Here is a 52,739-nt window from a genome sequence, read left to right on the forward strand (position 1 = left end):
GTAACTCATTCAGATTCAGTTTTGTTATCAAAAGCAAATTGGAAAATACAAAATCGTATCAAAATATGTTATTTGTATCTCCCGTTGATAGAATTTTGTAATTTTTTAGTTATGCTCTTCTGATCGGGTACTACATTTCACGGATACCTCGCCATTTTCCTTCTGGGGACGTATCGTTGTGCTGCCGAACTGACTTGTTTTCCTGACATATCTTCGTTTGAGAACCTTCAGATCCTAGCGGATGTTGATAACGAATTCCGCCAGGGTATTGCGAATTGGTTCACTGGGCTACAGCCACCGCTATCGTCTTCAACTATTGGTAAAAAATAAATTTCTTCTGGGATTTTCTTTTCACTTTTAAAATTTTGCGCACGTGTTGTCGATCTTGCGGTCCGAACTTCCGTCTGTCAGCTAGTGGATAGATCCTTTCTTTATCCTCTATCTCCCTCTCTCCTATTCTCCCTTTTCCTTTATCCGGATACTGCTATCTTAATGGCTACACCATACCGATCAAAAGTATGTGTTTTCGTCAGATTAACCCTTTAGTGCCCGGTGCCGCCTTTAGACAGTCTTAAACCTCAGTTAAACCTCTAAAAAGCTTCAATCAACACTTAAAAGATGTTTATAAAGATTCATAGTGATTTTTTCGAAGTTCGTCTGAAAATTAACTTGAGCACTAGAGGGTTAAATATCATCACATTGCGATAAAAAAACACAAACGTTTCTGAACAACAACTGGACTCCATTTGTATCCCGAATACGCAACGCAACGAATCTACCTCAGTGTCGTCCAATCGAAGATTTCTTTGGAATTTTGAGTGCCTTCGGTGCAAAAATAACTGGAGATCAACGAATTGCGTACACAACTTAGGAAGCGGCTCGTTCACTAGTCTCGTAGCTGCAGGAAATGACGCAGCGGCAAAAGGTGAATCAAATGTTAAAGTCGATTTTCCCGGCGAATCGCGACATGACGGTGGTGTTGAACGACGAGACCTATCTCACCCTGGATGACAACGACTGGCAGGGCACTTCTAATCTTACTTCCCTTACGAGGGAAGCTTACTGAGAAATGTTCTTATTACACACCATGTTCCCCAAGAAGGTGCTCCGCTCTTTTTTCGCTCCGGACCGGCCATGAACGGGGAAATTTATAGTATGAAGTGTCTACCGGAGGTTGAGTTCATCAAGAAATATCATAAGAGGGAAGATGCGTTGCTCTGGCCGAATCTTGCGTCGGCATACTACTCGAAGCGATCTTTGAAGGAGATGGAACGGATGCTGTGACACTTATGCGAACCCGCTCAACGTCCCCCAACAACGTCCCATCGAGAATTTTCGATTTTCATAATCGTCCTGCTAAAATCAATAATTAAACGTCTAGTGGAGAAATTTGAATCCACAGGCACAGTACTTTGTCCACTAGACGCTCAACTGTTGATCTTTCAGAACGATTATGACGACCATAAACCGGACGTAGCGCTCTCAAAGTTGAGGCCACTGACTCCGTATTTCGGTAGTGAATTTTAATAATCTCGACTCGTTGTTGGATCGTGTATCTCTCCATTATGAAAGGGGAAACCATTTTAAAAAGGAATGTCAAGAAAGAGGTGGAAAATATGGCGTCGTTCGCTGTTTCGATCGGTCTACTTTTTAGGCGCTCTTATTTTATTTATAATATTTATAATATTTATTTATTTATAATTTAGCAAATTTAATTATTTGTTAGTTTTTTGTCATCATCCAAAATAAGTCCATTATTTCATGAAACGATATGAGAAAAACTCGAGTTACAGTATTTTCAAAAATAAGCAAATTTACTTTGTTTTGCTCTTAATTCCTATTCCCATCCTTACATCTTTGAAACTCATCATTCTGAATGATGCAATTCAAAAGAACTTTACCTTTACTTTAAGTTTTGATCCGAAGTGTTCAATGAGCTTAAAAACACTTAAGAATTGTGTTAAAGAAAATATAAAGTATTCTTTTCTGAGTCTTTTTTTATTGATGCAATGTTTATTGAGATATTGTACGACATATTAGCTAGGAGCACCCTCCTTTTGTACTGTATAACGAGCTTGAGATGTTCCTCAAAAGAATCGTACGCGGTACGCACCTGGTCCATTGGCATCTCGTGCTAGATCTTGGAGATAAGCTTCTTAAAGTGGTCCATCACTTCATCCGCTCTGCTTAGCTAGCATGTACGACCGCATATAACATTCCAGAGATTTAAGGTTCGGGGGGGTTTGGAGGCCACAAAGTCTTATTACGAAATTTAGCCAAATTCTCCCGTTACGATATTCGCTGTGTGGGCCAGTGCGCCGTCCTGTTGAAAGACCGAAGTCCCGAAGTGCCGAGGCAACAACCTTCTCCTGAACCTCGATTATTATCTGTGGGACCCCAAACCTTCACTGACGCAGCGCTCTAGAATTGCAGGATGTTTATGTGAGACGGAGGGATCTTGGCCAAAGTTAGCGCCTACAGCCGATCATTTTGAATTTTATTTGCAATTATTTTGCAAGACAAAGAGTTTCTTATCAGAAAACATGAACTCCTGACCTGCGTGACGCGAAAGTATCAGTTTGGCCAGTTAAAAAACCTCTCCAGTCTCCAGCCCTTATCTTCCCGGGAGCCCTTATTACTCTCTATTGACACATGCAGGTCAGCAGCGGTCTTCCGGTACGAGCGGTTTATTTTCCGAGGAAACCCGCTTTTTCACTACCATGATTTATCATTACCAATAACCAGAAGGCACATGGTGCGCAGCTGCACAACACTGAAAAATTGTATTCGACCTTATTGAACACCCTGTATTTCATCAAAATTGTAATTTAATTTCTAACTTAAAGAAAATATTTTATGTTGATGAAATTTTCGCTAGGAATAGATTCGCAAACAACAAAACTTTTGTTTTCTTCTTATCCAGAACTAGCTCCGAGATGGCTCATGCTGTTCTGTTTCTTTGACACAGAGCCTTCGCCGTCAGCTGTTAAGTGTACAGGACGATCTGCGTACTACGATCCTACTGACACTAACATACTTCTCCCGAGCTGGGACTCGAACATGCGACGACTGCCTTGTTGAGATCAGCTTGGGAGTTGTAGCCACTGAACTTTTAATTATTTTTACACCGTTTTTTTATTATATTTCCAAAGTACATGAGATTTAGGTGGATTGGAGTATTTTTCCACCGATGTTTTTTTTTTATTTTTAGAGGTAGTCGTGTCAATTGGTTTTTTATGCTTAATGATTAACAATGTTCTGTTTATTTTCAATACGATTTGTGGTGAATTGAAAAAAAAAAAACATTTATCCCATAAAAGAGAATATATTCCTAGAGAAAACTTCATCAATCAAAAACTATTTCTTTGTGATGATCTAGTTAGAACTTAAAAAATCCAAGCAAAAAAAATTAACATTTATATACTTTAAATAAATTTCTTTTTGAGCGTCTTAGTAGAATGGAATTGAATATTGAGAATAGGTTATGTTTCCATTTAATTCTACTACAAATCACAAAAGATCAAGTGTCTCTGGTCGCAGTGATGAGTCCACACAGAGAAAAAAAAATCTACTATAAAAAATCGAATACCCTTTAATTGAATACCGTCCGCAGATAAGTATTCCGGCTGCTACATACAACCATCATTAGTGCTTATGTGGACTGTTGAAGAGCATAACTGAGTAACCCCCTTTTTATATGCATGTAGGTAGGTAATTGATAACCATCCATATTTTAAACTACGAACTAATCCATTTGCTGAGATAGTAAAACAGGCTGAGAACACAATTAAATACTGAAACCCACTTTGGGCGATACATTACAACATCTTCGAGTTTCAAATCCAGTTCTTTCAAAAATAAAAGGCCTACCAAAAATCTATAAATTAGGAAACGAAATGTGGGAAATTATTTCAGCTTTAGGGGCTCCAACAGAAAAAATAGCAAAGTAATTAGTAAAAGAGTTTCAAGCTATGCCCAGTAAATTCCCAAGCCGATCGGTTAGGAGTACGGAAGTTTTCGTTGAAAATTTGAAATCTTCGGGTAACATTGAAGCGGATGATATAATGGTATCGTTTGACGTGACGGCTTTGTTTCCAAGTGTTCCAGTGAACGAAACCTTGAATCTTCTTGAGAATTGGCTAATTCCCCAACTTACAATCCCTTACGAGGTAAATTTTACAAACAAACAAAGGGAGCACCAATGGGAAATCCTCTTTCTCCCTTCTTATGCGAGCTATTCATGGCAAACATAAAAAACAAATTAGAAACCAATAACCTTTTTCCAATCAGGTGGTGGAGATATGTGGATGATATTTTTTGTATTTTGAAAAAGACGGAACTTGAAACGTTTTTCACATCACTCAATAATATTCACAGAGATATAAAGTTTACGATTAAAAAGGAACAAAATAATAGTCTTTCCTTTCTAGACGTTGTTGTTGTTAGAAAATCTAAGGACTTAGAAATTGAGATTTTTAGGAAGCCCACGAACACAAAACAGGTAATACCCACCACTTCTAGTCATTCCTTCCAGCATAAAATGACATCCTTCAATTTAGGAATTCTCCGTCTTTCTTTCATCCTAACTTCCGCTCTACCTACAATCCACATAAGCACTGATGATGGTTGTATGTAGCAACCGAAATACGTATCTGCGGACGGTATTCGATTAAAGGGTACTCGACTTTTTGTAGTAGAATTAAACATAACCTATTCTCAATATTTGTATACTTTCTGAGTTTTTTGGCTAATATTTTTCAGATTATATCATCCAGAATCCGAATCAGGAGAGTTCCAGTGATATTAGTGAAATTAAAATAGAAATTGCTTAGCTAGTTTGACTTTATTTCTTTAAAATTCTGTAACCCGAGTTGATGAAATTTTCGAATTTTCAATTCAAATTATACTCCTTTGCCGAAAAATGCAATTAAATTTTTCTAATGCAAAAAGAACATATCTGATAACACTGCCTGAAATTGACATATTTCTGGTTTCCTTGAATAATTATCTCTAGAATGCAATTTTTAAGATCGTGCATTGCTATAACATATTTGGAGATATGGAACAAACTTTGGAAGAAAAATTGCTTAAAACAGAGAAGATTTGACTTTATGTCTTGAAAATGTTGTAACTCGAGTTTAATTTATAATAGGGTAGGAAACATATTCTAAGCAGCTTTAGGGACCGTTTGTGTATTCAGACGAAATACTCGAAGTGTGTTGGGTGAAATTCAAACAGTAGTCTGTTTGAATTCAATCAATGTCAATCTGTTCTCTATCGTTTCTCGGACAAAACTTGTTTTCAGATTGTAAAACTAAGTTAGCAAACTTTAACAATAATCAATTAAAGTTACCAATCGAAAGACACTATTCCAATCACCCCGAACCTATTTTAAGCAGTTTCCATCTGTTTTGCAGGCGTTTTTTTCAGCACCCGAAGTGGCTACTGGATGGATGCAATATAGGTCGATTTGTTTCAAACGATGTTTGTTCACAAATTTCTTTGTGATTAACGGTATTTCTTATATTCGTAAGACAGCTAGACAATCAAAGTTTTCGTTTCCATCATTGAAATTATCGATATTGATCAAAATGCAGGAGTTTGAGGCCTGTTTTCTTCGACTGATTAAAATAGGCGCTACTGCTTAAGCCGTTCCTTACCCTACCTCGAATTCCTCGCACTCCTACTTGAGCTTGATATATTATGTATTGCTTGAATAGTTTTCTACAGAAATATTCATTCATTTTATTTCTAGACGTTATGTATTTGTGACTATAAAAATAGAAAATAAGAACTCTCGGCGCAAAATGGCATTTTTATCAAAAAAGGGCAACTGGCACCAATGTTGGGATTTTTGCATAGTGACTTTATGTGAATAATTTTGGAGTACTCCGTGTTAAGGTGGTACGTCTGAGCGTAAACAAAATGAGTGAGAGATGATTTGTGCTTGTGAAGCTCGTTTTGTTTACGTTTAGACATACGACCTTATCACAAAGTACTCAAGAATTCCTCAAACTTGGAGTCAAATCAATTGGCGAATACACGAATACAATTTGGTAAACATTAACGTTTACAATTTCGAAGCCAATGGGACTGCAACTGTTCTTAAAGCAAACTCTAGCTGTTACATATTTTTCCGCTCCCCTTGTGATATAATCCTATATGGCGATCCATGAGCGCTGCCTTAGAGAGTAGAGACACACAGGTGGCAATATTTTACCGCTTTCTTGGGTCGGAGCTCAGCAATGTCTGGCACCGCCCATTCATCAGTTACGCGGCTTAACTTAAAACTATATTAAAAAAAAAACATTCAAAAGCACTTATCAGAAGTTTGAGTGTTTATTTGATTCTATATTTAATGTTTATTGGAAAATAACAACGTTGATACAGCAAAAATAATTTTAAAATTGAATTGTCTGGTGTTATTGAGTCACTTGACAAAAATGATTAAGAGTAGATTTACCACAATCTTCGACAGTTTGTTATTTTAATTGACGGTAATTGTTAGATTGAAACATCGAACAAAGCCTAAAATCATCTGACTGGTCATCTGATCGATATGTGCGTGGTAATGCACTTTCGGTTGCCAACTAAACACAGGAACCCGTAGAGAAATGAATAGATCAATTTAAGATTATTAGAACCACGCTTTTAGCTTGCCGAAAATTGCAATTTGGTAGTTTTGGTGTGTAATTTTCCCGTGGTCCGAAGAAATTACAACCTCTTAAACACCTCTCTTCAACGCCATCATCGCGATCGACAGTCAGTGTTATGCCGTGTCGGTGCAATGTGTCTGAGGTGAACAATAAAAGCTGCAAGTTATTTTCATTTTGCGCGTACAAGTGAACCAGCCTTTCAGAAAACAAAACGGCCAACCTTCGCCTTTTTGCAGACCACTTTCGAAATGAACCGAAACCCTCATTAAGGGGCGGTGAAACTGGAGTAAAACAGCATGGAAACGTTGTGCGACATGGCAGCCTTCCTGTGCTGTTCTGTCGTTGCGCCATGAATGAATTCCCATGCCTTTGTGTGATGGCGAAATAAACAGACAGGGGAAAAATATTTCCCCTAACGAAAGGAGAAGTTGTCTCCTGTATACTCAAGTGGAGAAATACTTCCGTGCGAGGAGATATGTTGCATGAACGTGCTTAAATGTTGGCATGTTGTACAAGGGTCTTTTCCCCGCATAATTATGAACTCAAGTTGGTATTGGGGTTAGATGAGTTCATGCAATGTGCAACCTTCGTAGAAAGAATTTCGTTCCTAAGTTAGTATCTGTGAACAATAAAAAATGAATTGAAGCTGACTAAACATTCTCCGGTACCAATGAACAGTTTTAGAAAACCTACCTTCCTTTCGATTATATGATTACCAAGGAATAATGTAAAATTGATAACTTATTACAGTGAAAGAAAGCCTTGGTGCTACATTACGATTCTGAACTCGACCTTCTGTTTTATAATACATAGACTTCACAGTAAACTGTAAAGTGTGCAGGACAAATACGGGGCTAGCACTACGATCCTATTGACACTAACAGTCTCTCCCGAGCCGAGACTTGAACTGGCTTGTTAGGCCAGCATCGTACCTCGAGACCAGCTGGAAGGGTTTTTACTTATTACAGTATTTTAGCCCAAAAAACTCCACGGATATTGAAAACACTTCAATCGTTTGTTTTATGAGATAAAACGAAAATTCTATGAGGTCTTATTGTATAAATCGAGGTTAATTGATCGCTCAGAAAATTGATGCTTTCCATTAGAATCAGATTATTATTTAATATTTACATCGAAAATGATGGTTTTGAACTGCAAAAAATCGATCGTGATCGTGATCAGAAACCAAAAAGGCGATATTTAATTTTAAAATGTTTTTTTCGTTGCTTAGGAAACGAAATTTATTATTTTACTTTCATCTGATCATTGTTCGAAAAACTATCCAATTACAAATTGGTTTGTTGCAAAAGGTAATAAAGTATTTGTAGGATACAATCTTTGATGCAAATCAAACTCTTAGAGCATTTATCAAAATTTAGTCAGTTTTCCAAATTCAACACCATTAGGGGCCGTCCACATTCCACGTTGATGGGGTCAAGGAGTACGCAAATGTCCACACTTTTCCACGTAAGGGGAGAGGGGGTAATGATATCCCAAGATACAAAATAGGTTATATCTAAGTTTCCAGTGCCAGACACACCCAACACATAAAACCTTGAATGCCGACCACAACCTGTGAACAACAGTTTGCCCAGGTCTATTGCAGTCATCAAAACTTCATACGAGCTCCATCGTAGAGCCAAATATTTACAACAGGCCGATTTGCTTGCCATAAAATGGCCTCGAAATTTTTACTGAGATGTATTCTCCAAATTGAATGTAAAGCAAAAAATTTTATCTTGGCTTCATCTCTCAACAATATTGCATGCTAGCCTGGAGGGATAATAGCGGTCTCGATGAACTAGATTAGTTGAGAGAATGCGTTATCGATAAGTATAACGTGTATAGCGCCCCAGTGCTGAGTCGAGAAAATTTCCTGCTCGAAAAGATCCTCTACCTTATCGGGAATCGAACCCGACATCGAAACAACCGTGTGGAAGAGCTAGCCGACCGATTTCGCCACATAACCACGGGAATCATTTCTCAATGACAACGTTATATTCGGACAGTGTCGTGGAAACAGAAATGTCGTAGTTTTCTTTCTATACTTACTTTTACTTATCTAGAATCCAGAATACGTCTCCACAAACTTAGGTCTTGGGCTGCTCCCCTTACACCCGCTGCTCTAGCATCCTCGTCGATAGCACAGATCCAACGCGTACGAGGCCTGTCTCGAAGTCGTCGGCATCTATTCGGTTCTCTGCTAAATATTATCTTTGCCGGTTGCTCATTCGCCATCCGTGCTACGTGGCCAACCTGTAACCTGCCGTGTTTCATCAGATTGACAATATTAACGTGTTTGTATACTTTGTACAGCTCGTGATTTATGTTCCGGTGGCACTACCTATTTTCTAGTATGCCTCCGAGTATTGATCGCAGGATTCTACGCTCAATAACCCCAAGCGCTCGTCGATCGGCCTCCTTCCACGTCCGCAATCCGTCTCTTCACCTCGCGGCTCACTTCGTTGTCACATGTCACGAGAGTACCACGATAAACGAATTCGTCGACCACTTAGAAAGCATCCCTATCCATCTCAGCAGCACCACCACCTGCAAAACTACCACGTTGTCTGCTATCCACCATGTAATTCCCTCCTGAGAGCCGTAAAGGCCTCCTTAACAGTTCTACGATTAATACCAATTATATCTATTTCTTCCGCAAACCCTAAAAGCATGTGAGACTTCGTGATGATGATGCCGCTCCTGTACACACCTGCCCTTCGTATTACACCTTCTAAAGTTATGTTGAACATAAAGTTCGAGAGCTCGTCACCTTGCTTCAGACCATCTAACGTTACAAACGCGTTCGAAAATTCGCCTGCTGTCCTGGCGCTTGATGTGAAACCGTTACATAACAGTTTAATTAGCTTCGTTGGAAAACCATGTTCAAGCATTATTTGCCACAACTCGTTGCATTTCACTGCATCGTACGTCGCCTTAGAGTCCATAAACAGATGGTGTGTCTGCAAGTTGTGTTCCCGAAACTTGTCGAGAATCTGTCTTAAGGTAAACATCTGGTCCGTTGTAGATCGTTCTGCAACGGCCTAAGCCGCTGGAACAGGATACGGGAGAGATTTTTATAAGCGGAATTGAGGAGGGGTTAGATAGGGCTTTCGAGTCCTTTCAACGAGTCCACAGGTAGTTGTTCCTCAGACCATACCCTTAGGATAATCTGATGAATTCTACTACACAGCTGCTCGCTCCCGACTTTGAAAGGTTCGGCCGGTAAGCCGTCTTTTCCAGCACCTTTGTAGTTCTTCGGCTCTTTGCAAGCATTCTTCACCTCGTTCGATGTTGGTGGGTCCAAAGCTTGTCCGTCCTCCCCAATTTCTCTCCTGTTCCTCTCAACGACTCTCCTACCTATCTCACCGTGCAACACCACTTCAAAATGTTGCTTCCAACGCCTGGTAATCTGCTATTCATCGGTTATCACATCGGTCATCGTCGGCATTCATCGGTCATTACACATGGCAGGTACTGGCATGGTTCGTGTCCTGATTCCGTGATCATTATATAGAAGCGCCTCGTATCGTGCCTGGTGAAGCAATTCTCCACCTTTGCGAGGATGCGATCGTAGTGCTCACGTTTCTTACGGCGGTGAAACCTCTTTTCGGTAGCTCTTGCCTCCCGGTATTTCTCCCACATCCGACGCGTCACACGATTAGCTATTACTAACGAGTTGGCGTAGGCCCCTTTCTTCTCTTCCGTCACCTCTAGACACTAAGCGTCGAAACACCAATAACGTGTGGTTCCCGTTGTCATGCTCATGGATGTGCTGGCACTGTTCATTCAGGTCCACTCTAGCTGGTTCACCGATCCGTCTATCAACTCCCGAGTATACTCTGCAGTAGCTCCTTTCGCTGATAACCTCTAGATGTCCAGATGAATCTTCCTCGCCGATTCAGATACGTTGGACAGCTGGGCACTAATCTTGCTTACCACAAGATGGTGATCCGAGTCGATGTTTGGCCCTCGAAAGGACCGCACATCTATGACGTCTGAAAAGTGCCGGCCGTCGATCAGCATGTGGTCGATATGGGAACAGGCCTCTTCATCGGGATGTTTTCGGTTGTGCTTTCAAATGTTCAAACATGCAAAATGGGCATTATAGATGGCTATTTCTCTGGCCGAGGCGAAGTTCACTAACTTCAAGCCGTTGTCGTTAGTGATAGTGTGAAGGCTTTCTCTATCAATAACGGGACGAAAGAACTCATCTCGTCTGACTTGTGCATTCATATCTCCAATGACGTTCTTTATGTCGTGTTGTGGGCACTCTCCTTACCTTTTTCGAGAAAAGATCATGGGTTTCGAATTGTTTGCTAAAAAAAAGACGCCATGTTGCATTAAGGTATTGGATACGGGATATTCATTAAACGTCATACCCCTGATGCTAGCTTTCTGCTTCGGAACGTATTGGCTTTTGTTGTAATGCGTCTTCGTCACTCGTTCAATGTCACCTCAAAATGATTGGAAGTGCTGCAAATTGAGTAAATGCTTAACTGGTGCGTGTTGTACAACCCTCCCCTATATTACATTCTATGCAGTTTTACCCTCTAGTGCCCAAGTTAATTTCTAGACGGGCTTCGGTAAAATCACTATGAATCATTATAAACACTTGTTAAGTATTTATTGAAGCTTTTTAGAGGTTTGACTGATGCCCGCCAAATGGCGACATTGGGCACTAGAGGGTTGAACTGGTTTGGTTCTATCGCCAGTAACACACCGAATATGCTTTGCAGCTATGCTATGCTTTGATCGATATTTTATGTTTCTAAAATTACCTATTGCATGATAGATGATAGACTTAAATCCATATCTTCAAAGTAGTTAGTGAATCTCTAGTATTAATTATGACAGTGATTGAAAATTTAAGTCAGATATCATGCATCGGAAAGATTCCACAAGTGTTTCCTGGCATTCCTGGCAGATTAATTCCTTGTAGTTGTTGGTTTCAAATAGTTATAACCAATAAATAACCAATCACACTATTTAAGAAATTATAAGCCAATAACTAAAGGTCAACATTTTACAATGTTACTGTGCCGCTCGTGCCAGTAGATTTGTATTGTTTCTCAAACTTTGTTTGTGGTAGCTACTTTCAAAATAATCATTCAATTCGTACGAGAACTGCTAGCACTATGCTCTATGCAGCCTCGTGCACGCACGAGACTATTACGATCTAAGTGACGTAATCTTGAAAGACATTCGAAAACAGCTCATAATTTCAATGCTCAGTAATGTTCCAACACAAGGTAATTAAAAATGTTCAATTGGCCACCAGCAATCATCGATCTACGCTCTTTCTACGATACATCCGATCAAAATTTTCAATGTTTGCTGCTTACAAGAATCGGATGTGAATTAATTAAACCGACGTGAATCATTTTTCGGCGGTTACAATTCCACGACCATGGAGGTCTGTGTGTTGATTGTTGTTAGCAGCGGCGCTTTTATCAATATGTTCATTCCGTTTCATTACCGTTTAACCCCCGAGACCGACGAAGCATTTCACCAATAGTAGCCTCTAAAAAGTGTTAGTCTTCTCCAATGCGCCATTATATGCAACGTTTTTTTTGTTTTTTTTTTTTGTGAAGTGTAAATGCAAAATTTGCAATAAACGACCGACTCCTGGGTGAAGGCGCACATCTCAGTATGGCGGTAATTGGTGGTTAGCCATTAGTGTTCAATTACAAAATGAGCTGCGTCTATCTTCAGTTCGGATGAGTATTTACTATAACGTAGAGTCAAGCCGCGTCAATGCATGTCTTATCGGTGTGCATCGAACAAGAGAAATGAAATAAAATTCACACAAAAAATTTGATTGGATGGTAGATAATTATAATGATTATTATGCGAATAGATAAGTAGAAGGCTACTCGAGTGTCAAATGCTCGTATTTCGATAAGCTCCGTGAGCAGATAATTGATTTTTATCTACGAAAAATAAGTCATATTCTCATATTACACATTATTCCACATCTCGATGGATCCAATTCAATATATTATTCCTAATAATAGCTGTCATACTTGTGGATGACGCTCACTATTTCACGATCTTTACGCTTATTATGGAGCCAATTCTTTTTGCCCTCGTATGACGTTAATCGGACTTGATAATCGTAGAAATGATACATTGGGTATAGCTTTGATAGTTTGTTTCAGCTGTGATTTCAGCCCTCAGCAGACCTTGCAAGGTTGTGAGCAGCACACGTGCGATCAATCACAAAATCTTTCATCATCAGATCGACTTGAACTGTCCTACAGTACGGTCGCATTTTACCAACAGCTCGAGGCTAAGTCTTAGACTACCGAGAGATATTAAAATTTTGTTTTTCGCTTTCAACAGGCAATCTTTTTAAAAGACTACCTGTTGAAAGGCAAAGTAATAAATTTGTTTTTAAAGTTAACGAGTGTTTAGTGAATTAATTTGGTTTGAGATATTTCTACTCAAATTCTATAGTGAAGTGAAAGTGTAGTGAAGTTGTCCAGTTATGCCTGGAAAAAATAAAAAAGCTCGCTTTGATGCGGCATCAAGGAAACGTGAGGCATCTCCTCCAAGTGACACTGAAATTTCGACTAACAGGTATGATATTCTTTCTTCTGTTTGGGATCTAGAATTCCAAACTTCTCATACTGAGCATAAAGCCGTTATGAAGAAGGTTAAAGTTCCACCTATTGTGGTATTTGTAGCAAACTTTAAAGCATTTCGATCAGAACTTTCATCATTTCTATTGAATGTGAAAGTTAATTTTCAAATTGGTCGCCAAGGCGAAATTCGTATTTTGGCCGAATCTTATGATGGCCATAAACATCTTTTACAGTATTTGACTGAAAAGATGTATAAATTTTACTCTTTTGATGCCAAAAACGAGAGACCGTTTAAGGCTGTGTTGAAAGGTCTCTCAAATGATCAAAGTATTGATGAAATCAAAGATTGTTTGTCAGAATCACTTGGTTTTGCCCCCAACCAAGTAATTTTGATGAAACGAAAGGCAAATGCCAAAATTTTTTAAACTGGAATACACCAGGAAAATTACTTAGTACATTTTGATCGTACCAAAGTACATAATTTAAAATGTTTAGAAAAAGCACGTGTTTTATTCAACGTGCGAATAAAGTGGGAAAATTTCAAGAGACATGGAGGAATCCATAATCTTACGCAATGTCGGAATTGTCAAGCCTATGGTCATGGAACTCGAAACTGCCATATGGCTGCAAAATGTATGATTTGTGGTGACACTAGACACTAGACACTAATAGTTTCAAATGTGTAAATTGTGGGGGAAATCACAAATCTAATTTCTTTAATTGTCCTGTAAGGTCAAAAATTATTGCTTCTAGACAACGTAGGAATTCTAAACAACCTGTTGTCAATGTGGGTAATCAAAAGACTTTCAGTACTGTTCAGGCATCACCAGCACTTTCATTAGCAGGTGTGTCTGTAGGTAATAATTTAAATTCAGATAGCAAATTTCAGAAAAATAATCCTGTTCAGGCAACACCAGGCTGTTCATATGCCAGTGTCCTTTCAGGTAATATTTCAAATTCAAACAGTAACAAACCATTCGTGTTTGGTGCTGAAAAGTCAGCCAGTATTGATTTAGGTAATCCAACTCCCGAAAATATTGAATACCTACAACAATCCATGCTGCAGCTAATGTCCGTTTTGTTTAACTGTAACTCGATGTACGAGGCTGTTCAAGAAGGTATAAAATTTACAACTAATATTGTTGTGAAATTGAAATTCAGCAATGATTTTAAATAATGCTGTAAATTTTGCTAAATTGGAATGCTCGCTCTTTAAAAGCGAAAGAGGATGAATTTTTCAATTTTTTAACAGTCCACGATGTGCATATTGCAGTTGTGACTGAAACGCTTTAAAAGCCAAATATTAAACTAAAAAAGAACCCAAATTTTATAGTTCATAGGTTTGATAGAATTGATGTTGCCGGTGGTGGAGTTACAATAGTTATCCACCGTCGAATAAAACATCGTGTTTTACCCCATCTTGAAACCAAAGTTATCGAGAGTTTTGGAATTGAAATTGAAACAAGTATTGGCATTTTATTTATAGCCGCAGTGTATTTGCCTTTTCAATGCACTGGTGAGCGAAAAAAATATTTCAAGGGAGATTTGCAAAAACTCACAAGAAATAAATCTAAATTTTTAATCATCGGTGATTTTAATGCGAAACATCGATCTTGGAATAATGCTCAAAACAATTCCAATGGAAAAATATTGTTTAATGATTGCTCGGCTGGATTTTATTCAGTTTTATTTCCAAATGGTCCTACATGTTATTCTTCTATTAGGAATCCATCTACAATTGATTTGGTACTAACAAATCAAAGCCATTCATGCAGTGATTTATTAACTCATGCTGACTTTGATTCTGATCATCTTCCCATAACATTTTCTATTTCCCATGAAACTATTTTAAATCCCACTAGGTCTGTGTTAAATTATCACAAGACTAATTGGGATAGATATCGTTCTACGATCGAGGAAAATTTGAATGATGATTTTATTTTACAAAATAGTGCTGACATTGACAGAGCATTAGAAAATTTTAGCAGCTTAATACTCAATGCCCGGAATTTATCAGTTCCTAAGGCAAGAGTGAAATTTAATGCACCAATTATTGACAGTGAACTTCAACTTCTTATACGTTTGAAGAACATACGGAGACGTCAATACCTAAGATCTCGTGATCCTGCTTTGAAAATTATTTTTCAAGAATTACAAAAGGAAATTAAACATAGATTCACTCTCTTGCGAAATGAGAATTTCATGAGAGAAGTTGAACAACTAAAACCTTATTCAAAACCTTTCTGGAAGCTTTCGAAGGTTCTTAAGAAACCCTCGAAGCCCATTCCAGTCCTTAAAGATGGTGATTGCATTTTTCTAACGAATGAACACAAATCTCAAAAACTTGCTCAGCAGTTTGAGAGTGTTCATAACTCCAATTTGAACGTAGTAAGTCCTATTGAAAATGAAGTAAACCAAAAGTATGTTCAGATTACCACCCAAGAATTTCTTTCCGAAGAGGTATTGGAGACAAACTTGAATGAGGTGCGAACCATTCTCAAAAAATTCAAAAACATGAAAGCACCAGGAGATGATGGGATTTTCTATATCCTCATCAAAAGACTTCCCGAAAACTCTTTAAATTTCTTGGTAAAAGTTTTTAACAGATGCTTTGCACTAGCACATTTTCCTACGAAATGGAAAAATGCCAAAGTCACTCCAATTTTAAAACCCGAAAAGAATCCAGCTGAGGCATCAAGTTATCGACCAATTAGTTTACTTTCCTCTATTAGCAAACTTTTTGAAAGAATAATTCTTAATAGAATGATAACACATATTAATGAGAACTCAATTTTTGAAAATGAGCAGTATGGTTTTCGCCATGGGCATTCCAGTACTCATCAGTTACTTAGAGTAACAAATATGATTCTAACTAATAAATCTGAAGGCTATTCGACTGGAGCTGCTCTTCTAGATATAGAAAAGGCATTCGACAGTGTTTGGCATAAAGGTTTAATAACTAAAATGTCAAATTTCAGTTTTCCGCTTTACCTCACAAAAATGATACAAAGTTATTTAACTGACCGCACTCTCCAGGTTAACTATCTAAATGGTAAATCTAATAGATTGCCTGTTAGAGCTGGTGTGCCTCAGGGGAGTATCTTGGGCCCAATCTTATATAACATTTTTACTTCTGATCTTCCTGATTTACCACCAGGTTGTGAGAAATCTTTGTTTTGTGACGATACAAGCATTTCCGCAAAAGGAAAAAGCCTTCGTGTTATATGCAGTCGGCTTCAAAAAAGTTTAGACATATTTTCTTCATACTTACAAAAATGGAAGATTTCTCCTAATGCTTCAAAAACACAGTTAATTATTTTTCCTCATAAGCCAAGAGTTTCATTTCTCAAACCCACCCATAACCACGTTATTAAGATGAACGGTGTGGTCTTAAATTGGTCTGATCAAGTTAAATACTTAGGGCTTATTTATGATAAGAATCTTACTTTCAAGGAGCACATTGAAAATATCCAGTCAAAGTGCAATAAGTATATCAAATGTTTATATCCTCTTATCAACAGGAATTCTAGACTTTGTCTCAAGAATAACCTGTTAATTTACAAACAAATATTTAGACCAACAATGTTATATGCAGTTCCCATCTGGACAAGTTGTTGTGCAACCAGGAAGAAGACACTTCAAAGGATTCAGAATAAACTTTTGAAAATGATTTTGAAGCGTCCTCCCTGGTTTAGCACGAACGAGCTACATAGGCTCACTAATGTAGAAACATTAGAAAATATGTAAAGCCAAATTATCAACAAATTCCGACAAAAATCGTTGCAATCCTCAATTGCAACGATTAGCTCACTTTATAGTCAGTAAGATAGTTTTAAGTTTATTTTAAGTTTCGTTTTATTCCTTTTTTTTCTTGACAAGTAGGTTAATTAATTTTCCTACAATTACATTATCTTAACTGCGAAAGCTAATAACATTCAATAATACTAAAAAGCGTACAAATATATATAATAGTGTTGAAATGTCACCATTTGTGGCAGAACACACAATACTAATTCTGAATAGATATTTTAGTACATAAATAAATCATTACAAACTCCCCCCCTATAAAAAAAAAATCGTTCATCACTACTTACTCTTTCACGCCGAACCTCATTTCAGTTTGCCACTTGTGCGATGAGACATGATACAATAAAGTTCAAACGCGATTTGGGGTGTGGTTATTTTCGTTGACCCTCGTACTTTTTTATTTCAAATCATTTTATAAAATTTCAAGGACCCGAATGACAAATATTATGAGGTCCAAAACAATAGAATTTAAAGAGCTGTTTTCGACTATTGCATCGCAAACTGTAAGGCTGTAAACTTTTATTTTTATTATTGCTGTTCATAGACTCTACTTGATAGTATTATTGTATTGCAGTTGAACTGGTCATAAAGAAAAAAAAAATTTAAATAACTTTGGAGGTGTTTTCAGTCAATTTGTGGTTCACTTCTTTAGGATGGGTAATTTTGCAAACAAAATCGTCTTTAACAGATTGACAATATTTATAACATTTCATTTGGGATTTTTTTTTTCAAATTGAAATTTTGTGGAGAGATTGTTGATGTATGGAATGTTTAATTTTGAAAAATTGGTGAATGTTAAGCATTGTTAATCAACTAATCAAATATCAGCGCTCTCTGTACAGACATTACACTGAAAGTTTATTTTAGTACTGATAGAGCAGGCTAGTTATGTGTGCTCTGAGACCTGATTTAGTTTTTGTCGTAGAGTACAAACATATCAAAAGCGATGCGCAGAAATCGTTCATTAGTTTATTTCATTTATTTTGTAGATTCAGACTAACTTGCTATGGTTGGGGACTTTAACATGCCTTACATGCAGAGCCGGATTTACGATTGTGGGGGCCCGGGGCCAAGTTTCAAGTGAGGTACGTTTCACGAATGTCATATCGTGAAGCCTACGTTCTAGCAGCATTACAAAATATAACACACCTTTTGAAATTAGAATTAAATGTACAGTCCCTCTACAATTATGGGTCAGTCAACGTGCTGTCTGAATGTTCAAAAATGGGTTTAAAATCGGGAAAATTATCTACTACGAATGTTTTACTACCTATCTCTGTGTTCTGATGTGTACTTTTGATCAACAATTAGTTTCACTGCAGTTGATGCGTGAAAACCGGTTGGGAAGAAAAATATCACTTACATAGCAAAAGACACAATTATGGGTCACTTTTGGCATTCAAAATCATTTAGCCTATGGAATCGTCAAAATACATAACGCAAGTTATTTTATTGTTGTAGAAGCTTGACAATAAGTTATTTTATTTAGTCTTGGTGCATTATCATGTAAAAGTAATGAAAATAGCTAAAATATGGACTGACTCACAATTGTAATATTACCACAATTATGGGTCACTTCATTTATTTCACCGTGCAGAATTATAGTTTTAAGTGACTATTTCAACTTTAAATCATTTTAATGGTATAAATGAGGTTACAAGTGAGTTACAAAAAATACCACTGCTAATGAAAATTGTTCAGTTTCTTGAAAATAGACGTATTTACGTAAAAGTGACCCATAATTGTTGCTGACTCATAACTGTGGAGGCATTGTACATCAGTTTTGTAAATTGAAATACAGTAGGTTTCCGTTTTTGGCATGCGCCGTTTTTGGCACGCTGCAATTTTGGCAACAAAAGGGTTCCGTTTTTGGCAACATTTTATAGTACATACATAGTATACAATAATTTATACAACAAACTGAGCTGATTTTGACACCCGTTCTAGGTTAAAATTGAATCAACTAAAACTGAAAATATCTTACACTTGGTGATTTCTAACAAGCTCAACTACCAACACTATTGATATGCCGTAGACGTATGCTTAGTTATGTAAATTTTTTTTTCTTCACTATAGTTCTGTCAATGATTTTGTAACGATTAAATTCCTCCGCAAGGTCTTCTCGTCTTATTTTTTCTGTTTGTTTACACGCAAAGGATATGTTTTTCAGGATGTATTACAAATGAAGCAAGCGAGATTAAATGCAGTACCCCTAGAATTTGATTCTCGCTCGATTTGCAACGCTGGATGGTACCCAGTACAGGGGTCTTTGTCCCGTAAAACCTGGCAGAACTTCCAGTTCGTTCCACGTTCATTCCCTTGTGGGAATCAGGTAGGAGAAGGATCAGATGGATGGAATTGGTCTTAGGACCAGATTCCCTTTTCTGATAACGCGGGTCGCGGGCGACATAGTTGCTCATAGGGCGCTATACCACCATGGGACCACATAGGTGACTACTCCATCATTGACAAGGTTAGCGGCTAGAAGGGGAACCCAATAAACGAGAATGAATACGAACAAGAAAGAAGTGACGAGTGTGGAGACTTCCAAATCCATTCGCACGAGGTGGCATCCAGCGGTCTCCGCAGCAAAAGGTGGAGAGGGATAAAGCAAGACCCGGTAGCGGAGAAACTAACACGCCGGTTTTACACCGGATATAACGGTCGATGGTCCCTTGCTAGTCAAAGCCATTGAAAAGAGCAGTAACAGGTGGCCTAGGGTGGCAGCGCTTTTCGAACAACCCGATCAATCATCGAGTTCGCGGCGAATAGGAACAATATCGCCAGGAATCTAACGCAGAGTCTTCTCCTGCTTCAAACCACTATTGACGAAATTAAAAAGGTGTAAGCCGAACTTGTGGCACGAGTTGAAGCCTCCGAAAAGGAGGGCAACTGAATCTAAGCAGGTTCAGACCAATGCTTTCATTCGCCACGATCTGCTCTACGGGGCAGGTCGGTAAGTGAACGAGGCTGTCCCCGGCGAAGCAGCTCCCGAAAACGTGAAGAAGATAGCACACCAACAGGCTCAAGAACAAGAACATCGATTTACGGGCGGATATGCGGAGCATCCGTCGATCTCGCACTGGCGAGAAGATTCTTGAACTCCGAAAGGATGCGAAGAACAAAGACGCTTCCAACAAGTCGGTAACCGAGCAGGTCCTTGGCAAAGAGGTGCAAGTTCGGGCTATACCAAGCAGCCACAGAGCCGCTGTCGGGCATCACCATCGTATGGGACCCCTACCGCATCCCTCCCGGAAACGATAACAGATAACAGGGTTACGGATAAGTCCAATATGGCGGCCGTATGGTCGACGAGCAGGTTTCAGGTTCAGGAGATTATTTCAACCTTGAACGAAGGGTATGCGGTTGCCAAAGTGAACGGAGTGTTCTGTTGCCGTCGCTATGATCCGCCACGTTGGTCTACCGAAAGGTTAACCCAGATGGTCAACCATAGAGCTAACGGGCCTAACGGCGTTGGTGGTGGCGAGTGGCTTCAACACTTGGGCTGTTGAGTGGGGGAGTCGCTCTGTGAACCAGAGGCGTCAGATCCTGTTGAAGGCTTTGGCGAAGCTCAACTTAGATCTGGCCAACGTTGGGACCAAATGTAAATATAGTAGCAGAAATGGTGCGAAGTCGATCATCGATGTGACGTTCTTCAGCAAAGGACTGATTACGAACTGGAGGTTAGACGATGGCTACACCAATAGCAACCACCGGTCAGTTTGCTACAGTGTAGAATGCTCGACTGATTGATTGATAGTGCTTAAGTTCTAACCCGATGTGACACCGCTGCGAAAACAATATAAATCTTATCCGCAATTACAAAGCTTAAACAGATTTTGAAGGCTATTCGCACCCAAAGTATTTTAAAGTTCGAAGCTATGATTATAGGGTCATGATGTATGTATTGTAGTAGGAGCAAAAAATAGTTTCCATAGAAAATTGAATGGCTTCGCAAAACTATTTTATTGGTGTAAGTGAAATATTGTATGGTCGATCACACCTTCTAATTTCAACATACTTTGGATCGCACTAGAGATGGTCGGGTATGGGAAATTTGTTACCCGTACCCGACCCGACTCATAGAGAATTTTCAAACCCGTACCCGACCCGAACCCAAAATCGGGTTTGTTTGAAATACCCGTACCCGACCCGAACCCGAAAAAGTTTGTTTTCAACTACCCATACCCGACCCGTACCCGAAAGAGAAATACCCCGAAATTACCGGTACCCGACCCGTACCCGACCCGTCCTGGATTTTTATTTTATTTTTTTTTTAAATACCTGATTACCTCGTACATTTTATGCACTGATTGTCATATGTGGTTTCTCGAGATGATGGCCGGAGTTGGGCTAGACCCGAGTGTTCATGTGAACGAATGTTGATGAACCAGAGTTCCAGGCGATGTATTAGTGCTCCAGCGTAGCATCTGTCACTGAGAACGTCCGCTCGTCTGATGTTGAAAAATTTGATCATTTTTATCACGCAGCAAAATATCTATTCATAACAGTGTACGGATAATTTGGGTTCCGTTAGTTACCTCATATTGAAAATGATCAGGGATTTCAATTATTTATTTTGTATGCATACGTATGATTCATATAAACTGCTGAAAATTTTTATTTTGTTAATTTACCCTACTAGCACAACTCGGAGAATGGTTAGAAATGCATGTCTGGTAGAGTTCAAATTAAGCGACGAGTATAATGTGCACATCGTAGCAATCAGGAATCTAAAATTTGGTATAACACAGATATTTCTGTACATGCGGCATCCCTGGTCACAGTGCAAATCAAGACCTGGGAGGGGGAAACGAATACAACACTAAAAAATTATCGAAACAGATGACACGCACATTCGTCGTTTTTTGATAGCGTGTAACTATTTTCCTGCTGTAACCCGAGTATGACTCGAACATCACGAATACTAAATGTGCAAATTTGTATGCAAAACACAGATTTTTCGAGTCAGTTTCTTCAGATTTTTGAGTTTATTTATATTTACGTAGACTTGCGCAGTGTTACAATAATTTTACAATTTCATACCTAACTATTTTGTGAAACGAAAATCAAGACTCAATCGTGATTAAGTGTATAGTTCGAAGCTGTTACCAAACGACTTTTTTTGATACCCGAGTAATAATTACGTAGGAGGTCTGCCGAAAAAAGTTTATTTGCAAACATTGCTTACACGTTTTAACAACAAAAATGCTTTTAAAAAACTCGGCAAACTTTCAAAACTCGTAGCTTACCAAAGGACAGAAATATTATGTTTCAGAAAATATTGTTAATTTCATTGCTTGTGTGGATGTTATTTTATTATTTTTAATTGTTTATTTATTTCGTCAAGCAAATGTAGACTACATAAATATTTCATTACAGTTATTATTTATAGTGTTTACAATGTTCTTGTTACGAGCTGAATATTTCTAGTGTATTTCTGACAGTTTTTAATTTGTTTTTTTTTTTTTGACATTGTTATGCCAATAGTTTTACAATGTAGATTATACTGACACATCATTCGATTTATGGGACCATTTTTTGCATAATTAGTTCTGCAATGTTTTTCTGAAAAAAGTTTTCTCGTTCTAAGATGCCGTGAAGGTGTATTAAAGCTGAGTTGTGATAATAATGCAGATGAGTCTATACGAATTGAAATAATGTCATTGACGAAGATTAGCATTGCAAATTCGTGGCGTTGTTTGAGTGTTTGCAGATTAATAAGCATGCAACGTGCTTCGTACGATGACAGAGGAAATGCAGTCCAATTCAAGTTGCGAAGCGCATAAAGAAGGAATTGTTTTTGGACTGATCCATATGAGTTTACAATATTCTACAATAGGTCTAACATATGTAATATACAATAGTTTGATAGTATACGGGTCTTGAAAATTGTGGTCAAACCGCTTAGCAAAGCCCAGCATACTATTTGCTTTACTTATGATGAAGTTATAGTATCATAATAAGTATTTTTCGAATAAGTCCACGGTCGAGCAAAATGCAATCATTCTTCTATAGAAATCAATCATACCGTTACCGATGCAACTTCGTGCTGCTTCGTATCCGTTTCTCCCTCCCAGACCAAGACTATGCTAAAACACCTAGGCTAGAAAAGTTAATAATTAAATTCTCATAATGCACGAAAATCGAATTACCCGTACCCGATCCGTACCCGACCAGTTGAGAATTTTTCAAACCCGTACCCGACCCGAACCCGAAGCCTTGGTTTTTAAATTACCCGTACCCGACCCGAACCCGAAAAATATTTTATGGCGTTACCCGAAACCCGACCCGAACCCGTCGGGTACGGGTATCGGGTAAAAATACCCGTACCCGACTATCTCTAGTTCGCACCTGCGATTGTCAAAATTTCTGTCATATATTCAAAATCATATAGCGCGCCCGGTTTGATGTAACATTTACCGTAACTGTGAGCGCCGTCTTCTCTCTTATGTATTGTAATGACGAATTTATTTTCGCGGTGTAGCTACACTCGGACTGCACTTTTTACCCTGTTGCTGTTTTTTCCGGACTACACTCTTTCCATCTCTGACTATACTTTTTCTTTCCCGGACTACACCCGAAAGAAGCAGAGTGTGCTTTTGGGAGCTACCAACACATTCACACGTATGTATCAAAACTGGTTTGTTTGGGTTCTCGTGTCACGTGGTAAATAAGGAACCTATATGTTAGAGAACCGCTAAGACACTCACCGTTAAGGCAACTGTCAATATCAAAACGATTAACGGTGATGCAAAATTATACAGCTCACTCGTTTTGAAAAAGTCGGTTATAAATGAGCCTGCCGGTACCGTCTGAAATCAAACTACCAGATTACTTACGAAAAATGTTAGCGACTCGTACATCCTGTTTCAGTAATTCACCATTAACACTTTCCAAATTATAAATATCATATGTTTACACACAACAAAAATTAAAACGAATCAGCAGCATCAGTAGAAAATATTCGCGTCTTGCACGGTTGCACGTACGAGAAAAATGGCCACCACATTCACAATTTGGCATTTTTACAGGTTATTTGGTAAAAAGTTATACAGATTTCGGTGAATGTAAAATTAAGCAAATATTTCGGTAAAAATTAACAAAATTATGGTAAAACTTACAGATCTTACAGGACAGTCGTTAATTTGAATTTTTTTTGTAGGAATACCGGAATTATTACACTTTACCGATGGATTATTGTAAAAAAAATTACCGAACGACTTTTTTTTTAATAAAGTGTGTACGATGAAAGTTCTGGCGCAGACAGACGTCCAAGCTGAGTTCCAAACTTGTGTAAAGATTTTTGTAGTAGCAATCCGTAACCAGATAGCACTACCAGTACCACCAGCCTCGTGCACCAGCGAAAAAAAATGTATTGTAGCGATAAGGTCACCAGGCGGCACAAGTGTACAAGTGATTTATCACGAAATTTTCTTTTTAAATTTACACGGAAATTTTGATCAATGTTGTTCTTGCTGTCTGTGGTTCTGGGGAACAATAAAGTGCATCCCAAGAACCGTGAATGTGTTAAATAATCAGTTTAAGTTTAATTTTATACACTAACACCACACTTGATCATTATTATGTTAACTTTTCACATTTTGACAGTTCGTTTGGCTCATAAAATTCCCTTCGCATGTCTTTCTGAGCATTGCTAGCCCCGAATAGTACCGCTTGGTTGTCTTCACCTCAAAATAAATTATGTTACCTGGTTGGTTTACTTTGAATCAGTGTACAGTTTGTGAGGGGTAGTACTGCGATATTGTCAATTTCCAGTTGTGTGATAGTGTACGTGAAATTGGAAAACTTATGTGTCTACGCAAGAAGAAAGACGTCGAAAGAAAACAAGCTGAAAAATCGTTTTTTGCATTTTCCTGAATTTGCATTTTGATTCAGTGGTAGCACTTGTGTAATACTCAAATTATTGCTTTAAACCTGTAGAAAACAAGCAGAAATCGTTGAATTCACAGGAAAGCTTGCATTGCAAAGTGTTTAAAGACGAAGTAATTTGCTGGTGTCGATTAATCACTTGATAAAAGTGCAGTGAAAAGATGGAAGCTCTCATACCGGTGGTGAACAAGCTACAGGATGTGTTCAATACGGTCGGTTCGGATGCCATTCAATTACCACAGATTGTAGTCCTCGGCAGTCAGGTAAGATTGAACACATTGAAGCTTGGTTGGAGTTTATGCAGTAAATTTCTCGTAAAAAGCATGAATAATTATGTAACTAATCGTGCTCTTCGGTTGGTTGGAGGCGGGTGCTTGTTTTTTTGTGTTATCTGTGTCAAATTTGTTGCACTGTTTTTGTCTTACAAAATGACGCTATTTACTGTAAACTGATGAAATCAAGGCAAATGATTTGTACGAAAGGTTTCAACTGAGGAAAAATACTAAATTGTTTTTTTTTTATAATTTGTGTTTTTGTAGAGCTCTGGTAAAAGTTCAGTCATCGAATGTCTAGTGGGAAGAACGTTTTTGCCACGAGGAACCGGAATTGTAACGCGTAGACCTTTGATTCTTCAGCTTGTTTATACCCCGTTGGATGACCGAGAGCATCGTTCTGCTGATCAAGGAACAGTCAGTGTTGAAGAATGGGGCCGATTTCTGCATATTAAAAATAAGATTTTTACTGACTTCGAGGAGATTCGAAGTGAGATAGAGAATGAAACGGATCGGATGGCTGGAAATAATAAAGGAATTTGTCCGGAGCCAATTAGTCTTAAGATTTACTCGACTAAAGTGGTTAATTTGACTCTGGTTGATTTGCCGGGTATAACTAAGGTTCCGGTTGGAGATCAACCCGAGGACATTGAGGCACAAATCAAAGATTTGTTGATTCAGTACATTGAGAATCCAAATTCAATTATTCTGGCTGTCACGGCAGCAAACACGGACATGGCAACTAGTGAATCCTTGAAAATGGCCAAGGAAGTTGATCCCGATGGTCGCCGAACGTTAGCTGTGTTGACAAAGTTAGATCTGATGGATGCCGGCACCGATGCCATTGATATTCTGTGTGGCCGAGTTATTCCGGTCAAGCTGGGTATTATTGGTGTAGTAAACCGCTCGCAACAAGCCATCAATGATAAGAAAGCAATTGAAGAGCAACTTCGTGATGAAGCAGCATACTTGCAGAGAAAATACCCAACGTTAGCTACAAGAAATGGAACCCCCTATTTAGCAAAAACATTGAATCGATTATTAATGCATCACATTCGTGATTGCCTTCCAGACCTGAAGACCAGAGTGAATGTGATGGCGTCCCAGTTTCAATCGTTGCTAAATTCCTACGGAGAAGATGTTACCGACAAGAGCCAATGCTTATTGCAAATCATTACGAAGTTTGCTTCCGCATATTGCTCTACGATTGAGGGCACATCTCGAAATATTGAAACCACGGAACTTTGTGGAGGGGCTCGAATATGCTACATTTTCCACGAAACATTCGGAAAAACACTAGACTCGATTCATCCGCTAACAGGTCTAACTAAAATGGATATTCTCACCGCGATTCGCAATGCTACAGGTCCACGCCCTGCACTTTTTGTACCGGAAGTCAGTTTTGAGTTACTGGTAAAACGTCAGATTCGAAGACTTGAAGAACCTTCGCTTCGTTGCGTAGAATTAATTCACGAGGAAATGCAGCGTATTATTCAACACTGTGGCACTGAAGTTCAGCAGGAGATGTTGCGTTTTCCAAAGTTGCACGAAAAGATTGTGGATGTGGTCACCCAGTTGCTCCGTCGTCGTTTACCTACTACTAACTCGATGGTTGAACATCTTGTACAAATAGAGCTAGCTTACATCAACACAAAGCATCCTGATTTTCATAAGGACGCCGCTTTGGTACCGAGTCTACTGAAAGCCGATATGCAGGATCAATGGGCGCATCTACATCAAACAGGGAATCCACCAAGTCGTCGAGCCCGTCCTAGCCCACAGCAACCAGTGGTACCAATCCAGCAAAACAATGTGGAACCAGCAATCGATTCCAACCACGTTAATGAACACACATCCAGCTGGCTATCGAATATTTTGCCACCACCACCTCTTGGACAAACTCCACCGGGGGCACAGATGCCTTCCAGTAGTGCAGAAAGCTCCGCTACCAACACCCCCACGCATGGTGTGCTGAGCCCAACAAAACCGGTGAATTTGCTGCCTGATGTTCCGATGAACCATTCATCCCGTAAACTGACCGACAAGGAACAGAAGGATTGTGATGTGATTGGTAAGTTTAATTTATTTTTATTTTTGTAGGGTTCTCGAAAAAATAGACCGATATGAGTAATTTTTAGATTGATGTAGCTATTTTCACAGATTTTATTTCAATTTTTAATTTCTAGCATCTAATTGTAAGTCACGATTACCACAAATTATTCATTATTGCTGTTTTTTAAGATTTCGAGACCTTGCAAATTGAAAGAATTGGTCTATTTCTAGTTACCAATTATTGTTTGATTGTTCGGTTATTTTGAACAAGCCTGAAAGTTACACATATCGTCGGCTTCGTGCAACACTGACACAACTCAAAATTTTGCAATTTTGAGTTTTTGATAGCAAACGATGCGAAATCTATGTAGTTAAGTTTCATCCTACGAAACCTCGTTTCAAAATTCCCAAAAAATCTAGAGTTATGAGCAGAAGTTGTGAGCCTTTGCTGCACAAACCGAAATTTCTCGATAAAGTTAGTAAAAATAAGGTTTTAACTTGGACAACGTGCTCATAATATGTGCATAATAGACGTAAAAGTGTTAAATGAACTTTGATAATATTAAACTTCAAAGTTTTGTTGAAAATCGAAAAATAGATTTTCGATGCAAATTTTCAAGCGCGTTTTTCTCGAAACTATGATTTTTGAGTTGTGCCAGTGTTGCACGAAACCGACGATATGAGCAACACTCCTTAAAAGCTGCTTTGCGGATTGATTTTGTCATTCAAGTCCCTCCTGACATATCGTCGGATTTTGTATTGCAATGGAAATAAAAAATTTTCTGCAAAAATTAGAAAATTTCATTTTTGAAGTCAACTAGACATTTTGAATATGTTTTGGTTACTAAAACAAATATTTAGAAAAATTCGCTTTACCTGTTAACGCACTTTTACGTGCGAAGAAGAGAAAATAGGGGAAACTCTCTCTTATTAAGTACTTGCTGTGAAATCTTCATACGTGTAGTCAAGTTGTGTGAGATATATCTTTTTTTGAAATTTTGACGACTAAAAAAAGGCCCCTATAGGTTACCTGGCCCCCGGGCCACCATAACCTTTAATTCGGCAATGTGTGTTAGCTAGAAAAATGCCGGGAAATGGAAATTGCCTACAGCATACAGTACGGATACGAAAACAAGAAAGCATTTTGAGAAAGTCATGGAGAAGAGACGTAGTGAGCCAAACCAATGAAAATATAGAAGAATTCAGAGCCACCATTCGGTCGACCTTGAAAATACTTAATGAAGCGGGACCAGATGTGCAATTACAGATGCAATCTTACCTCCAAAGACTAGGAAACAGCAACAGATGGGGTGGAGAGGAAAGCATAGCTGCAGCCTCGAGACTGCTCAACAAGAGGATTGATGTCTACATGGAGGATGGGCCTATGACATCCTTTAACAACCACGCTGCAGCTGGCAGAATCATCAGGATAACCTACAGAACGGCAGCAAGAACGTCGCGCAACGAAATTAAAGTCATTATGATGCGGTGGTGGTGCAAAAATTATAAGGACGTAGGTCATACACGGGACAAGACAACAACAGCGACAGCTTTAACTTACCAGCATCCGCGATAACGACAGAATACAAGAACAGATGCACCTCGAATCCACAATGACTCCAGCACAAGCCCTGCTGCTGCGTATAAAGAATTAATTATATTACTTTATTTTATTATATCTAGTAAAATAGAATAAAGGGTTGCGCCTTAAGAAACCAGGAGGCCGTTTGAAACAGGGACAAATCCCTGGGAAATATTACCACCCACCTGAATGTACTTTTCAGCCAGCGAGGAGAACAACAAAATCCCTACTATAGGTGAAAACTTTGCCCACGGAGAATCCGGATCAACAGCTAAATCACTGCTATCAACTAGAAAAGGCAAGAGAAGCAGTTGTTCGTAGCATAAGTTACATATTTGTGTGAACAAAAAAAAAAAAATTTACATAAAATATTATTGTAGAACTCACAAAATTATTACAGGAGGCATTCCGGAACAATACTATCCCTCAAAGCTGGACAGAAAGTGTCCAAATTCCAATGTCAAAAAACACCACCCACTAAATGTAGATTTAGGCGTATAACAATATGCCAAACGGCATACAAAATATACGCAAAATTGTTACTAAACCGATTAGGACAGTATATCAAACCAGTTTCAGCCTACCAAATGGGATTTCAATCAAAACGGAGTGCAAATTTTCGTGTTACGCAGTGTATTAGATGAAAGGTGGCGCAAAGGTTATCACACAATATTTGTGTCACTGGACCTAAAGCAAGCATTTGAATGTTTAGACATTTCAGAAACATCAACCAATCTCAATGACTTACGAGTATCCAAAGTATTGATTAATCGAATAGTTGTGGCTTGCCTACATGGAACCACTTCGATTCAATGGTTCGGACAAAGAACTACGACAACCCACAAAGAGGAGTGAAACAAGGCTGCCTATTAAGCCCAGAACTGTTTGTCCTTCTACTGGATCATGCGTTGCTATCAGTGAACGAATTTCTACCAGACATCACTGTTCGAATATTCTACACTTTTCTAAAAGTGAGTTGCTACACGTTCTACGTTTTTCTGGTAACTGAGTTGCGATATGCTCCACATTGTTCGAGAAGCATATCCAGCCAATCAGCGCAAAGTAAACAACAGCGAAAAAGAAAACGACATAAGAAAGAATGTGCTATAAATACAGGGGTGCGTCGCGCATCATTCATTCAGTGTTTCAGTGTTTATCTTTTGTGAAAGACGAATCGCGAAATACAAGTTAGAAGTAAACGTTAACAGTTGCGTTTTCTTTCGGTGAAAATTACAGTCCACTATTGAAACTACATGATTTTTTGGTCCTTCGAGCCGGATTGTGTAGTTATTCGTGAGAAGAAATAAACTGATCACCTTGTGTGAGGGTGAATTCGAAGTGAAAGTGAATAGTAGAAAGCCAATCGAGGCGATTTCGAAAGTGAAAGTGTTTGTTACTTGAAAGTAGAAGATGGCTACTACTCGCACACCAGATAAGAAGAAGGTGGCGGGTATTGGTGATAATCCTAGTGACACGGACCCTTTGGCTATCAGTGAGCAACTGAAGCTGCAAAAAGAAAAGGAGTCGAGAAGAAAAATGGAGAGTGAATTAAAAGTGCTACAAATGAAAAGGGAAGCCGTGGAAAGAAAATTGAGGCGTGTTCAAGGTGCAATTCGGAAATCGGATGAATCGAAGAACAAACACTTCCTGCAGCTACAAATGATACTTGTGGAAAGTGCGTACAGTGAATGCAATGAGTTGCAAAATGAAATATTTAATTTGAACGTTGGTGACGAAGTGCGTTATGCAGAGGAGTTAAAGTTGATTGAGTTTGAGGGGTTATTATCGGATCTTTATGTGAAATTGACCAGTTTAATGGAAGCTACGGCAAAGAATGAATTAGTACCGGTAGTATCAGTGCAACCAGTGAATAATCAACCGAATATCCCTCCACTGAAAGCTCCACTGCCAACGTTTGATGGAAACTACGAGAACTGGTACGCCTTTAAGAACATGTTCGAGAATGTTATGGCCCGATATCAAACCGAGTCTCCTGCTATTAAGCTGTACCATTTGCGCAATGCTTTGGTAGGCAGTGCAGCAGGAGTGATAGACCAGGACATCATTAATAATGGCGATTATGATGCGGCCTGGGCTACTTTGCGAGAACGGTATGAAGATAAACGAGTTATCATCGACAAGCACATTGATGCGATCTTCAATATACCCACCATGACGAAGGATAGTGGAATCGGATTACGTAAGTTGATCGATACTTGTTCTAAACATGTTGATGCTCTAAGAAATCTAGAGTTACTGGTAGATGGGTTGGGAGAAATGATGTTGCTAAATGTCCTTGCGAAGAAACTTGATATGGAAACTCGTAAGGCTTGGGAGCTGAATCAACGTGATGGGCTACCTAAGTACTCTTCAACCATGGAATTTTTGAAGGAAAGATGTCGCGTATATGAAAAAATAAGTCGCACTGCAAAACCTACGATGGAATTGAACAGACAGTCGCGTCTGTCTGGTTAGACGGAATCAAAATTCCATAGTCTTGTATCGACTAATGAAAAATGTCAACATTGTAAGGGTGAGCATGAACTATGAAAATGCGATTCTTTTAAAACAGCGAACACAGGTAAAAAATATGCGACACTTCGTAAAAGTGGCTCTTGCTTCAACTGTCTAGAAAGGGGTCACATGACGCAAGATGTAAATCGGAACATTCTTGCATGCGATGTGGGAAACGACACCACACATGTCTGCATTTCGAAAATGCACAGCCTTCTGAGAGTAAAGTATCGATATCTAATACAGTATCGAAAAAGGACCTTCCCGAGGAAGCTGTAAGCTGTGCGAGTGCATCGACTTCCGATAGTGGTTCTGCTCTCTGTGCAAACGTTAATTCTGAACAGGACACCCTTTTAGCTACAGTGACTGTTATTATCTGTGGTTCGGGTAACCGTGTTACTGAATGTCGAGCTGTTCTGGATTCAGCTTCGCACAAAATTTCATTACAGAAGAGTTAGTATCGAAACTTGGGCTTAAACAGAAGCGAGCAAATTATACAGTGGCTGGGATTGGAGGCAATCCGATGGGGATCCAATTTAAAGTACACACGCGAATAAGATCTTGAGTAAGCGAATACGAATCACCTTGCATGGAATTTCTTGTTGTCAAAAAGATTACCGGCGAGCTTCCGATGCAAAGGTTTTCAGTTGACCATATGAACATCTCTGATAAAATTGAGTTGGCAGATCCAAAGTTCAACATTCCTGGTCCAATAGACGTTCTTATTGGCTCGGGGCTTTTCTTCAAATTGATGAAACAAGGACAGCTTAACCTGCATGATGATTTAACAACGATCCAAGAAACTCATCTGGGATGGATAGTGAGTGGATTTATACCGAGCGGGCATGTCAACATGGGGCATGCATTTTACACCATGGCCAGTGAAGATGATGTCGGTAAATTGTTAGAACGGTTTTGGCATTTTGATTTCTATGACGGCACAGCAGAGCAAGATAACTTTTCAGAGGATTATTGTGTGACTCATTTTTTGCAGACACATCAACGTAAAAAAGATGGCAGATTTGTTGTACGATTGCCGTTTAACGAAAAGCGACGATTATTGGGTGATTCGTTAGAGATGGCCAAAAAGCGGTTTCTAGCAGTTGAACGGAGACTAGATCGAGATCCAGAGCTAAAAGGGCAATACGTACAATTTATGCGAGAGTATGAAAACTTGAACCACATGATAAGCGTTTTACCGCAGCCAAGTGAAGGATTAGGAGATGCATTCTACCTACCTCATCATTATGTGCTGAAACCATCGAGCACTACTACGAAGCTAAGAGTTGTGTTTGACTGGTCAGCTGAGTCATCCAGCGGAATTTCGATAAACGACGTCCAAATCGTGGGTCCGACAGTACAAAATGACTTGATCTCAATTTTGATCAATTTTCGATCGTTTCGTTTTGCGGTGAGCGCGGACGTTCCGAAAATGTACCGGCAAGTGGAAGTACATTAAGATGATACCCGTTTTCAATGAATCGTTTGGAGAGAAGATAGTTCGCAACCGCTGAAGTTTTATGCACTGAAAACCGTTACCTACGGGCTTGCTTCTTCGCCGTTTCTTGCGACAATGGCGCTTCGACAGCTGGCCACAACTGGTGAGGAACAGTATCCGTTAGCGGTGAACGCTATAAGGAATTCGTTTTACATCGACGACATGCTATCAGGTGGCAACACTCTGAAATCAGAAGGTTTTGACTTTCGCAGATCGACTAGAACTGTCCTACAGTACGGTCGCATTCTACTAACAGCTCGAGGCTAAGTCTTAGACTACCGAGAGATATTAAAATTTTGCTTTTCGCTTTCAACAGGCAATCTTTTTAAAAGACTACCTGTTGAAACGCAAAGTAATAAATTTGTTTTTTAACGTTAACGAGTGTTTAGTGAGTAAATTTGGTTTGAGATATTTCTACTTAAATTCTATAGTGGAGTGAAAGTGTAGTGAAGTTTTCCAGTTATGCCTGGAAAAAATAAAAAAGCTCGCTTTGATGCGGCTTCAAGAAAACGTGAGGCATCTCCTCCAAGTGACACTAAAATTTCGACTAACAGGTATGATAATCTTTCTTCCGTTGGAGATCTAGAAATCCAAACTTCTCATACTGAGCATAAAGCCGTTATGAAGAAGGTTAAAGTTCCACCTATTGTGGTATTTGTAGCAAATTTTAAAAGCATTTCGATCAGAACTTTCATCATTTCTGTCGGATGTGAAAGTTAATTTTCAAATTGGCCGCCAAGGCGAAATTCGTATTTTGGCCGAATCTCTTGATGGCCATAAACATCTTTTACAGTATTTGACTGAAAAGATGTATAAATTTTATTCTTTTGATGCCAAAAACGAGAGACCGTTTAAGGCTGTTTTGAAAGGTCTTTCAAATGACCAAACTATTGAGGAAATCAAAGATTGTTTGTCAGAATCACTTGGTTTTGCCCCCAACCAAGTAATTTTGATGAAACGAAAGGCAAATGCCAAAATTAATCAAACTGGAATTCACCAGGAAAATTACTTAGTACATTTTGATCGTACCAAAGTAAATAATTTGAAATGTTTGGAAAAGGCACGTGTTTTATTTAACGTGCGAATAAAGTGGGAAAATTTCAAGAGACATGGAGAAATCCATAATCTTACTCAATGTCGGAATTGTCAAGCCTATGGTCATGGAACTCAAAACTGCCATATGGCAGCAAAATGTATGATTTGTGGTGACACTGGTCACACGAAAGATATCTGCCCCGTGAAAGAGACCACTAATAGTTTCAAATGTGTAAATTGTGGCGGAAATCACAAATCTAATTTCTTTAATTGTCCTGTAAGGTCAAAAATTATTGCTTCCAGACAACGTAGGAATTCTAAGCAACCTGTAGGAATTCTAAGCACTTGCATTAGCACTTGCATTAGTGTCTGTAGGTAATAATTTAAATTCAGCTAACAAATTTCAGACAAAAAATCCTGTTCAGGCCACACCAGGCTGTTCATATGCCAGTGTCCTTACAGGTAATATTTCAAATTCAAACAGTAACAAACCATTCGTGTTTGGTGCTGAAAAGTCAGCCAGTATTGATTTAGGTAGTCCAACAACAGAAAAGATTGAATACCTACAACAATCCATGCTGCAGCTAATGTCCGTTTTGTTGAACTGTAACTCGATGTACGAGACTGTTCAAGAAGGTATAAAATTTACAACTAATATTGTTATTAAATTGAAATTCAGCAATGATTTTAAATAATGCTGTAAATTTTCTAAATTGGAATGCTCGCTCTTTAAAAGCGAAAGAGGATGAATTTTTCAATTTTTTAACAGTCCACGATGTGCATATTGCAGTTGTGACTGAAACGCTTTTAAAGCCAAATATTAAACTAAAAAAGAACCCAAATGACATGGTTCATAGGTTTGATAGAATTGATGTTGCCGGTGGTGGAGTTGCAATAGTTATCCACCGTCGAATAAAACATCGTGTTTTACCCCATCTTGAAACCAAAGTTATCGAGAGTTTGGGAATTGAAATTGAAACAAGTATTGGCATTTTATTTATAGCCGCAGTGTATTTGCCTTTTCAATGCACTGGTGAGCGAAAAAAATATTTCAAGGGAGATTTGCAAAAACTCACAAGAAATAAATCTAAATTTTTAATCATCGGTGATTTTAATGCGAAACATCGATCTTGGAATAATGCTCAAAACAATTCCAATGGAAAAATATTGTTTAATGATTGCTCGGCTGGATTTTATTCAATTTTTTTTCCAAATGGTCCTACATGTTATTCTTCTATTAGGAATCCATTTACAATTGATCTGGTACTAACAAATCAAAGTCATTCATGCAGTGATTTATTAACTCATGCTGACTTTGATTCTGATCATCTTCCCATAACATTTTCTATTTCCCATGAAACTATTTTAAATCCCACTAGATCTGTGTTAAATTATCACAAGACTAATTGGGATAGATATCGTTCTACGTTCGAAGAAAATTTGAATGATGATATTATTTTACAAAATAGTGCTGACATCGACAGAGCATTAGAAAATTTAAGCAGCTTAATACTCAATGCCCGGAATTTATCTGTTGCTAAGGCTCGAGTGAAATTTAATGCACCAATTATTGACAGTGAACTTCAACTTCTTATACGTTTGAAGAACATACGGAGACGTCAATACCAAAGATCTCGTGATCCTGCTTTGAAAATTATTTTTCAAGAATTACAAAAGGAAATTAAACGTAGATTCACTCTCTTGCGAAATGAGAGTTTCATGAGAGAAGTTGAACAACTAAAACCTTATTCAAAACCTTACTGGAAGCTTTCGAAGGTTCTTAAGAAACCTTCGAAGCCCATTCCAGTCCTTAAAGATGGTGATTGCATTTTTCTAACGAATGAACGAAAATCTCAAAAACTTGCTCAGCAGTTTGAGAGTGTTCATAACTCCAATTTGAACGTAGTAAGTCCTATTGAAAATGAAGAGGTATTGGAAACAAACTTGAATGAGGTGCGAACTATTCTCAAAAAATTCAAAACATGAAAGCACCAGGAGATGATGGGATTTTCTATATCCTCATCAAAAGTCTTCCCGAAAACTCTTTAAATTTCTTGGTAAAAATATTTAACAGATGCTTTGCATTAGCATATTTTCCTACGAAATGGAAAAATGCCAAAGTCACTCCAATTTTAAAACCCGAAAAGAATCCAGCTGAGGCATCAAGTTATCGACCAATTAGTTTACTTTCCTCTATTAGCAAACTTTTTGAAAGAATAATTCTTAATAGAATGATAACACATTAATGAGAACTCAATTTTTGCAAATGAGCAGTTTGGTTTTCGCCATGGGCATTACACTACTCATCAGTTACTTAGAGTAACAAATATGATACGCACTAATAAATCTGAAGGCTATTCGACTGGAGCTGCTCTTCTAGACATAGAAAAGGCATTCGACAGTGTTTGGCATAAAGGTTTAATAGCTAAAATGTCAAATTTCAGTTTTCCGCTTTACCTTACAAAAATGATACAAAGTTATTTAACTGACCGCACTCTTCAGGTGAACTATCTAAATGGTAAATCTAATAGATTGCCTGTTAGAGCTGGTGTACCTCAGGGGAGTATCTTGGGCCCAATCTTATATAACATTTTTACTTCTGATCTTCCTGATTTACCACCAGGTTGTGAGAAATCTCTGTTTTGTGACGATACAAGGATTTCCGCAAAAGGAAAAAGCCTTCGTGTTATATGCAGTCGGCTTCAAAAAAGTTTAGATATATTTTCTTCATACTTACAAAAATGGAAGATTTCCCCTAATGCTTCTAAAACACAGTTAATTATTTTTCCTCATAAGCCAAGAGTTTCATTTCTCAAACCCACCCATAACCACGTTATTAAGATGAACGGTGTGGTCTTAAATTGGTCTGATCTAGTTAAATACTTAGGGCTAGTTTATGATAAGAATCTTACTTTCAAGGAGCACATTGAAAATATCCAGTCAAAGTGCAATATGTATATCAAATGTTCATATCCTCTTATCAACAGGAATTCTAGACTTTGTCTCAAGAATAAACTGTTAATTTACAAACACGTTTTTAGGCCAGCAATGTTATATGCAGTACCCATCTGGACAAGTTGTTGTACAACCAGGAAGAAGACACTTCAAAGGATTCAGAATAAACTTTTGAAAATGATTTTGAAGCGTCCTCCCTGGTTTAGCACGAACGAGCTACATAGGCTCACTAATGTAGAAACATTAGAAAACATGTCAAGCCAAATTATCAACAAATTCCGACAAAAATCGTTGCAATTCTCAATTGCAACGATTAGCTCACTTTATAGTCAGTAAGATAGTTTTAAGTTTATTTTAAGTTTCGTTTTATTCCTTTTTTTTCTCTTGACAAGTAGGTTTAATAATTTTCCTACAATTACATTAACTTAACTGCGAAAGCTAATAACATTCAATAATATAAAAAAAGCGTACAAATATGTATATATATATATATATATATATATATATATATATATATTTATATATATATATATATATATATATATATATATATATATATATATATATATATATATATATATATATATATATATATATATATATATATATATATATATATATATATATATATATATATATATATATATATATATATATAATAGTGTTGAAATGTCACCATTTGTGGCAGAACACAATATTAATTCTGAATAGATATTAGTACATAAATAAATCATTACAAACATTCCCCCCCCCCCCCCTATAAAAAAAATAAAAAGGTTTTGACATTCACAAAGTCTTTTCAAATTCGAAGGCTCTACTGGAAGCAATACCGGAAGAGAAAAGAGAAAAACTTGGACAGGTAGGATACCCTAATGTGAACCATTTGATGAAAACTCTCGGCATAGCATGGGATCCAATCTGCGATATGTTCACGTTTTGTCTCCCTAAATCACCGAACTGTGATGTACCACTGACCAAGAGATGTCTGCTGAGTGAAATCTCAAGAGTTTTTGATCCACTGGGTTGTCTTGGCCCAGTGTTCTGTCATTAAGCTCTTCATGAGAGAACTTTGGTTGCTTCAATTGCATTGGGATACACCCCTTCCAATAGATTTCGTAAAGTTCTGGGAGAACTTTCGATCTCAACTGCAACAATTAGATGGTATAAAAGTTCCGAGATGGGTTTCCTCCGTAGGCTACGTTAGCATAGAGCTGCATGGATTTTCCGATGCATCTGACCTTGCATATGGTGCATGCCTCTATGCACGATCGATTTTTGATGATGGTAGGGCTGAAATTAGCTCCCCAGCTGGTCTCGAGGTACGATGCTGGACTAACAAGCCAGTCGTCGTAGGTTCGAGTCTTGACTCGGGAGAGACTGTTAGTGTCAGTAGGATCGTAGCGCTAGCCCCGCAATTGTCCTGTCCACTTAACAGTTGGCTGCGAAGTCTGTGTATAGTAAACAGAAGGTCAAGTTTCGAATCGGAATGTAGCACCAAGGCTTTGCTTTTTTTTAGGGCTGAAATGAGGTTGATCTGTAGCAAGTCGAGAATATTACCGAAAAAGCAAGGTACGAAGAAAGAAATAACAACTCCGAGAGCAGAGCTTCAGGCAGCTTTGCTACTTTCACGATTAACGGACAGAATTACCAAATCAATGAGCATCAACTTTTCGTCAGTTGTTCTTTGGAGCGATTCTCAAATTGTGCTCTGTTGGATACAGAGGTCCTCCGAAACGCTTCAGATCTTCGTTGGAAATCGGGTGAAGGAAATACAAGCACTAACGAGTGGTTGTGCTTGGCGTTATATGCCGTCAAAATCGAATCCTGCAGATTTGATTTCGAGGGGTATAAAACAACCTAATCTGCTACTTCACCAAAATCTCTGGTGGCACGGTCCAGCTGCGTTGAACGAGAGGGAATATGAAATTCGCACACCACCATCGATTTCAGCTGAAGGTATTCCAGAGCTTCGGCAGACAGTTTTGATCAGCTTGGAAGTTTCGAGAATGAAAACTTTTGATAGAATCAGCAGATTCTCAATTATTCAACAAGCCATGGCGTACGTCGTGCGATTTGCGCATTATATCAAGAGCAGCAGAAAGCACATTACTAAAGGACCTCCCACAGTCGACGAAATGAGAAGCGGCTTGTTGTTGGCTGTACGCTTGGTACAACAAGAATGTTTTTCAACCGAGATAAGGATGATAAGGGAAGAAAAAGACTTTAAGCATTCATTACTATGCTTGAATCCATTTTTCGATGAAAGCGACGAAGTTCTTCGTGTTGGCGGGAGAATGAGGAATGCTCATCTTCCTTTCGAGGCTAAGCATCAACTACTTTTACCGCATGGGCATCCGTTTACACTGGCTATTATTCGACATGTGCGTCGAAGCAACTTACATGTTGGTCAACGTACTTTGCTGACGGTTATACGACAACAGTTTTGGCCCCTCAGAGCTAAAAGTATAGTCCGGAAAGTTGTTCATAGTTGCATTCCTTGTTATCGACAGAAGCCAAAACGAGCTACACAATTGATGGGAGATTTACCCAAGTATCGAGTACAGGAAAGCCACATTTTTTCAACGGTTGGAGTTGATTACGCGGGACCATTTGCATTTAGATCTTCAACTTCCATTAAGAAATCATTAATAACTAAAGGATACGTGTGCATTTTCGTCTGTATGGCCACAAGAGGCATTCATTTAAGCCTGTTTCGAGTCTGACTACTGATGCTTTCCTAGGGGTATTACAACGGTTTGTTAGTAGAAGAGGATTACCCCAGAAGATAACATCTGACAATGCTACAAATTTTGTGGGTGCTAATAACGAGCTCAAAAAATTGGCGGACCTACTTGATTCAGAAGAACACCAGAAGCGATTGAATGAGTTTTGTGTGCAGAAAGGAATAAACTGGTCATTTATCCCTCCTCGCAGCCCCCATTTCGGAGGGATTTGGGAAGCAGGTGTAGATCAGTCAAATTTCATTTGCGACTCATATTAGCAGAACACAAACTATCGTACGAAGAATTTAATACTGTGCTTTGTCAGATTGAAGCTATATTAAATTCAAGACCGTTGACTCCATCATCAGACGATCCGAATGATTTTGCTGCTATTACACCAGGACACTTCATGATTGGTAGAGAATTCCAATCGATTGCGGAACCTTCATACGGAAGTGTAAAATATGGCAGGCTTACTCGCTGGCAAATTCTTCAGGATTTGAAACAGAAATTTTGGCGTGTCTGGTCGAACGATTCTCTACAAGTGCTTCAGCAGCGACAGCGAGATTACAAGATTACAAAATTCAAGATTGGAGCACTGGTACTGGTGGTTGATGATAATCTTCCTCCATTACAATGGAGTCTGGCGAAAATAACTGACCTACATCCTGGAAAAGACGGCCATGTTCATGTTGTAACACTACGGACCAAGTATTCGACCATTAAGCGGGCTATTAAAAATATATGCTTGCTTCCATTGGACGACGAGATTGATAGTTGAAATTTGTTGATTTCAACGGCGGGAGGATGTTCGAATATTCTACACTTTTCTAAAGGTGAGTTGCTACTTGTTCTACGTTTTTCTGGTAACTGCGTTGCGATATGCTCCACATTGTTCGAGAAGCATATCCAGCCAATCAGCGCAAAGTAAACAACAGCGAAAAAGAAAACGACATGAGAAAGAATGTGCTATAAATACAGGGGTGCGTCGCGCATCATTCATTCAGTGTTTCAGTGTTTATCTTTTGTGAAAGACGAATCGCGAAATACAAGTTAGAAGTAAACGTTAACAGTTGCGTTTTCTTTCGGTGAAAATTACAGTCCACTATTGAAACTACAATCACAATTTTACAAGAAGACAATATCAAATTACCATGCAAAATAGCCTATGTGGATGATTTATTATTCCTGTGTAGAAATGAAGAAGATATCGAACGTTTCTTACCAGTTCTTACCAGAACGTTTCTTACCAATACCGGCATTGATTGGCCTGAAAATGAACACGTTAAAATTTAGAGTTCTGATAAGGAACCCATTTTATACTGACAACGAAGAGCCTGACACTACCTTGACCTTTGGAAAATTCAAACCGACAGTAGTCACTAAACTACAATACCTCGGAGCATATATCACCAGTAGTCTCAATAGAAGAGAAACCACCGCGGAAAAAAGAAAGAAAGTCTACCGTGCATTCCATTGTCTACGTTATTTTCTTAAGCAACACAAACTTAAAACTATACCATAGGCTAAGAACCCCAGGAGGTGGTTACAGTGTTGAAAAGCAATCGCAATTCATTACGAAAGATGGAAAACCGCATGCTGCGAGTCGCGAGGCTACTCAGTTTGATGAACCAGCTCACGGCCAGGAATCCCAGAATATACCGGACGCAAGCAACGATACAGGAGAGGACGTACTTATAGCTCCAAAATGTATGAAAGCCAGGATCATCAACAAGATATAAACCGACTCAATTACAATGGACATTATCTCGATTGAGACAGACTTGTGCAGGGTGGTGAAATCCTAAAAAACCCTGGGAAATAAGGAAATGTCAGGGATTATCGATCAGGGAATAGGTATTAGGAAAAACTAAAAAACAATCAGGGAGAAACTTTGTACAATAACGCGATTTTTTTTAAACGGCTTTTCAGGGCTAAAACGGTTTTTTTCAGCATAAAATTCCAATACGGAACCTCTACCGTTTCATTTCGTATCCGATTGAATATATGTTTTCGTTGGGATACCAGAGTTGCGTTCATTACATTTTCAAGTTACATTTTTTGTTCTTAATGCTGGAAAATAGGGAAAATATGGATATATTTCAGGGAAAATCAGAGAATTTAGTTTTGAAAACTTTTTCGCCACCCTGTCATGATGAAAGTGGCTCCGCACATGCCAAGTCCCGAGGCTTTTTGCTGCTCGGGCCCTTAGTTGTGTTCGGCGGCGTTGTTTCAGTCGACCGTTGTCGCTTGTTTGCGACCTAGCCTGAGTGGTAAGTCTGGCTGACTGGTTAATGAACCAAGCGTTTGGCTCCCTCGCTAAGTGGCCTTGGTTTAGCTGTCTCTTCAGCAGGCTTTGTTTTGCTCATCTTCATCTTAAAGAGAAAACAGTTTTCTTCCCTATTAACAACTGTGAGCTTTCTGTAGAATAAGCACCCATGGTGAGTTGTGAATCTTCCTATAATATTAAATTCGAAAACGGTTAGGCTGTGGCTTCAATGTGGACCTAAATGTTTTGATATTTGGCCAACTTCTCTTCTAGTAAAGGAGAAGCTAACGAAAACTACTCCCTCTTAAACTGAGAGAGCAAACAAATGTTTACCCCTAACACGCGATGATTAGGAGTGAAAAGGAACTCTGCGACTGAAACACTCTACGCCTAAATGTGGATAATTACTCACTCTGTGTGAGAGAAAGTCTAGTTCTCCAAGGGGTTTGGCAAATAGAGAAGGAAATTTGAGCAAAAATCAAGAGAACGGAAGAAGCCTGCTCTTCAGGCGTCACCGTTGTGTTTGGGAGTTTGGTTCGACTGCAGCGCGAGGTGACTCAGGTTCCCCCTTGTCATTCGGCTGCGTCACCGAATCGGGAAGTCGGGTCCTCTTTTTTTGGTGAACCGAGGATTAGTAATGAAACTGAAGACTCTCCGTGACTTGCTGTTGAGATTGAAGGCCTCCAATTCCTTTTCGTCGGTCCTGCCTGTTGTGGAATGGAATGTGATAGCTTCATTTGTTCCGAAAAGTATGGTTGCCGGGGTTCAGGCTTAAAGTTTGTTGTTTCATTTTGTTTGTACTCATTTCGATCCCACGAGATTTCATAAAGGAAGGTCCGCTGCGTGGCCTTAAGCAAGGCGCCAAGTATTCCACAGGTTTCGTTAGCAGCAGGAAATTTGTTTAACCATTGATTTTTTGACACGGGTCGCATAACACCTTAGCTTAGGGGCTTAACCACTTGTTTTTTATATAATGACCATGGTTAGGAGCTATTACAACCATCCTACTTTCCAGAGGCTTAGAACCATCTGCTCCAGTTCTCAATAATTTATAAAATATAATATAATAAATAACATGTAATCTCATAAAATGATTTAATTTTTCGCAGTTTAATAGACATATTACTTTAACGTTGTTAGAATGAAATAAACGATTTTACGAAACGTCTTTGAAGCGTCAAATAGACATTCAGCATTTTCTATTAATCTATTTTACTTTCACTTTCTTCCAGAACGTCTCATCAAATCCTATTTCTACATCGTGCGCAAATCTATTCAGGATTCAGTACCGAAGGCCATTATGCACTTTTTGGTTAATTTCGTTAAAGACAACCTACAGTCCGAGCTTGTGACACATTTGTACAAATCCGATTCCGCCAATGAATTGTTAAATGAATCGGATCATATTTCAATCCGGCGCAAAGAAGCCAGCGATATGCTTAAGGTAGTTTTTTGTGTTCTATAAAAACTTTCTTTAAACTACAAGTAATTTATTTTCTTCACTTTTAGGCACTAACGCGTGCTAATCATATTATTAGTGAAATACGTGAAACGCACATGTGGTAAATTGCGGAGACGAGCGCGCATGCATGCCCAGGGAAATCATCTGTACATCGCGGAAAAAAAAAACACAATTTGCAAATTACTGCACAGTGAGTGTGTCGTTCAACGTTAGCTTTTATTTGAATGAAAAAGATACAACTTTAGCTATAGGAGATTCAATTTTCGAATTGGTTCCCGGCGATTGTTGTCCGGCTGTTTTCCCTCTCTGTCTGCAACTATTTACATTTACGGAATGCATTCATTAACTATTTTTAATGGTAAATCATAAACTAGATAAGCCATTGTTACAAAGTAAATATTCAACCCTTAACTTTGTTATGCAGGAATAAGGAAACTTTGCGCTGTTTGACCTTGTTTGCATCAATGGCACTTAACCTTTCAATTTAGAAAATAATAACCCAAATTGAAGCAAACAAGTCTTCTCTAGTCCTATCCAACGATATTGATTACATCGATTCACTTGAGTTGCTCAAATTTCACCTTTCTTTCCATATCCAACATTAACTAAAATTCCAAAGAAAGGCTGTAGTTCACGAATAATTACTGTACAATAAAAATCCTTTATAGTATATTTATTTTTTTCGGTAAAAAATTCATGATACATTTCTATAGGGCAATAATTGACAAACTAAATTTCTTTGAAAAATTTGTACAGAATTGCTAAGTTACAAGATTCTGAATTAAAAAATGTTGCTAACTATTCAACCATGAATTGGTATTACTAACTATTCAAAACGTCGCAAAAGTTTTGGTAACTTGAGTTCAACCCTCGAAGAGCATTGAACTTTACTCTCCCAGCCAAAAGTATTTTGTCATAGAAAACCAAGAGCGAAATTGTACTTCAGTGAGGAACCAGCGAACACTAGGACCCATCGCATTCTTTATAGTAAAAATATAAACATTTAACATCGTAACTGTACCCTTCAAACGTTATACCAGAGATAACAGGCGTGCGAGTTGCGTAAATTCAAAACTAAACTGTTAATTCCGTGGTTTTAACGAAACATTAAACCAGTGTTGTTATTAGGCAGTCAAAAAAACTTACTGATCAGAAAAATACCGCAGGACAAATAACACAGAGTATGCTCTAACTTAGACGGCTGTTATCTGTGGCTAAATAATTTCGCTTTGTGGATTGTTAACAGTAAAATATAATATAAATATTAGCAACTGTCGATTTCAAAACCAATAGACGAAAGACAGCAAACTACGCAATAGATCAATTTCTTATAAAACTATCTTCAATAAACACGAGAAAACTGAAATAAAACAAATGCGTTATTGCAACCACTTCAGTAAATTGTTACAACTTCATATCCGATTTTTTTCCTTAAACTGGGTTTATCTTCAAATCACCGTGCGGGAAAATCTCTCTCACAAAATTCCCCAGTCACATTGGACCTCCTTTACCGGAACACCTGTTCAGGTTTCTTTCAAGTAATGATTTTTAGTTTCCACATCACTTAGTTTGGCTGTGTACTTTTTAATTCACTTAAACACTTTACAATTTTTAAAACAAAAATACTCAAACAAAAAGAAACTCAGCCGTTGAGGTGTCACATCCCTCTTCGCCTGAGCAGTAATCGTTTAGGTACCTATGCTCGGGCAGTGTCGGATAATACTCGGACGATACTACCGACACCGCCTTTGGCGAATACTTTTTCATGCCAGGTGAGTAAATGACCACTCGAACCCTCGGACGGAATCTCGAATCCTCGATATATGTATTTCATCAGAACATCCCACAGTTCCGGGTCGTCAAGTGATTCGATGGCGGCATCGATCTGGGACGACTTAATGGAAAGTAGCACCTTGAGTGTAAGATTTAGGGCGTTATCCTGGATAAGGAGGTCGAACAGGGAAAAAACTAGGTCATAAAGTTTACACAAAGCAGTGGGTCGGTTGATTTTACCTTGACTTGTTGATTTTTGCACATCAGGGGAGCGTTCTGTAAAACTGTTTTTAAAGCATCGATGTTCCTACCTGTGTTGATTGAAGCTTTAAGTTAAGGAAATAGATATTTGGTCAAGTATGACTCATGAAATTATGATGAGATGTAGTAAAGGGTTCTAGATGAAAATACTAGAGGTAATAGAAACTTTTCAAAGGATATTGATTCAGAAGTGAAGTAATCTCATTTTCATCCGGAACGATCATTCCGCTGGATGCCTGGTCTGCGTCATCCTCTCGGAAGTTATCCTCATTGTATTGGTCTACGTCGATTTTGCGGAACGCTGAGCTGGAGGTGTTTTTCGCCATTTCTTATTATGCTTGGTGCTGATGCAAAAATAAATAATTAAAATATTGTCGCTAGACAAGGGTTGCAAGACAATTACACACCCAGTTTCTAAAATTACGATTGAACAAGAACATCCAAAATTCTCGATCTCGACTGTAGAGATAACAGAAAAACGTCAAACCGAAAACTATCGCTCATACACGAAAATTTGAAATTACTCATTTCTTTCTGAAGGGGATAGGAATTCTGTATCTGCACAGTTTTTACCCATTCACTCATTCGAATCTTTTATCACAGAAAACAGACTAACCAGTGTACAACCTTGAATGCATCAAAATGTGTGTGCTCAAAAAATATGTTTCAACGTAAACTAATCGACCACTACGGAAACTAAATACCGTTTTAGATCAAAGGTAATCATGTTTCCGTTTTCAAAAAGAGGCCTTAGTGTATTGGTATTGTCATACATCAATACAGTATCGGAATGCCGTACAAAAACTGGATTAAATAAAAAGTAGGAGGTTGTATCCAAGACACGACCGAATAACTGACGTAGAACTACGCACACTATTAACAAATGCATTGTTGTAGGTGTTACAATAATGAGTCAAAGTCTACTTATGCTCGCTTTGTGCTACCTCAACAGTGGGGTAATAAAGACACTGAAAACACGAGCTGTAAAAGCAGTTTCACATTCTGTAAATTAGACGGCTGCTACAGATTTAAATTGCTACTATCCAGCACAAATTGCTCGCTTGAGTTGTCAAAAAATTATTAACCTTCAAATATTTGTTTATTTGCCTTTAGAAAAGCATTTTGCTGCTCAAAATTGGATTTGCTGATGGCAACCTTTATGCTGCCTCAGTAGTGGGGCAATAAAGGCAGTCTGACGACACACGCTGAGAAGCGAGAAGAACCGCGCTGCTCCTGAGATATGGTGACCAACCACAGGGCAAGTGTTTAATTTGAAGGCAGCCACAGGCGCGACCCGCTGCTATGGTTTGTTACTGCTGAGTGTCGATATCTGCTGCTACTGCTGTCAACGTTGTGGAGGGTCCATCCAGCTCATCTTCCGACTAATGAATGTAGCTGGTTTTCCCAGAAACACGCTTTTATAGCCGAAGGGTGCTACGTAATAGGCCACGCCCTTCAGTTCAGTTGTCTAATTCTCTAATATTCTTTAGACGAATTATTCCACAATTCGCATTCGATATTTGTTTCCAGTGAATAAACACCGATGGTGCTCTCACACACGCAACGGTTTTAACCCGTATTTTATTGCGGTTTGTAACATCAAGCGATTTCGTTTGCTCGTTGTTGCGTGTTGCATCATGTTGCAACTTGGCAGCTGGGAGACGACGAAATTCTGTTAATGCTGATTGATAGAATCGACTTTATATCAGTACTGCATATTCGAATTAACTGCCTTTGTGAATGCGTTCTAACAGGGCAGTTTGTTATTCAAAATCGGTTATGTTGATCGCAGCCTTTGTGCTGTCCCAACAGTGAGGGTAAACTAAAACTAAATAAACTACAACAGAATTTGATTGCTAGGATCCCGCGAAGAATGTTTGCTTGTGTTGATGCTAGGAAATTTTCACTCTTCAATCACTTGTTTATTTGCCTTGAAAAAAGGCATTTTGCTGTTCAAAATCGGTTGCTGATCGCAACCTTTGTGCCCCAACAGTGGGGGAGTTAAGATACATGGATAACATGCACTGTGCAAGCTATTTCACCTTCTGTAAATTAGACGGTCGCGACAGATGTAACTGCTAGAATCGGCACAGAATACTTGCTTACGTTGTCAAAAATTATTAACTTTCAATGACTTGTTTATTTGCCTTGAAAAAAGGTATTTTGCTGTTCAAAATTGGATTTGGTGATGACGATCTTTATGCTGCCCCAACAGTGGGGGAATGATGGCAGTCTGGCGAGGCACGCTGAGAAGAACCGCGCTGCTACTGAGACATGGTGACCAACCACAGCGCAAGTGGTTTATTTAATTTGAAGGCAGCCACAGGCGCAACCCGCTGTTACTTCTGAGTGCTGTATCTGCTTCTTCTGCTGTCAACGTTGTGGACGGTCCGGTCCATCCAGCTCACCTTCCGACTAATGAATGTAGCTGGTTTTCCCAGAAACACTCTTTTATAGCCGAAGGGTGCTACGTAATAGGCCACGCCCTTCTTTTCAGTTGTTTAATTCCCTAATATTCTTTAGACGAATTATTCCACAATTCGCATTCGATATTTGTTTCCAGCGAATAAACACCGATGGTGCTCTCACACACGCAACGGTTTTAACTCGTATTTTATTGCGGTTTGTAACATCAAGCGATTTCGTTTGCTCGTTGTTGCGTGTTGCATCATGTTGCAACTTGGCAGCTGGGAGACGACGAAATTCTGTTAATGCTGATTGATAGAATCGACTTTATATCAGTACTGCATATTCGAATTAACTGCCTTTGTGAATGCGTTCTAACAGGGCAGTTTGTTATTCAAAACCGGTTATGTTGATCGCAGCCTTTGTGCTGTCCCAACAGTGAGGGTAAACTAAAACTAAATAAACTACAACAGAATTTGATTGCTAGGATCCCGCGAAGAATGTTTGCTTGTGTTGATGCTAGGAAATTTTCACCCTTCAATTACTTGTTTATTTGCCTTGAAAAAAGGCATTTTGCTGTTCAAAATCGGTTGCTGATCGCAACCTTTGTGCCCCAACCGTGGGGGAGTTAAGATACACGGACGGCCGCGACAGATGTAACTGCTGGAATCCGCACAGAATGCTTGCTTACGTTGTCAAAAATTATTAACTTTCAATGACTTGTTTATTTGCCTTGAAAAAAGGCATTTTGCTGTTCAAAATTGGATTTGGTGATGACGATCTTCATGCTGCCCTAACACGGGGGAATAATGGCAGTCTGGCGACACACGCTGAGAAGAACCGCGCTGCTCCTGAGACGTGGTGACCAACCACAGGGCTAGTGCTGCTGCTAAGAAAGGACGACTGCTGTTGACAACTTGTCGCTGTCCAGAACTATTATGAGCGGCTTCAGCTGAAACAGGCTCTTATATAGGCCAAACAGCATGTTTTCAATTGCAAGGTATATGATTCTGTCGACCGTGCTTGGGAAGCAATCATATAACGACCAATCAGAGGACGTAATTTTCGTTTAAACAAGGCTTGACAATTATCAATAGTACAATAGTTTGCATAATCAATCAACAGTTTTCTACATTTGGGTGGATGCGTGTATAATTTTCCAAACAATTACTGCAAAAATGTAGGAAATCTGTTGAAAACAAACCGATTTATAAGCATTTAAAAAGGGACATATTTCGTCCCCTTCTCGTTAATAGTTTTCCTATTTACATCCCTATGTGGTAGGCTAAAGAAAAACGTAGTTCTACGTCAAAAATTGAATATCGCATCCCAGCAAACAATTTCGTTGATTTACAACTTATGAAGTTATTATTGAGCGAATTTTTGCTGAACTAAAGCTTAATGAGCTGTGTTATCGTCAAATTGTTTAATGGGATCGGCTCAGCGAAGTTTCGCTAGATCGACATAATTGTAAGTATATACACAATCAATCTATCTGATTCACAAATTTTCAAATGTACATCAATGAAGCTTCGCGTAAAATATTGTTTAGATCCTCATACCGCCTATGAAATTACTCTTGTTTCACGAAGTCTTTCTATTTCTACGGATCGGAGCGTTACATAGATGCCAAAATTATAATTTTAGTAAATAAATTTATTGTCCGATTAGATTGAAGTATTTGTAATTGCATTAAAACAAAAATGTATGTATTAGATGTCGCTACTGTAGGCACAGGCTAACTCTGAACCCCAACTTTATTGCCAAACAGCCCCAAAAAAGAGATTGTTTGTCAAAAATTCGTATTTGCTTAAACGATGTCTTGTAATTTTTAAACTAACCTCTTATATTATTTTTGTTTTCTTCACACAATTAACTTAAATTACCGAGCACTCAGCGGATGAACTCAACGAAATATTTCACAAGATTATAGCAGATTTTTCGAAAACTAGCTGGCTTACGATTGATCGATGTTTTTGCTGAATATCCATCGGAACATGTGTAGAGCAACATGTCAAAAGAATCTATCTACTTTCATCGATTTTCTTGATTGACTTTTCATTTGTTTAATGGTTAAGCTAAAGTTACTATTCCCAACGTGGTTATTTTATTTAAAAAGCTAGATTAGATTCTCCGCTATCAAATGGTTTAAAGGACATATCATGAAACGTGTTTAATAAGCCGTGGCGGTTGAAAGAAACCGATCGATCAAAAAATCGATCAAAGCAGATAGATCCTTTTGACATATTGCTCTACAATTAGTGAGCTTATACATAAGAGAGAAGACATATAGCGCCCACCGTTATGGTAACTGTCACATCAAAATGATTAACGGCCATGCAAAATCAGACAATGCATCCGTTTTAATGTAACATTTTCCGTAACGGTGAGCGCCATTGTTTCTGATGTTTAGCAAAAAATCACAAGGGTTGTATGCGAAGCCACGACCGCAAGGTTGACGTAGAACTATATAAGGTTGTTTGTTGCATTACTTGTATTGAATATGTTTAAAATTTTGTGCATAAGAGGAGTTGAAGTGCCAGCGAATTTTAGTTTGCACATACATCATTGAACAGGAAAAAAAACAAACACTGCACTGTAAAAAAATTTCACGTCGAAATGAAGTGATTTGCTGTTGAACTCGCACTACTTGCCGAACATTTCAAAGTGAAAAGAAAATCCTTCGAAACATGTTAATGGAAAAAACGATGAAATCAACAGCAAATCACTTGATTTTCTGTTGTTATGTTCATCTTTTTTGATATGCTTATGTTTGAGATACGAAATGTTGGTCATTTGGATATTATCAGCTAATCACAATAAATTTAGAAGGTTTCTGTTTATTTCAGATTTTTCAATTTTATTTTACTCTAGGTTTTCAATTTGATTACAAAATGACCACTGTCGCTGTGTCGGTGCATTCGATTTCAGGATCTGTAAAAGAGTTGTTTTATTATTATTTTAATATCAAAGATTCAATAAAAAAAAATTTCCAAACAAATTTTTAATCTCTGGGGAAAATGTTCTGCTTGCGCCTTTCGCCACCGTCACTATTTTTGTTTCGTTTTATGTTTTTGACGTTTGTCAAATGGAATTGCAGCTGTAATTCAATTGATTTGATCAGTGGTGCAAATGCAAGAGATATTCATTGTAATATGATAGTGGTTTCCATTGAACAGTTTTCAACGCATTGGAAAGTGTTAATCATTGTGAATTCACCACTAAATCACTTCAATTTGCAGTGTGACGTGACGAATCGAGACAAGTGCAAAAACACTTGTAGTTATCATGGCATTTAATTACAGTGTATGCAACGCAAATAAGTTTCAACAGTCAAAGTGCATGCAGATTAAAATAACATTTTACTTTTAATTCCAACGCAAAAAAACGAAAATTTTTTTTGATTTTTTTTGACACTGAAAATTTGACGGCCCATATACTTTGAAAGCAGCATTCCAAAACGTTCGTTTGTTGTCAAAATACGGCAATTTTTCATTAGAGGGAATTTCGGCTTATGTATCTACTGTTGCTTGCTACTGCACACAGGCAGCTTTCACTAGAGGAAGTGCCGCTGCACCAGTTGGCCCCAATATCGTTGCTGATACCACGCTGCCACAGCTGCTGCTGCTTAGTAAGGATTGTTGTAGTTGCTGTCTAGAACTAATATGAGCAGTTTCGGCTGAAACAGTCTCTTATATAGGCCAGATAGTACATTCCGAGTTACTAGGTCTATAATTCTGTCGACCGTGCTTGGGAAAGCAATCATATAATGGCCAATCAGATCATTCGAAATTGTCCATTTTCAATAATATTGCTTGTCATATTAGGTTTTACAATTTTTAAGGTTTGATTATGCGATGTTATGTTGGCTTACGAATTTCAGTAGGCGACTAAGAATCAACTTTTCGAACAACTTAGAGATGCACGATAATAGGCTGATGGGATGATAGTTTCATAGTTGGTAGGGTCCTTGCCGGGTTCACTTTAGCTAACTTCCAGCGATACGGAAAGTAGCTGAGCTCTAGACACTTAATAAAGATCGCTGCCAGGTGTTCGAAAAATTCTCGACTCAAGTTTTTCAACTCAAGGTTAAGAGAGGTTAAGTTCGACACCGGGAAGTGGTTCGAGCTGAGTTCTTGGTGAACAACCGGGTCGGTGATGTTGTCCATATTGGAGACAACGTTGCCAGTATGCCAGATATATCTGGATTTTGCCAGATATTTGTTTGCGCGCCAGACAAACAGAATCTACCAGATACTTGAAAATGAGACAGATTTTTGCCAGATTTCATCTACGTCATCTGCAAAAAGATCGTCATTGCGAGACGGGTCGTCGTAGGCCTTTACCTACCTACAAAACCGGAGAGAGCAAAAAAAAGGTCTTCACTTTAAATTTTGTCGGGAATTTCATTCGACAATGAGTGCCTGATTTTTGCCAGACTTTTTATTTTCGTTTTGCCAAATTTTATTTAAACGTTAGTGGCAACGCTGATTGGAGATCTGCTCAACCGGGTGGGAGCGACGGGACCTAGGATGTTGTAGTGGCCTACTTGTAGGTCGTTGAAGAGGATCAGGCCGTTTTGGTTGCGTCGACTGTTGCCCCGGGCTTGGTGTTTTGCGTTGAGGTCACCCGCAATGATGAACTTCCCCTGCCTCCTAGTCAGTTTGATGATGTCGCTTTTCAGGTTCGTTGCCGACCCGTCCCTTATGAGCGGCTTCGGCTGAATCAGGCTCTTATAAAGGCCAAATAGTAAATTTCAAATTGCAAGGTCTAGGATCCTGTCGACCGTGCTTGGGAAGCAATCATATAACGACCAGTCAGAGCTCGAATTTTTTGTTTTGACAAGGCTTGATAATTTTCAACAGTACAATAATTTGAATGATAAAACTACAATTTTCTGCATTTGGGAAGAATCTTAGAAGATTTTCCTATTGCTGCAAGAACGAAGGAAATCCACCGAAAACTAACCGATTTGTTAGCTTAGCATTTTAAGA

The 52,739-nt window shown here is 38.5% G+C and overlaps 2 protein-coding genes across 2 annotated transcripts; one reads left to right on the forward strand and one right to left on the reverse strand.

Annotated features, from left to right (window-relative positions):
- Positions 1-24,870: 24,870 nt before the first annotated feature.
- On the forward strand, positions 24,871-43,477 carry LOC129730558 (dynamin-1-like protein). Its single transcript, XM_055689977.1, has 4 exons — positions 24,871-25,206; positions 25,483-27,286; positions 43,076-43,287; positions 43,353-43,477. The coding sequence occupies exons 1-4, from the start codon at positions 25,105-25,107 to the stop codon at positions 43,407-43,409; spliced, it is 2,175 nt and encodes a 724-aa protein (XP_055545952.1). The 5' UTR covers positions 24,871-25,104; the 3' UTR covers positions 43,410-43,477.
- Positions 43,478-44,869: 1,392 nt separating this feature from the next.
- LOC129730559 (actin-related protein 2/3 complex subunit 5-C) lies at positions 44,870-45,844 on the reverse strand. The gene is made up of 4 exons (XM_055689978.1): positions 45,747-45,844; positions 45,519-45,683; positions 45,319-45,390; positions 44,870-45,244 (listed from the first exon to the last, which is right to left on the reverse strand). The coding sequence occupies exons 2-4, from the start codon at positions 45,663-45,665 to the stop codon at positions 45,002-45,004; spliced, it is 462 nt and encodes a 153-aa protein (XP_055545953.1). The 5' UTR covers positions 45,666-45,683; positions 45,747-45,844; the 3' UTR covers positions 44,870-45,001.
- Between the last annotated feature and the right edge of the window lie 6,895 nt (positions 45,845-52,739).

This window comes from Wyeomyia smithii, chromosome 3, assembly GCF_029784165.1.
Source record: "Wyeomyia smithii strain HCP4-BCI-WySm-NY-G18 chromosome 3, ASM2978416v1, whole genome shotgun sequence".
NCBI classification, from domain to species: Eukaryota; Metazoa; Arthropoda; class Insecta; order Diptera; family Culicidae; genus Wyeomyia; species Wyeomyia smithii.

Excerpts from the sequence above, each read along its gene's own strand:
- LOC129730558 (XM_055689977.1), top strand. The coding sequence starts at position 25,105 with ATGGAAGCTCTCATACCGGTGGTGAACAAGCTACAGGATGTGTTCAAT. Across the intron at positions 27,287-43,075 it reads GAAGGATTGTGATGTGATTG|AACGTCTCATCAAATCCTAT; the intron begins GTAAGTTTAATT and ends ACTTTCTTCCAG. Across the intron at positions 43,288-43,352 it reads AAGCCAGCGATATGCTTAAG|GCACTAACGCGTGCTAATCA; the intron begins GTAGTTTTTTGT and ends CTTCACTTTTAG.
- LOC129730559 (XM_055689978.1), bottom strand. The coding sequence starts at position 45,665 with ATGGCGAAAAACACCTCCAGCTCAGCGTTCCGCAAAATCGACGTAGAC. Across the intron at positions 45,391-45,518 it reads TTACTTCACTTCTGAATCAA|GGTAGGAACATCGATGCTTT; the intron begins TATCCTTTGAAA and ends TCAATCAACACA. Across the intron at positions 45,245-45,318 it reads GCAAAAATCAACAAGTCAAG|GATAACGCCCTAAATCTTAC; the intron begins GTAAAATCAACC and ends CTCCTTATCCAG.